At 38.7% G+C, this 72089-nt stretch overlaps 3 protein-coding genes and 3 pseudogenes across 4 annotated transcripts; 4 read left to right on the top strand and 2 right to left on the bottom strand.

Moving 5' to 3' along the window:
- Positions 1-122: 122 nt before the first annotated feature.
- Positions 123-5522, bottom strand: LOC143616866 (pre-mRNA-splicing factor ATP-dependent RNA helicase DEAH1-like). The gene is made up of 22 exons (XM_077089593.1): positions 5343-5522; positions 5200-5271; positions 4982-5068; positions 4828-4861; positions 4683-4737; positions 4406-4465; positions 4238-4309; positions 4038-4101; positions 3872-3951; positions 3685-3752; positions 3555-3609; positions 3390-3447; positions 3237-3305; positions 3051-3119; positions 2865-2954; positions 2604-2690; positions 2332-2447; positions 2047-2113; positions 894-1940; positions 620-806; positions 431-531; positions 123-323 (listed from the first exon to the last, which is right to left on the bottom strand). The coding sequence occupies exons 1-22, from the start codon at positions 5496-5498 to the stop codon at positions 252-254; spliced, it is 2766 nt and encodes a 921-aa protein (XP_076945708.1). The 5' UTR covers positions 5499-5522; the 3' UTR covers positions 123-251.
- A 5065-nt stretch (positions 5523-10587) lies between these two features.
- Positions 10588-36426, top strand: LOC143600094 (cytochrome P450 736A117-like; annotated as a pseudogene). The gene is made up of 5 exons (XR_013147417.1): positions 10588-10630; positions 33651-34141; positions 34309-34586; positions 34663-34768; positions 35794-36426. The product of XR_013147417.1 is annotated as a cytochrome P450 736A117-like (transcript).
- Positions 36427-42519: 6093 nt separating this feature from the next.
- On the top strand, positions 42520-46644 carry LOC143616766 (cytochrome P450 736A117-like). Its single transcript, XM_077089527.1, has 3 exons — positions 42520-43014; positions 43404-43796; positions 46026-46644. The coding sequence occupies exons 1-3, from the start codon at positions 42520-42522 to the stop codon at positions 46638-46640; spliced, it is 1503 nt and encodes a 500-aa protein (XP_076945642.1). The 3' UTR covers positions 46641-46644.
- A 10467-nt stretch (positions 46645-57111) lies between these two features.
- LOC143599997 (cytochrome P450 71A8 pseudogene) lies at positions 57112-57895 on the top strand (annotated as a pseudogene).
- Positions 57896-61004: 3109 nt separating this feature from the next.
- LOC143607498 (protein-L-isoaspartate O-methyltransferase 1-like) lies at positions 61005-63434 on the bottom strand. The gene is made up of 4 exons (XM_077082947.1): positions 63236-63434; positions 61623-61893; positions 61383-61547; positions 61005-61294 (listed from the first exon to the last, which is right to left on the bottom strand). Exons 1-4 carry the CDS (start codon positions 63419-63421, stop codon positions 61044-61046), a joined length of 873 nt encoding a protein of 290 aa, XP_076939062.1. The 5' UTR covers positions 63422-63434; the 3' UTR covers positions 61005-61043.
- A 6088-nt stretch (positions 63435-69522) lies between these two features.
- Positions 69523-71420, top strand: LOC143607403 (leucine-rich repeat receptor-like serine/threonine/tyrosine-protein kinase SOBIR1 pseudogene; annotated as a pseudogene).
- The last annotated feature ends 669 nt before the right edge of the window (positions 71421-72089 follow it).

Raw genomic sequence — 72089 nt, 5'->3', positions numbered from 1 at the left:
AGTTGGTTTAACAACAATCACGTCTAACAATAGGATTAGCGGTAGCATTAGTACCTAAAACTCCTCATCAACTGTCTTGCACAAGATATACAAAATTTGTATTTACAAAATCTCAATCCTTAGAATAAATACCATACTCAATCCCTGACTGCACGACCTTGTCCACGTGGCATTTTCTTTGACGCCAAATCTTCAACATCCTTGAGCTGATAATAATGAGGCGCTATTTCCACAAGCCACTCGGGTTTCAACTAGCTCACTTGTCGCATATACTCCTTGGTTGTCAGCACTAGCTCGTGGTATACCACCCACCTTGGAAGTACCTTAACAAGCATAACCAAAACAATAACAAGATTAATAACTAAACTAGCACACACATCTTACAAATCAAATCATTTAAACAAACTTTATAATATAAACAGAAACTAACCTGAGCTAAACCAGAGCTGGGGTGAATATAAACCGTCTGAGGATGTTTAACGGTTCTGTAAGCACCATTCTTTTGCATCTTTGCTGAGTGAGGGAAGTAACCTAGAAAACATAAAGAACGGGTTTAGTAAACAATAACGGTTTTATTTTAACTTATAAGTAATCTGAAGTCATTCAGTTTTTGAACAACCTGAGGTTATGGCCTTCTTAATCGCTTCCAAATCTCCCGGGTTCGATGTTAACTCGATTTCAACTCTTTCTAGAAGCCCCTCCAACTGATCTCTTATGTCTCGGGCCCGCTTCATACTCCTGACCTGGATGTAATTCTCATAGCACCACTGTGTAGAAAAGTTTGTTTCTCTCCACGAACTGTAAACCTATAATGGTTACATTTTATAAGAAAGATGAACGCTTTATAAATTATAATACGAGCGTATGTATGTATTTAGTATTTACCAACATACCTTAAGCAGTGCGATATGATCTCCAACATTACCCATATGAAAATTCAAACGCGCATTATCCGCATGAACTTGTTTATCTTTCGGACGATAAAATATAGAACTTCCGATCGACAGCATGGCAGCAATTGAAATAATCTCATCCGAGCACTGATATTTCTCAGATGCAACAATCATCTTAGACAACATAGGATCAAGCGGGAATTCAGCCATCTTTCGACCCACTTTTGTCAACTCACCGTGTTTATTAAGTGCACTTAACGCAAAAAGCAGCTCCAAAGCTTTAAGTAACGCCTCAGCTGGCGGTGGGTCCATAAAGTCAAAGTTCAGCAAATCATGGATCCCGAGACTCTTCAAACTGAGAACCACGTTGGCAAGGTTGGTCCGTTGGATCTCGGGAACCGTGTTATCATCCAAATCGTTAAAATAGTTGTAAGCAGTGTACAGTCTAAAACACTTCCCGGGTCCCGTTCGTCCGGATCGACCCGCTCGTTGATTTGCAGATGCTTTTGAAATGGGAGTGACGAGTAATGATTCCATTCCCGTACGCGGGTTGTAAGATTTCATCTTAACGAAACCCGGGTCGATCACATATTTAATGCCGTCAATTGTCAATGATGTTTCTGCAATGTTCGTAGCAAGGACCACCTTGCGGGCCCCTTCGGGAGTCGGTTCAAATATCTTTGCTTGAAGTTCAGTTGGGAGGTTTGCATAAATGGGGCATATTATGAGTTCCGCTATTTTACTACCTAATCCTCGTGTCCGGTGTTTAAGGATCTCTTCAGCTGTTTCGATTTCTTCCTGACCGGTGAGAAAGACTAGTATGTCACCATCGCCAGGTGGCTGAGTGACATGAATCTGAAGAGCTGTGACAATTGCAGCATCCAAGTAATCAGCTTCGGGTGCTTTGGTGTAATTTATTTCAACAGGAAATCGCCTTCCGGGAATTTTGAAAATTGGGGCAGAATCAAAGTAGTCGCTGAATTTCTCGGCGTCGAGAGTGGCACTTGAGATGAGCAACTTGAGGTCGGGACGAAACCGAGCTATATCCTAACAAAATAAAAACGGATATGCGGGTCAAATTATGTATATAGGAAACTTTCTATAAACTCAAAAAATGATTGAAAATATGTTAGCGTGCGAGATTTAGATATACCTTAACTAAACCAAATAAGATATCAGTCGACAATGTCCTCTCATGAGCCTCATCCACCATCACAACACTGTTTTCAATTTAATTAACAGTGGTTAGCCAGTATGTATAACTTAAAACAGTAAATACCAGTTAGTGGGGTGTGTTGGTTAATGTGTAAAACTGAGTTTGGGTTAAAGTAAAGCCCGCTTCTTTTTTACTATGATTTTAAGTTTATCAATGTTACCCGTTGAATATAGAACAAAAGGTTGAAATTATCACATTCAATAGGTGATGAAGAAAAGATACCTGTAACTTGCAAGATCAGGTTCACCAAGAAACTCTCGTAGTAACATGCCATCAGTCATATATTTGAGCACTGTCTTGTCAGAAGTGCAGTCTTCAAAACGAATTGAATAGCCAACCTGAAACCATATCACATATACTTTTCAAAATTACCATATTACAAGGCGAAAACAAAATTCAAATTAATCCAGACAATTTTAAGACTCAAACAAACAACTTTCATTTACAAAGAGAATAGATACTTTAAAACACTAAAGTTCAAACATAATGCATACCTCATGCCCAAGTTTGACTCCCATTTCTTGAGAAACTCGAGCAGCAACACTCATAGCAGCAACTCGTCTAGGCTGTGTACACCCGATCTGCATGAAATAAAAAGGATATGTAAAAAAAGAATCATAGCTTTCATTATAATGCCAAATTCACCCATTATCATATCCCAGTGAAGCATCTCAAAATCATGTTTTTAAAAGAAACATGCTGTTGCAGAAAAAATAAGAAATGAAAATAAATAAGCTTGGTATTTGCAAACATACCATTCCACGTTTCGTGTATCCAGCTTCATGGAGATATTGCGGTATCTGAGTGGTCTTCCCAGAACCAGTCTCACCAACAATGACAAGAACCTAATAAAACATTAATCAGATACAAACCCAAAATCATAAGCAAACAATTTGGTAACTGAAAACAACCAACATGTAATGCAAAGAGTTCAAGTAGACCTGATGATCTTCAACAGCTTGGAGCAGTGACTCCCGATAAGGATATACAGGTAAAGTTTTTCTGTCAGCCTGAAGACCAAACATAAAATCACATGTTAAAACAAAATAATTCATCTAAGAAAAGAATAAAAGGTAAATTGATAAACCAATATACAAGTCAATGTTTCAGAAATGGAGGGAATGTACCAGAAGCTTCTCATGCGCTGATTTTGCCATTGATTTTTCCTGTTCTTCTTGATATGCTTCATCATCAACCTGTAAATTAGAGAAACTCGATAGATTAACAAATAGGTGAAAACCAATAAAGAAATATCACACCATGATAAGTAGAGATCTTACATTTTCACCGCCCATGACTTGACCCTGTATGAACTCGATCTGGTCCTCAAACACAAAACTGTAGGAAAAAAATAAACAAACGAGATTAATCATATCCATCGGTTGCCATATTTAAAATAATTCCACAAAGAAAAATCTCAAAAGGTGAAACTAGAAAATGCATACTCGTAATTTTCGGACTGCGTTTTGTTCTTTGACCCATATTTTAGTGTTGCTTTACCTGCAAACTCATGACTCGTTAGCTAACAAGTTAGCGATTACAAATTAAATATTAACCTGGGTAACTAGAGCGTACCAATCTGATGATCCTCCCATGCTTCTTGTTCAGCAAATGGATTCATCTTATCTCCATCTTTTGAGTCTCTGCAATATTGATATATTAGTAAACAAAATGATTTAAACTCAAGTGATAGCATAAAGGAATAAGAAAACAGAGTAGCGTGTTTGCATGTAGGCACATGCCGTAACATGGACTGATGAACCTGTAGCGTTCCATAGCTACAGCAAATCTTTTCTCTTGATTTACACCACCTTCTTCATCATAAGCATCAGGCATCCGATACTGCATTGTGAAATGAAGTAAAGAATTAGTAGAAAAATAAGCCTGTAACATAACTAGCAGCTAGTGTCCGTTTACAATAAACTTACCTCGTTAATGTTATCATCCTCTTGAGACCGCTTCTTCACCAGGTCATATATTTGCTTTTTATATCTGTAGAAATTGAAGACTGGTATCAGAAAGTGAAAAAACATAGAATAAATATTTAGTACATAAAAACCACCATGCACACAAAAACATGCATTCCAGCTAGTACAGATTTCACCTAATAAAATTTGAGAAGAATTACCTATTCTCACGCTGTTCAACTTCTGTTAATTTGGCATCCCCAAATAGATACTGTTCGTCTTCAATATCATCTCTGAAATTTAAAGAAAAAAATAGGTGAACAAAAAGAGAACAAAATAACAGGTTCATAAGTTAGAAAATTGAATATGAAACGATCTTTTAAAAATACCTGATTTCCTCCATTTTTTTCTGCTCTCTTTTCTTGAGATATTCCTGCCTTGAAACTTTCCTGAAAAGGAATAGAAAAAAGTTTTCAAGTTAAAATCCTCCAAGTGAATAACATTTTTTTAGAAAATCTTGTATTTTTTAAAACATGAGATCTTTAACTGCTACACTTCTTAGTTACTACGATAATTCAAATCATTTAATTGTTTCAACCAAATCATGTACTAAAAATCTAATATAACAATATTCAAAGGGTTTTCTAGCAAAAGCTCAGTTCAGACCTTAAAGCTCCAATGTCATCTTCTTCCAAAGCATCGGCTCTCCTAATTGCCTCTTCTTTTGTCCACATAAGCAAAAATAAAAATAATAAGTATAGCATTTTCATAGATTTCTGTGATAGAAAAATAGTAACATTTTCATAATTACCTTCTTCCCTCTTGGATAACTTCTGCTCCGTCAGCTGTTAAATAAAATAAAAGAAGTTAGGAACATTAGCACATAGCTTATCTCCCCATCCATCAGTAAACAATGTATAAATGCTTGAAAATCCACAAATTAATTCATATTGATTTAAACAAACCTTTGTGGTCCTTGCAGCATCTTTTTCCCTTAGATGACGCTCCAACTCCTCTCGTTCTTGTTGGTCACGCAGTCTTTCTTCTTCAGACTGTAAGACCAACACAAGTTTGGAATTAATATTTGACCAACGAATTAGCACTAAATATCTGAAACTTAACAATATCAGGCAATTAACTAAATTGTGTTTTGATGCCAAAAAACTAATCATATGTCAGATACCTCAGAATCATCCGACTCATCACGTGAAACTTTTTGTTTAACTCGTCTTGCTTTTTTCAAATTCACAGCTCCCTGCAGCACCACATACAATCATAATCAGTATCAACTATTACACAAGACACCAGTAAACCAGCTTACAATACCTCGTCATCTTCATCGTCTTGGGCTTCACTCTTCTTTCTGAAACGTTTCTCTTTTCTGTCGGTCTTTTTAGGCTTCACAGAGCTGCCAGGGTCACCATTGTCATCGTCATCATCAGCCTCCAGTAGCTTGTAAGTCCTCTGCTTTCTGACTAGCATTGCTGCAGCCTCTTCTTGTTGTCTATAAAGCTATTAAAAATTATGATAATAACAATTAGGTACCATGGTAACTAACAGACCATTTGAATAATACAAAAAGAAAAACAAGGGAAACTCACATTTGATCCAGAACTCTTATGATCAACCTTCCAAAAGAGTTCTTCGGCAAATGTCCGTGTGTCGTTTAAATTAGACACCCCCATGTCTTTCAGATTATTAAACACGTCAGAAGGCGATGAGGCTTTCTTAGCTGAAATAGATTAAAGAAAAAGGCAGCAAATATCTATCAAAGCCTGAAAAACAATATGGCATAACAACTTAACAGCAATATATGTAAACAATTAGGTTCAAAGACACTTTACCTAAACTAATCATGTATTGGATCACAGTTGGTTGTGAGTATCCCAAGAGAGAGATTAGCTTATCTGACACCCAAGTCTTCAGGTCACCCCCCATATCTAACTGCATTCAAAAGACACCAAAACACGATTATACAACTAATAATAGCCATATATCAAGACAGACACAAAAAAGTAATAACAATAATGCAATCATCAAAAGCAACAAAAAAGTAACGCCAAAAAAAAAAGCCATAACATCAGTAAATAATGTAAGCAAAACCTGGTCTGGAGACGTTTAATTTTACTATTTAGAGCATTCACATTGGAGCCTTCATCTCCACTCGATAACTTAACTAAAAACACATTTTTTAAAAGAAGTTTGTTTACATTTCAAAAACCTCCCACAACTAACTCTCCATCTCTCTCTCTCTCTATCTTACTCACAAACACTTATTTTAAAAGTTTCCTCATATATACACTCACAACAAAATTTAGAGGGTTGAATATGAGCCTCTAAATATAGAGATGTACTTTAGTTTTCTATAATTTTTTTCTCTATTGTAGACAATCCGATGTGGTTTTTAGTTGTTTGCTCTATGTTTTCCTCTACCTTACATAGAAAGTATGGACAGAGAGAGACTCCAATGTGCATATGCTCTAAGAAGGTCAAATTTGGTTTCTCAAGAAAACTCAAATCCATTTATTTAATTCTTTCTTTCATTAATTTTCACTGCTCCTCTCATCAATATAATACTTGTTAGGCGTGTTTCTCTCAGAAAACAAGTTAAAACAATTAACATACTTCCATGAAATTTCAGCTACAAATAAGACTGTATACGAACCGAACGTTCAGCGAACTGCTCTTGAACCATTCAGCAGGAAGTTCGTTTATGTTCGTTCGTTAATAAAGGTTGTGTTCGTGAACTTTCGGTAATGTGTTCATTTATGTTTGTTTACGTCCCTTTGTTTATGTTCGTTAGTTAAAGGTTTGTTTCATATATTTTCTTAATTTTTATCTGTAATAACAAACCTAACATTTAAATTCCATAATTTTATTTTATTGTTTATGTTCAGCTCGTTTCGTTAAAGGTTTGTTTGTTTCAACTAACAACAAACCTAACTTGTGCTTCGTTGACATTATCAGAATAAAACCGCTAATTAAGGCGATTATGTCTAATGTTTATGATTATCATCTCAAGTGTTTTAACTTTATATTTAATTAAGGTGATTATGTCTAATGTTTTGGTACATGAACAAGTTTAATGCTAAACAAACGAACATGAACAAGACTTCGTTCGGTTCGGTTCATTTGCAGCCCTAGTTTACAGGATAGGGAGCTAATTATCCTAATAATGTGAAATATGGAAATTAATCAAGGAATTAGATTCAGAGTCACAAAAGTGGATATAATAATAATAATAATAATAATCTGAAAAGGAAGATGAGTTGATTTCTAACCTGTAATGTAATTAGGATTTGGACGAACAAAAACCCTAATTCCTAATTCAAGCGATGAGTTGGTTTGTGCAGAAGCAGGATCTGGAATGACTGAATTTGTTGTTATTATGGGGTTTAAGGGGTAATGTTAATAATTAGGATGTAAATCGGATCCATGAACCGACCCGAAACCTAATAATTTCGAGCAGGATGGTTGCTCTTATTATGGGCCTATTTTCTCTGGACCCACGTAAGTAATGGGCCTATAGCGGATAGCCCTATATGTATATGTATAAACATATTCCAAATCTCCATAGTTCCAGTAATTAACAATCACCTTATCGAGAATGGAGAGAGGACCGCCGTGGAGGAATGGAGGGAGTCGAATGCCGGTGGTTCTGTGAAGGAGACAGTGGAGGCTGGATGGAAGATTTGGGTCTGCAAGAGGAGTGTTTTGAAAGTAGATCCTTTTTTTTTAGGCTTCAGATGAACCAGCCATACTATATTGTGCACACGTTGCCTTCATAATTTGGGTTGGGCGTTCCTCCGGAAAACCATATCGCCAACTGCACTTGACAATCGTTGTGGCATAACACACAGTGGGACGAAAACTTGAGTGGGCATAGGATTCAAGCTGACAACCTTTGCACAAGGCCTAGCTCAAATACTTCGTTGCCAAAATTCCAATATTCACCCAAATATGACATAAGTGAGATTCGAACTTGAGTCTCCACCAGAGAACCAAGAGACAGGAATCAAAGATCAGGTGAAAATTGATGGAGAATGAAGAAAAGTTCGTGGAAAGGTGGGGCCGTGGGGGTAATCAGAAGCACCGCCCAAATCAAACAATCAGAAGCTGCCAACATGAATGCTTTAAGGAGTTGTACCACACGCTTGAAAACTTGTCACACTAGTACAGTAACAATCTGTGGCACAAGTCCTCCTACCACTGCCTCAAATGAGGGATTTTTTACACTAGATATAGGGTTTCTTGATTATATTTGCTATATAAAATTAAATTAAAAAAAATATTAAAATTAATATATCGGATAGTCTATCCGAACTATCCGAAAAATCTCAAAACTGATATCCGAATCCAAATTTTCGGATACTTCGGATACGGATAGTCGGATAATTCGGATACGGATTCATATTCTTTTGAACACCTCTTGTGCCCCGACCCCTCTAACAAAAAAGTCTCAAATCCATTTTCTAATCAAATATATTTGACGCTTTAGTTTTTTATAAATAAAAAAGTTATGCTATTTTCGTTTGCTATCAATATAAAAGAAAAGAAAATTATGTATGTTTAGTATACAGTAAAACCATTATAAATTGATAATGTTGAAACTGAGATATTTTATTAATGTAACAAGATATTATTATATCAATAAATTAATAATTTATTATAATTTAAAGTGGTTTTATGTATGACTGAAAATTTCAAGGAAGCATAGTGTACATTCAGAAATTAATTGAATTTGAAATTCAATGTTTTTTTAATAAATAAAAGTTAATTAATTGTATCAAAAAATAAATTACAAAACAAGTTTCAAGGTAACAACGTTTTGTTGTAATACAAGAAAGCAATACCCCAACTCTTAAGACTATGCATTATGGGCGTGGAAGGGAGGGGGAGAGGGGTGCGGTGGGCTCCAAACACCGCCGAGGGGCGCTGATGGATGGGGCGCGGAGGATGGAACGGTGGAGGGGAAGATGGGCACGGAAGGGAGAAGGGTGGGCCCTCTCTTTCTTCATCTCTCACATACACACATACATATATATGCATATATATATTGGGGGCGCCCAGGGGGCATTAACCATAGCGGGGCGGGCTTTGATGCCCCTTTCTACGAGACGATGACATGGCGTTGACGTGACACGGTAGAGGGGCTTCGATGCCCCCCACCATAGCACACAACCTAAGTGTAATGAGAATGTTTGTTTAAAGATAAACTCAATATATATTTGAAATTCAACAAAAAAACAATTTTTTTCTAGAGAATCTTAGAATTTTAATTCTTTTACTAATTATTAATTTATAGTTTCGTTGGAAAAAAAATATACGCACTAGGATTTCAAAAAAGTTATTACCTTATTGTTTTGTCAATTGGGGTTCAATTTGCACCGATCTAGGGTTGTTCACGAGCCGAGCCGAACCGAGCGAAGGCTTGCTTGTTGTTTGGCTCGTTTACAACCGAACCGAACCGAACGGCTGAAATTCGAACCGAGCGAAAAACGAAACGAGCCAAAATCGAACCGACCATTTTTCGATCGAACATCGAGCGATTTCGAGCATTTTTTATTTCTTTTTCACTTTAAAATTTTCAATAAGAAACAAGTTTGAAGTCTGTAAATAATATATTTGGTAAACAAATTTATTAGTCTTTACACAAACGTATAACAAGTTATAAAATTTTAAGAGAAAAAAGTTTGAAGTGGGATATAATGAACATGTAAACAAACTTTTAGTATTCTGAAAACTTGAATCGAACTAATAAAACTACAAAATTGACGAAATAGGAAAATTTTAAAAGGGTTTAAAAAATTGTATACTTAAATTTTATGTGCTTTGCCTATATATTTATATATTTGTTCATATATAATTATATATAAAATAAATTAAAAATATTCGAGCCAAACCGAACCGAGAAGACCTTTTCTCGTTGCTTGGCTCGTTTACAAACCGAACCGAGCAGAGCGGCTCGTTTACAATCGAGCGAAAAAACGAGCGAGCATTTTCCGATCAAATTATGAGCGAGCAACGAGCAAGTTCGAGCGTCGAGTGATTTGGACAGCCCTACACCGATCCAAGTTAAGACTGGACAAATTATTAATTTTATCAAGTTTATTAATTTATCGACCTAGAGGTTTTACCGTGATGATGAATATATGGTTTTGTGTAGCAGCAAGTTTTGCATATAGTTTACGTGTTTATTATATCTATTTTAAAGAAACATGTAATGATTTTGATTATTAATGTTGAACTTTTAATGAAGATAACTAAATTTATATATATACATTTACGGGAGGATTTCTGCAATTGCTGTTGTACCCTGTGCTTGCATGGTTTGTACCTTGCTGTCCTCCTTTTTGTTTGCCAAGTGTACTTGGTTTGCTACGTGTGTGTGCTTATCTACCTATGCCTTTTTTGCTGCCAATACACATGTCTCTTTCATCAAAGCAAAACACTGTAACAGAGCTCCACAAAGAGTTGAAATCGGAAAGTGTTATTCAATCGCAAAGAAAGAGCTAGATCCAAACATGGGTCTGGATGCTTTGTCTCTTCATATATGCTTTCATCGGAATCTATGGAGGTGACTCCGGTGATCGAGTGCCTTTCCTCCGTCGAAGGTCTCAACACTGTGTAATCCAAACCTACAATCAGGTTAGCAACATTTTTTTTGTTGATTTACTGGCCCGTAAACGCAAAATTAAGGTGAAGAGGACATTTTGCCTATGAAAATGATGAGGATCTGGAGGAGGGGCTGTTAAGGGTAGATCAGTCAATGCCCAGCTTCAAGAGATTTCTTTAACCTACTTCAAATCATGTAGTTTACCTAACCAACCTTTTTAATTTCATGAATTGTTGGGTAATTGTTGATTTAAGTTTTTGGATTTTTGTTTGTGTTCACTTTTTCAGTGTCTTCTATAACATTCGTTAAACTATCAAGAATGTGCAAGATATGCCCCTTATGTTAACTTAACCCATGCTACAAGTGTCTTCTATAACATTCGTTAAATTTCGGATCCTAAAACCCGACCCATTTAAAATTTATTTGTTCAATCATTTATTTTATTTTATTTTATTTTATTTTATTTTATTTTAACTATCAAGAATGTGCAAGATATGCCCCTTATGTTAACTTAACCCACCTTGACACCTTAATCAAAATATAGGGACCAGAATGCAAAATTTTTCAAGATTTTCTTTCCTCTTTCCCTCTCACCCCGTCATCGCCGTATCCCCCCCCCCCCACACCTTGCTTGTTCCTCAACTTTCGGCTTCAATAATTAAAATTGATCTTGCCAAATCGTTCACTAACCAAAGTCGCACCCCACCGACGTTTTAATTGTAGAAATTATAATCAATGGACAACTAATTAACCAAATTCGATCCGCGACTGCACTAACCTTAAAACACTATATAAAGGCGTCTAAAATTCAATTAAATCTGCAAACACCTTCACCTCAACCTCACGACACAAAGCCCTAATTCAATTTCTTTATACGAAGTCATCAAGAGCCCGTTTTGATCTCGTGTTTGAGCCGTGAACCTAAGCCGTCGTTTCCCCTCGATTAGTCATCAATAAAGGTAATTTTTTGGTGCTTATAGTTCGCCCTTAACCCAATCACGTAAACCCTAAATCAATTTTATCAAGCATTGATCGAATAACCGATTTGGAAAATCTAGGGTTTATGGGTTTGGAGTTGAGCAACGCCTGCACTTATATTCATAAGGTTTCGTGTTTTGAACGAATTACACACCTGCCCTGATGGCAGGTGCGTAGCTGGTTAAACTAGGAACCGGCCTGAGCGTAGGTTCGAACCTCCCCAGGCCCGGTTTGTTTACTTCTTTTTATTTATTTTAGTTTTAGCCATTATAATTGCAATATAATATTAAAGGAACATTAGTTTAGTGAAACAAACCCTAAACCCACGTTTTTCCTTGCCGTGAAACCCTCTTTTCTTGAAATCTATAATTTATACATACATATGTGTGTGTATATATATGTTTACATAAAAATTCATTATATGTCATTAATAATAATAAATATGGTATTTATTTTCACACCTTCTAAACCGAACTAATTTGGAGGATCAAATAATATTTTCCGTTAATATATATACAATTATACTTTTCATTAAACTTGTGTATAGATATTATATATAATTAAATAATACGTATTTATTTTCACATCTTCTAAACCGATCTAATTTAGAGGATCAAATAATCTTTTCCGTTATATATACAATTATGCTTTTCATTAAACTTGTGTATAGATATTATATATAATCAATTAATAACGATTTCTGTCATTCTTTTTCAATATATATATATATATATATAATATTTGGGGATTATCAAAATAAGAATAATAATAGTAATAATAGCATTAAATGATAAATAACGATATATTAATGATTTCAAACCCTAAATGGACTACAAATCATTCAAACCGATTAGCATGAGAGTAAAAAAGCTTCTTTTTTTGTGATTAGATATATAAATACAAAATAATAATATAAATTTTTAACAATAAAAGTAATAATAATAATGATAAAAAGACTAATATTAAATATAAGTCATAAATAATCAATAAGATATTATAATCTTTAGATTTATTGTTAAACTAATAGTTCCCATTCTCAAATCACCATCAAATCGCAAATCCGTTAGAAGACTCATTATCTTCTTTCGTTTATTACCTAATATATTGTTAACAATCAGGCAATTTTTGTTGGCGTACCTCGAGGAGCGCAAACGTTATCATCTTAATTTTATCACCATATCAACATTTATTCCACCTATAAGGTAAGTAACTCACATCCCCTTTTTTTACTGTTTTATATTTTAAGGGCGTTATGCGTTAATCAATTTTTCACTACAATTCCACTATTTGCGTTATATGATATTGTTCAATTAGTTATACGTGCAAATGTGATTATGTGTTTAATTTATTTTTTGGTGGTGGTATCTCATCCTCATCCTCATTAGTAAGATCATACGCCGTCAGAGTAGCTCGCTATCCATGGGATTCGAGTGAAAAGACAACTTTTATATTATTGTTATATTGTTGTTATGCTAGTTGTAGAATTTCATATTATCGCAAGGAATTGTCATTTTTATATTATATGTATTCAAAAATCGTGATTACTTGCTCAACTTTATGTTGACAAACTATGTATTTTCCCGCATGACGCAGGTAGCTATATTAGATGAAGAATCAAGGGATTAAAGAGTAGTTGGACCTTAGGATGCATGAATTAAGGACTTATTTATTTCTTTTTATTTTATTGTAATGTTTACTTCCATGAGACAATGTTTGTGCTTTTGCGTACTTGAATAATATGAATTTAATAATTTAGATATTGACACATGGATTTACTTTAGTGTTTTTTGAGCTATAATACAATTATAAAGCGCCCCGGCATATTCCGTCGTAGGTTGGGGTGTGACATGTTCTATGGTTTGTTTGGGAGTTAGGCTGCTTTTCTCATAAGTTTTTTGTATGTTGAGTATAGAACCAACAAAGAAAAAGAGAATATAGTTATATACTTATATTAGAAACTGATGGTTTTGTTTGCTCCCATAGAAAGCGATGGAGTTGAATTTTACTGGTTGGATGATGCTATTAAATGTCAAATATATTAGTTCAGGTTGATGCTGATGAACCAGGTTAGGAGGATCATAATGAAAGCAGTAGCAAGACAAAGAAGGAAATAGATGAGTGGTATGCAAAGGGCTTCTTTGCATTCAATAAGTTGCATCAATTAAGTTGTATCAATTGGAATTGCATGTGATGATTTTATTAGTTTTATTTATGGTTGAACCAAAACATGAACACCTTTGTAATTTGAATCAGGTATTAATTACCTAAGTGCAAACAACGTATTAACGCGTCGCAACGCGCGCGGGTTTAGAAACTAGTGTTTATATAAGTAGAGGTGCATAAATTCAGTTTTGGGTTCAAACTCGGTTTAGATACCGGTATATAACAGAAAAAGAACTGGATAAGTTTGAAACTAGTTTAAAAACCGAATTCATTCATCTTAGCCGGTTTCAACAAAAGAGTTATCATATTGATTGCAAACAGTTGGTCTGGTTTGGTTCGGTTTGGCTTTAAACCAGTCTCTGGATCGCATTGGTTTCTTTTTAAAAAACCTTTTTCGAATAGCATTTCTAGTTGGCTAGTTGCCATACTGTAGTTTTAGTGGATACATGTTAGGGTATGTGTAGTGGCTGACAATTCCCTCACTTTTGGGGCGATTTTTGTTTGTAACACCCCCCCCCACCCCGGTGATAAGAGAGGCGACAGGGGGGATGTGTTTTTATCGCCTGGTTTATTGTTTCAATTATTATTATTTTAATCTTTTATGTGTAACATATATATACATATATATATATACCACTACACCCCTAAAACAAAAATTTTCTCTTTGCTGACTGGGCGCCACATGGCAAAATCGCCCACAATATGTAGCCCCCCACTACACAATTCAGTGGCGAATCTAGCGTAACTTTTTTTTAACCGTACATTAAGAAAAAAATTGTTTACCGGTTTCACGTTTAAGGGACCTGCCGCACATAGCGGAGCCCGGTAATGCGTTGTGCTCGTGCAGGTGTCTGCCCGGGCTCGGCTTCGTGTTACAAGCGTACCAGCGCCCGGTTAACCTATTTGCACTGACAGATCAAAACAAATTGGTTTATAATGGGTCGCATCAAAATAACCTAAACTTGTTTGCTTAATGATAATGTAAAATTATTCAAACTTATTAACTTACTAATACAATGATTTTATTGATATCTTTCGATCAAATCAAACACATATTGGTAATGAGTAGTTTTAAAATTTACTCAACAAAAATATTGATAAACATAATATATAATTAAATAAGAAAATAAAAGAGTCGTACATGTTTGAACTTGAAACTGGAATATTTAAACTTGGTGATGAATTGATGTCATCGTTTTCTTTCCTTTGACGTATAAAAAGGTTGTTAATAAGAGGTTGTTTACTCATCTTCAAAGTTCCCTAAACAAAATTTGAACCAAAAACCTAATATCAGTTTCAATTTACACATAAAACTAAAAGCTAAATCCTTAATTAATTCAAATTTAAACATAACCCAAAATACCTAATCAATTATAATTTAAACATAAACCCTAAATCCCAAATTAATTCCAATTTAAACATATCCTTAAATACCTAAATACAATAAATCTTACCGGAAATATGGAGAGACCGGAGATGGAGTGGCTGGTGGCGGAATGGCGGTAGGTGGCGGACTGGAGGTGGAGGTGTCGTGGTGGCGGTAGGTTACAGTGTCGTGAGGCTGAGCAGAGTACCAAATCTGAGGTCTGCTTCTTTTTTTTATTTTATTATTTGGGTTATTGAGTTTTTTGGTTTGGGCTTGGGCTTTTGTTGGGTTTAAGTATTAAATTGGTTGGCCTTAAAATACACAGGGGTAACGTTATTTTTTGTTCAGAGGTAACGAAACACAAAAACCAGCAAAAAAAATTACACTACCGGTAAAACGTTGAGGGGTAGCGGAGGCTACCCCTCCTCATAAGCGATATCCGCCACTGCTACACATAGCCTTATATATATATGGGAGATTTCAAATGAGAACCACTTTGAGTTTTAAGAACTCGAAAGAACTTAACGTAACAATTTTTTTTAATTTTTTTACGCATACGTAATATAAATATATGTAGGTTACATATACGTAAAAAAAATTACATAATTTTTTACGCACCGAGTCGACTGATTACATATGTGTAACGGACGTTTAATTGTGTAATCACTGTACATCTTTATTCTCTCTCGTACTTTAATTTTTTAATCATATTTAATCTCAATCACATAATCTAATCTATTCAATTAAATGTGTGGTCATGAATAGAGTTTTTAAGTTTTTAAAACTCAACAAGGTTCTCAAAATATCTCTCCCATATATATATATATATTGAAAAGAAATGCATTTTTTAGAATCTTTACCTTTTAGATAGGGACAGGATATAGAAATCCACCCAACCACTTGCAGTTACCCTTATTCCATGCATTTATAGTAAACTAGGTTAGTTACACGTGTAACACACGGATTGAAATAAATAAAATTATTTAAATAATAACACAATGTCAAATGCAACAAATTATGTTCAACAGACATAAAGATATATTATATGGTAAAAAAAATTACACATTACATAATATGAAAATAAAAAAATCGCTAGAAAATTCATAAATCCCTAAATATTTCCTTGTACGCAATATTTGTAACTTTACTTTCTATGTCAAAACTTAATAGTTTCATATTGTTTGTGCTTTTAACTCTAGATAATGTAACGCATAACTGACCACGAGTTAAAATAAATTGTCCCAAAACAAAGCAGCCATCTATAAAGACTGACTTCTTTTATTAATCTTCATTGCAAAACAAAAACAAAGTGAAAATTTCATTCTTTGACATTAATCATTTTATCCAAAGGCATAGATTTTTTCTTTTAAAGAATAACAGTGTGAGTTCTAGTATTACTTTCGGATATGATTTCTGCTTCTATAACATGGTTATCATATTGCATTTTCACATGCACTTTAGTTTCAGCATAGACCATTTAAGCAATATCACTTCAACATCATCTTTCAGGACTAACCTATGACTTGAGAACCTTAGATTTTGAGGTGATTTATGTTGGAAATAGTGGATCGGTTCGGTTAATTTAACGCAACCGACCGAGTTATGACCCGTGAGAGTTACACCTTGGACAACGAACTAAAATCCGTTTAAATTGTTTATCCGGTAAATGGCGAATCTAATTACGCGGAATTATTATTTATAATAGTTATAAATAATACAGTTTTTTACTAATTAAATAAACTGGTTCGGGCTTTAAACAAGAGTTGGAACGAGTTGGACTTCAAGGCCCGTTTATAGTTTTACAAGTATTATATATAATTATGATTTATAATCATAATTAGATAATAATAACCTAATACTTAAAAAGGGTTTGAAGATATATAAGAAAAGAAGGCAGGTCACGAAAATCAATCAATAGTGGCTTTTTCTTATTCTTGTTTCACACGGCAGCAAGCAAAAGAACACTAACGGGTCGCCGTTACTACGAGACGCCGGCCACTACCGTTGCTTGCCGCGCCGATTGTTTCACTGACTAGGTCCGCTCCTACCGCCGCACCTGCTCGCTTCCGCCGCTATTGTTACAGTCCGGTGCTGCCGCAAACCCGCCACCCGCTGTTCAGTTCATCGACTAGCACTCGTTGGTTGAACCTCGGTGTCTCAACCGGTTATTCATTAACCGAGGTATATATTTATCTCATCGGTAGTTATTAATATATTGTATATATTTTACTGTGCTCGTATAGCTTTGTAACCGGATCCTGTTGGGTCAGTTTCGGTGCTGATTATTCGTTTTATTCCGCTACGCATTTATTAATTACTTGTCCATCTGGCCTTGAAGTTACTTTAAATAACTGTTTGTTTGCACTTGGTTTGTCCAGAAACATTATTTCAGTTTCTTTACTATTTGAACAAGTATTTAAGTACGCTTTTAATGGGATTGCTATTTCTGCCTACTTGAATGATATATTTTATTTTGAGGCTAAACCTCGAAATGGTATTTATGATATTAATGTTCAAATAAACAATAATGTATATAATCTTTCTAAACGTATCAGATCTGGCATCAATGATACTTTTCTATGGCATTGCCGACTTGGCCACATAAGCAAGGCACGAGGTAAGAGACTCCAATCCAAAGGGATTCTTGAATCCACAGGACCGGACTCTTTTGATGACGGAGAATCTTGCTTCGCTGGCAAACTCGCCAAAGACTCCTTCACTCATAAGAATGAACGAGCAAAGGATCTGCTAGGAATCATACATACTGATGAATGCTGTCCTTTTAGAACCATGTCTAGAAATCATGAAAGATACTTCGTTTCTTTTATTGACGATTACAGTCGATATGCTTATGTGTATCTTATGAAACACAAGCATGAAACTTTTGAAAAGTTCAAAGAGTTTCAAAATGAAGTGGACAACCAACTCGGGAAAACTATTAAAGTGCTTCGATCAGATCGAGGTGGAGAGTATCTCAGCTCAGAATTCATAAATCATCTAAAAGAGCGTGGAATTGTTTCACAGCCCACTCCACCTGGCACAACCCCAACACAATGGCGTGAGCGAGAGGAGAAAATGAACCTTGCAAAACATGGTCCGATCAATGATGTGTAGAACTAACTTGCCTCACTCCTTTAGGAGCTTTGCCCTTATGACCGCCGCCCGCATTGTCAATCTGGCTCCAACTAAAAGGTAAGCAAAACCCCATATGAGATTTGGCATGGGCGTAAACCCAATTTGTCTTTCCTTAGAGTATGGGGATGTGATGCATATGTCACCAGCGATTCTAATGACAAGCTCGATCCTCGCGGCGTAAAAGTTTTTTTCGTCGGATACTCTAACCAAAGAGAATATTATTTCTTCCATCCTGATATAATTTGATTTCTATCAAAAGGAAGGGCCACTTTCTCAATAAGGAAATTCTCGATCGAGGAACTGGAAATAATATTGTCGATCTTGAAGAAATTCAAGAACCATAAACAACCGCTGAGGAAGTTGGAACGTCTGATCAACAAGTTGTTGCTGATACATCAGACATAAACACAAGCGTTCGTAGAAGTAATAGTACTCGCGTACCAAATTCTAAATACCTATGGCATCTAGATGGTCCCAAAGTCCTCTTAGTAGCTTAGTCAAGCGACGAACCTACTAATTACAAATTTGCTATCTTAGATCCGGAATCTGAGAAATGGCAAGATGCCATGAACGCCGAGATGCAATCTATGCGTGACAATCAAGTCTGCAACTTGGTTGAGCTACCCCCCGAATGTCGGGCAGTAGGGAGCAAGTGGATTTTCAAAACGAAAGCCAACATGCATGGAAATGTATACACCTGTAAAGCACTGTTAGTAGCGAAAAGCTTTACTCAAACTCAAAGTGTTGACTTTGGTGAAACCTTCTCGTCCATTGCGATGATCAAATTGATCAAGGTGTGCAAACTGAATAAGTCCATTTATGGACTCAAACAAGCATCTCGTAAATGGAATCTTTATTTTGATTAGAAAATCAAAGAGTTTGGTTTTGTCAGAATGAAGACGAGTCTTGTGTTTACAGAAAGGCTAGTGGGAGCACTATATCATTTCTCATCATGTATGTGGATGATATACTGATCATTTGGAAACAACATTCCTATGCTTAAGGAAGTTAAGCACTGGTTGGGATCTTGTTTCACAATGACAGATCTTGGTGAAGCTGCTTATATTCTTGGAATCAAGATCTATCGAGATAGGTCTAAGCGGCTTCTAGGGCTAGGTCAAAGTACATACATAGACAAGGTAATGACACGCTTCTCAATGGATAACTCCAAGAAAGGAGCCGTCCCCATGGCTAAAGGAACCGTGTTGAACAAATCGCAATCTCCGGTAACGGACATTGAAACTAAGCACATGCAAGCAATTCCATATGCTTCAGCGATTGGTTCTATCATGTATGCAATGTTATGTACTAGACCTGATGTCTCATATGCGATGAGCATGACTAGTCGTTTTCAGCTGAATCCTGGCATTGCCAACTGAACTGCTGTGAAGAACATTATAAGGTACCTGAAAAGGACCAAGGACATGTTCTTAGTGTTTTGAGGAGTGGAAGATGAGCTCACTATAAGGTGTTACACTGATGCTAGCTTCCAGACTGACCGAGATGATTCTCGCTCACAATCTGCTTGGATGAAGAAGTTCATAGCCCACCTCGATCTGGTTCCAAGTTTTCGGAAACCGATCGACGTAATTTGTGATAACACAGGAGCCATTGCTCAAGCTAAAGAGCTCAGATCTCATCACAGGGCCAAGCACATTCTAAGTAAGTTCCACTATATACGGGATATACTGGAACAACGAGACATCATAATAAGCAAAGTAGACACATATCAAAACCTAGCTGACTCGTTCACTAAACCGATGACTCAGGACAAGCATGATCATCACGGAGATGCTATCTGTCTTAGATTAGCTAGTAGTTTGTTTTGATTTAGTATTTGGATGTATGAACATTTTAACAGTTATATTTTTGAGTTCTCTTTTGATTTAATGATTAAATGCAAATGTTGAATAATATAACTGTGTCAGACTCGTGGGATCGACTCTGAATTAAGACTATTCTGACTTTGGACTCAAGGGGTTGACTTCCAAACTCACAGACCTCATTATGAATGACGTTGGATGTAACTCGCATCAAATCATCTTCATGGATCTTATTCATAAGATGTTTTGATACTGGTATACTCATTTAGTATCCTTAAACCTGAGAAATATATTAGAACTTTCATTTACTAAAGGTTACTCTTTGATCAGTGTCAACCGCTGTCGCGTAACTGCCAGCTATAAAGGCATTGGTTGGGAATGATCTGAAGTTCAGTGGGAGTTGTATGTAATCAAGATGGGATTCTGTACTCTTACATGATATGTAACAGTTAGACATCTTGGCGCCCTCGTTGATTCAAACTGGTAAAGTGTGATGTAACATCCCGAAATTTCTAAGTAATATTTAATATATTATTTTGTCGGGTGAAATAAACGAGTTAGTGGAACGATAATAATAATAGCAAAATATGAAGACTTAGTAGGATAATTAGATGGGTTTGGATATGGACCAAAAGGAAATATGGGCCTTCGGTCCATGGGCTTGAGGGAGTATAAATACCCCCTTAAACCCCAATCCTTTCCATTCCATCCATTTATCCATATCTCTACACACACCCAAAACACACACACCACATACACCGCCGGCGGCCGAGGAGAGGAACGAACAAGATCCGAGAGAGGGTGAGCGATTAGTTGTGATTAAACAAGTTAAACGAGATCCAAACAAGCTCAAAAAGGTATGATTCTTGATCTTTGAAGTTTAAAGATCCAAGCTTTATAGTGTATAAACGACCGAAAACGGTTGGGGAACGTAGTGGGTGATGTTGAACCATAACAAGGGTGTTAAAATCGCCAAAATGCTTGATAGAAACCAAACAGCGGCTGGACTGGGCAACTTCGCCGCGAACTGGGCAACTTCGCCGCGAAAGCGGTAACTTCGCCTTCAAAGCGATAACTTCGCCTGAGGCCAAGTTCGCCTAATTGATAACTTCGCTTACGGCCAAGTTCACCTAACTGGTAACTTCGCCTGAGGCCAAGTTCGCCTAACTGATAACTTCGCCTAAAGCTAAGTTCGCCTGATGACAACTTCGCCTAAAGCTAAGTTCGCCTGATGACAACTTCGCCTAAAGCTAAGTTCGCCTGATGACAACTTCGCCTAAAGCCAAGTTCGCCTAAGGTTTAACTTCGCCTAAAGTCAAGTTCGATTAGAAAATAGATTAAAAACGATAAGTAAAAGTAAGCTAATACTAGGCCACCAGATTAAATCAGGCGAGTATTGATACGTGTAACTTATACAGTCAGCCGAGCTCAGTTAAAGAAGGGATTTACAACTATCGGAGGAAGAAGCAGAGTTCAGGTGAGTTTCTAGCCCCATTCCTTGTTATGTTTTCGGGGCTGTGTGCATACTCGATGTGAAGTGTGAATACACTTACCTTAAGTGGTAAGTGTATGCTATAGATGTTATACGAGGTATATGTTTTATAATGCTTGTCGGTACGTGAACGATCTTCTGATATTGCACGTATCGCCAAGGATAGTAAATTCCAAGTGGTTGATAGCGTGTATGAATGTTACGATGTGACTTGTTCATTACGTAAATACTGAACTGATATGATGTGTGATATAGGCAGGTAGAGGTAGAGTGTGTTAGAAGTGGCAAGAGTCTAAGGGTGTTAGTGGCATAACGTGAGCGCGTGATAGGGAAAGCCTGTACGTGCCATCGTTATTACGTGGGTATGAATGCTATGATGTGACTTGCTTATTATGTAAATGATATGAAGCATGTTGTAGACAAGTAGAGGTAGAGCGTGTTAGAAGTGGCAAGAGTGTAGTAAGAGTGTTAGTGGCATGACGATAGTACGTGGTAGGGTAAGCCTATACGTGACTACGTCATTAAAGTGGCAAAGTGGCAAAGTGGCATAGCGTTATACGTTATTAAAGTGGCAAAGTGGCAAAGTGGCATAACGTTATACGTTATTAAAGTGGCAAAGTGGCATAACGTTTTACGTTATTAAAGTGGCAAAGTGGCATAACGTTTTACGTTATTAAAGTGGCAAAGTGGCATAACGTTTTACGTTATTAAAGTGGCAAAGTGGCATAACGTTATACGTTATTAAAGTGGCAAAGTGGCAAGGTGGTAGGTGTAAATAAGAGGCTAAGTGGTAAGGTAAGCAGGTTAGATGTGAAAGTGTGAATACACTTACCTTAAGTGGTAAGTGTATAGATGTTATACAAGTAGCTATTATGTAATGCTTGTCGGTACGTGAACGATCTTCGGATATTGCACGTATCGCCAAGGATAGTGATTGTCAAGTGGTTGTTAGTGTGTATGTATTCTATGATGTGACTTGCTTATTATGTAAATATTGTATTGATATAAAGTGTGCTGTAGACAAGTAGGGGTAGATTGTGATAGAAGTGGCAGAGTCTAGTAAGAGTGTTAGTGGCATGACGATAGTACGTGGTAGGGTAAGCCTATACGTGAATTCGTTATTAAAGTGGCAAAGTGGCATAAGGATATTCGTTATTAAAGTGGCATAAAGTGGCATAAGTGGCTAAGCTGTAGGGGTAATTAAGAGGCTAAGCTATAGGGGTAATTAAGTGGTTAAGCAGTGGCATGTTAGATTGTGGACTATGTGTCTTCGGATACGTATATATTGTATGTAGTGGTTGTATGATAAGTTGCTTGATTAACTAGAACTCACTCAGCGTAGCTGACTTTTAGTATGCACGCAGGTGAGTAGAATGAGACAGCTAGCTTGAGCGGGCACATGGTGGGCGAATAGGAGACTGGCATCTGAAGACTCAAGATGTTTTAATGTAATTGACGTTTATTTTGAAAGACAAGAATGTTTAATTAAGGCAAGTTTTGGATTGCTGTAACGTTTCATGAAAGTTTTTATATTCCGCGAAAGTTTTAATGAACTCTGATTTGTAAGAACTGTGTTTATGAGTAAATCCGACGCTAAAGTAGGGCTAGCGGGTTCGGGGCCTTACAAGTTGGTATCAGAGCATAAGTTCGAGAGATTTAAGCATCCTACGTGCTTAGACTCGAACAGAGAATGGGATTTAAAATGAGAAAGAAAGAAGATGCCAGTTCAAGATAGCCATGTGCCACTCAAGCAAGCTCAGTAAAGGTAAAGTGTATGGTAAATGGTGTATGTTAATGTTGGCTTATTTGCTAAATGAAGAATGAGTGCAGGTTAGGGATAGGATTAATTGATCTTAACGGATTATCTGTTTAAGAGTATAAACAAGCACAAGTGAAATCATGAAGGGAAGTATGTAGAACCTGAGGAGTAACGCAAATAGTTAATTACACTTGATCAACGTCATTAACTACTTACTTTACAAATCATGTGCTAAATAATTCCTAAAGTGATGACGTTTGTGTTTTCCCTTTTAGAATACTAATGGCTGGAGCTGGAGGAATTGTTGGAACTGGGGGTCGCACTGGACGTCGTGACAGGCCTCGTCTTGTCCGGCAACCCTCGGTAGAAGAAGCTTCCAACACTGGAGACGAAGGAGGCGCAGCTGGAGGAAACTCGAGCAACAACGAAGAGGTTCAACTTAGCCCTGCAGTTCAAGCAGCCATTGTTCAAGCTGTAGTTGCTGCTGTGAAGAACCTGAATCCCGAAAGATCTGCTGCAAGCCGCGAACGAACTGCTGAAGGGGCGGGTGGTGATGGTAGGAAGGATGGGGAAGGAGAAAGAGAGGCCTCGAGTGAGGATAAGTCTGTGAAGGTCGATGACAGGAAAAGAGGCCAAGATGGGTGCAACTATAAGTCCTTCAAAGGATGCGACCCGCCAAAGCTGACTGGGCTGGGAGACGCAATCGCTACTCTCCAGTGGATAACCACAATGGACAAGAAAATCCGAATTAGCGAATGCCGTCCCGACCAAGCAGTGGGTTATGCCACTCAGTCATTTGAAGATGAGGCCATGTACTGGTGGGAAACTGTGGAACAAAGGAAGACCCGAGAGGAGATTAAGGCCATGAGGTGGGATGACCTTAAGGAGTTAGTGATGAAAAGGTTCTGTGCTGATGCTGAGGTTGAGAGGGCCGAGATGAAATTTCTGAATCTGAAGGCGGACAAGATGACACATCGTGAGTACACCACTGAATTCAACCGCATGTCTAGGCTGGTTCCTGACATGGTGAACACCGAGGTGAAACGGATCAAGTGCTACGTTAGAGGACTTCCCCAGAAGGTCCGCATGTTAGTCAGGGCCAACAAACCTGTTACCTTTGAGTCTGCAGTCGAGTTGGCGGAGATGGTCTATGTTGATCTGGCGGCGAATAATGTGGAAGTGGAAGATGAGGAAGAAGGGAAAGGAACTAAAAGAGCTAGGGATGTCGTGGAGCGTGCAGGGAGAAAGACACAGAAGATGGCAGGAAAGGAAGCATGTAAGGTGTGCGGGAAGATGCACTTGGGGGAATGCAATGCTGGTCCAAATCAGTGCTACCGATGTGGGAGGAAGGGGCACATCTCCCGTGAATGCACCGAGGACCAGAAGTGTTACAAGTGTGGTAAGTCAGGTCACATAGCTAGGGAGTGTGGAAAAGCCGTGGCAGTGGGGGAAGGAAGAGGAGACGCGTGAAAGGATGGTCTATTAGCTGCTGAGGAGGTTGCAGGAGAATAAGTGGCATGTCACAGTTGTTTTATGTAAATAGTTAAAGAGTGTTTTATGTTATAGTTGAACCCATGTTTGTTTAGCAAGCTTGAATGATTTCCTTTTATGTTATGAAGTACTTGTGACTTCTTGTGATTTTGTATGAACGACCTATGAATTTATCTTGAATGCGTGTTGGTTATTATCTGATCTGGTTCTTGACTTTTATTAACCATCCTCGGTTTCTACCTGATTCCGATTCCTAAAAATACCGGACTTGAGCACCTGTACAAATGACTAAATTGGAGATCCTGAACCCGTGGTCTCCTTTTAGAACCCTGAGCCAACACCACTTCAACTCATGACCCAACATGTTTTCTTTTAGGTTCAGTCCACTTCATGAACTTAACGTTATAGTTATAGTGTGACAGTCCACATGTCCAATATTATCCAATATCCAAGCCAATCAATTTATTCATGGGTTAATTAAAGGAATTTTTTTTTGTGAATTATAATACCAGGCTGTTCACTCATATCAAGAGAATCTTCCTTCCTTCCATCAAGTAGCTCCCAATCGAACTTATGCAAAACGTCGGCCAACAAATTATCATTTGTCGCTATTCCAACAATTTATCCCAATCATACTCGAGCTACCCATTGCCTGGTACTCGCACCCATCCCCACCTCCCTAACAATTTTGTCATCATCAAATATTACACTCTATCTAATCCACAAGGTATCTTAACTTACATGTTTGGATGTTTGTTTGATCAAGTGGAATGGGGAAATAGATATTTATTCATCATCAGATATAACACTCTTAATTAATATTTTTTGGTTTCAAAACTTACAAGTCATCTATAAATTGATAACATTAAAATACCAAAAGCCATAGAAGATACCTAGAAATTAACGATGGTATCTGAAGAGGTAGGTCCCAGCAGAGCCCAGTTGGACCCGCAAGACTCACCTCAAAGAGGGACGTCTGCGCAGTTGAACCCGCAAGACTCACCTTCAAGAGGGACGTCTGCGCAAAGACTAAACTCGCAACTCACCTTGAAGAGACGTCTGCGCAAAAACCAACTAGATCCGCAGGACCCACCATGCTCAGAGACGTGACGTCCTTACGCGCAGTACGCAAGCTGTTCCCGCAGGAAAAGCCTCCCAATGGTCGACGTACTCCGCCTGTTCCCGCAGCAACGGATACTAGCCATCAGGGAAGGCTACCCGCGCAGCAAGGCTACACGCACAAGGCACTAACTCTTAAATAATTCAGCAATGTCACCTGAAGAAGGAGTGAGCAAGCCGGGAATACTCCCGCCCAAAGCCGGGAAAACTCCCGCCCAAATGAGCCAGTCCGTACGCTACTGGAGGATCTTTTGTACTGTACCTGCCAAGGTATGGACAAAAGATCTGACCAAAACTGCGACAGCTCACTGACAACAGTACGACGAGCAGCACGCTCTACTACTTAATGTCACTATCAGCCGCTGCCTACTCACCAACCTGTCGTAGCACGTGCATAGCCTGCAGTTGGTGGAAAAGGAATAGTACACAGCCGGCCTGGTCACTATCAGCCGCTGCCTACCCACCAACCACCAGCATGGCACGTGCGTAGCCCACAGTTGGTAGAACAGGAATACTATTCAGCCGGCTGTACCTGCTTGGAAACCTACCTTCGGCTATAAATACTCCAACACCTTGGAACCGTATCATATCTTATGATCTTATATCTTCATATATTATCTGATATCTGCTCTAGTCATTTCTCTTAATATACACTTATATTCAAGAGCAATCTAGTCTGATTCTCACGCCGGAGGGTGGTCACAAGGAGGTACCCCCCCTTCTCAGTGACAAGCTCACGGTGTCTGTTTTGCAGGTCATCAGAAGAATAACCATCTTGCCGGACCTAACCCTCGTGGGAAACATCTATTTAACCCCCAGATTATCCGTAATCTGCCCGGGGTCGATTAGTGTTTCTTCATTGGCGCCATCCGTGCATAAAAGCTAGAACTTATTCTTTTTCAGTTTTTTCAAACTTCTGGAAAGATGGTTAAGGTTACTCCGTTGCCAAGGCCAACGAGTGACCAAGAAACCCCGGTAACCACATCCCCAGCTACTGGGGGGAACACCGGCGAGTACACAATATTTACGAACACTACCCCGGTTACCCAAGCCGGGGCAAGTGCAGTAAATTTTACGAACACTAACTCGGTTACCCGAGCCGGGGCAAGTGCAGTAAACAATCCTTCACTGGGATTCACCAATGCCCAGTTGGAGAGAACAGACGAGGCTCCCCCGCCAAACACTCGATCAAGTTAAAGCGTGGGCCGAAGCACGTCAGAAGGAATTCCAAGCTGAGTTGGATGAACGCTTGCGTTCACTCCAACAGGCTGACGAATTCGGAAGCACTCAACAGCTCAACATGAGCAGTGAGTGCGAGTACTCGGACGATGATCGAGAGGAATCCGACACCGACGCAAACCCTCGCCATAGGGCAAAAGGGAAGCGTAAGGAAACGGACTTCCAACCGAGAAGGAATTTCGGAGACACCTTCAAACCAAGGAACGCGGGGGGAAACCCACGCGACTTCTCCAAAACCTTTAGACCAACTGCTGCAAATGCGGGAACATCCAAGTTTGCAAGGGAAATTGCGGAAGCAATCGCCTCGAGAAGTGCCAAACAGATGTCCAACATCGGCACTTATGATGGTATATCTGACCCAGACGATCATTTGAACAGATTCATAGCGGGGGCAACCGTCAGCAACTGGACGGAACCCACGTGGTGTTATATGTTCCAGATGACGCTGGTTGGAGCGGCTAGAGCGTGGTTTGACCGTCTACCGGTCCACCACATCTACGATTGGGCAGACTTCCAACAGAAGTTCAGCCAACACTTCAGTCAACAAAGAAAGTACACTGAAGAACAATGGACGATCCTCAACTGCATCCCAGAGGAAGATGAATCTTTGCTAGACTTCATCACTCGCTTCAACTCAAAGAAGCTGAGTCTGGGCGCTATTAGCGAAGATCTTGTTCGCGCTGTTTTCATCCAGGGCGCGAAAGATCCAGAGCTCATCCGCACCTTAAAAGGTAAAGACGGCATGCCATCCACATGGGATGCCATCATGACAGCAGCTAAACGCTTCGCGGAAACGGAAAAGCAACTGGGTAGAGATCTTCCCCAAAGCACAAACCTCTACACCCAGAAAACAAGAGAAAACAACGTCCTTACCGCCCGACTAAACAAAAAGAGGAAGCTAGGTATTTGGCAGTCAAGGGTAAACTTTGACACCTCATCCGGCTCGCACCCTCGGTTAGGCGGAAAGGACAACATGCAGTCGTCGAACCGGAACTCCAGATGGACGCCACTCACCAAAAGCGTCACCGACATATTCGCCACTGAGAGGCTCCCATGGCCAGAGGCTCCAATTATCCGACAGCGTCCAAACGCTGATCAAAGCAAATTCTGTGACTTCCACAGGACAAGAGGCCACACCACCAAGGAATGCTTAGACTTGAAGGACATCGTCGAAGCATTTGTCAGAGATGGGACGCTCACGCACCTCGTGGCGTAATGAACGCTGAGCAGGCTAATGCGTGTTGAACCCCAGTTGGGAAAAACACGAATGAAACTGCAGCTTCAATGTTGGAGACTACATACTGCGTAAACAACGAGATTCCGAACCAAGTGCATATCGGCTCGAAAGGCTCGATGACACTCCCATCCCAAGAACATGGAAGGGAGCTCAATTACACAGGCTGCATGTAGATCAATTCCAAACTTGTAAAGAAAAGGCCCAGAGCCACTTCTAATGGAAATGATTCTCCTTATCACATTGACGCTGATGATCTTACATTTATACTTATAAACTTTCCACACTGATATGCCGGTATTCACCGCATAAATAAGTGGAGACGTCGTTGCGTGTGGACGGCGGCAAAACCCGCATAAACACAAAAAACGGCAAACCTTCACGCAGGTCAGTTATAGGTGAAGTTTGGTCATCCCACTAAATGAAAGTGACGGTCCTACCCGCACAATCATGATAGAGGAAACTGAACACTAACCTATTGACAACCGCGCGTCGAACGGTTAACTTATTCAAAACACTGATATGCCGGTATTCACCGCAAAAATAAGTGGAGACGTCGTTGCGTGTGGACGGCGGCAAAACCCGCATAAACACAAAAAACGGCAAACCTTCACGCAGGTCAGTTATAGGTAAAGTTTGGTCATCCCACTAAATGAAAGTGACGGTCCTACCCGCACAATCATGATAGAGGAAACTGAACACTAACCTATTGACAACCGCGCGTTGAACGGTTAACTTATTCAAAACACTGTTATGTTGGTATTCACCGCATAAATAAGTGGAGACGTCGTTGCGTGTGGACGGCGGCAAAACCCGCATAAACACAAAAACGGCAAAAATTTCTAAGGAAAGGATGAGAAACACCTTCACGCAGGTCAGTTATGGGTAAAGTTTGGTCATCCCACTAAATGAAAGTGACGGTCCTACCCGCACAATCATGATAGAGGAAACTGAACGTTAACCTATTGACAACCGCGCGTCGAACGGTTAACTTATTCAAAACACTGATATGCCGGTTTTCACCGCATAAATAAGTGGGGAAGTAAGTCGTTGCGTGTGGACGGCGGCAAATCCCGCATAAACACAAAACGGCAAACCTTCACGCAGGTCAGTTATAGGTGAAGATTGGTCATCCCACTAAATGAAAGTGCCGGTCCTACCCGCACAATCATGATAGAGGAAACTGAACATTAACCTATTGACAACCGCGCGTCGAAAGGTTTAACTTATTCAAAACACTGATGCCGGTTTTCACCGCATAAATGTGAAAAGAAGTCGTTGCGTGTGGACGGCGGCAAAACCCGCATAAACACAAAACGGTAAACCTTCACGCAGGTCAGTTGTAGGTGAAGATTGGTCATCCCACTAAATGAAAGTGACGGTCCTACCCGCACAATCATGATAAGAGGAAACTGAACACTAACCTATTGACTACCGCGCGACGAACGGTTAACTTATTCAAAACACTTGGAAAATTGCTAAGTTAAACTAAAATATGCATGAGCAAGTCATATAACGTTTATAAAGCAAGTCATCCAGTGAAAGTGGCAGTCCTACCCGCACAAACATTTATATTTCATAAAAAATTAAAACATTACAAGAATGGCCGGGTATCTACCCGCCTACAGAAATATAAATCTATCCTAACGGTGGGAAGGGATCTCAAGGTTCAAACTTCAGGACCACTCCCTCCAAACCCACTTGTACCCGCACCATCAGTTGGCTGTGGCGGTTCAAGGAAAGTCTTGAGAATGGTTAGCCCATCATCAGCAGCAGCAATCTCGTTCACCTTCTCCACCACCGGATGCGGGAAGGCAGCATACTGGTTCACTGCTTGGTCATAAGCAGCTTCAGTATCCACATCATATAGAGGGAAGTTGGAAGGCGGGATGCCCTTCTCAACAAACCCTAGAACAAGCAGGAAGCCAGCCTTTTCCCCATCCTCATGAGAAGCGTTGAGGGCTTCGCTCATGGCATCGTTATAAGATGTATTCGTGAAGACTCGATGCACAACCTACAAGAAAAAATACAAGTATCAAAACCTTTTCTAAGCACAAAGAAAAGCGTAAAGATATTATGAAGCTACGCATACCTGCGACAACGCTTCTCGTAGAAGCCATTCCTTGGTAATCAGAGCTTCTTGGAGGGCAGCCTGAGCTAGGTCACGGGCGCATTCGGCTTCATTCTTGTTAAGGTTGGTAAGCAACACTTCCTTAGCAGCAGCCTCTTCAACGCCCTTCAGCTTACGCTCAGTATGGTCAAGCATACCCCTCTGATCCAAGATCTCTTGAAGCTTCTTGGCGTCTTCCATAGCCAAAGCATCATGAGCCTGCTGAAGCCTCTCTAGTTTGGCTTTAAGCTCCTCATTTTCGGCGCGCAGAGGTTCAGCAACGGCTTCAGCCTTGGTGGCCCTCTCGGTCGCGTTCCGCGCAGTTTCCTTAACCAACCGAAGCTGTTCGTTAACAGCATGGGTAGCCTTGGAACGGGCCTCGAGCCGGGCCTGCACTTCAACCTCGAGGGCCTTGAAGGCCTTTTCCTTCTCCGCAGCAATTGCGGAAAGTCTCCTGTTCTCCTCCCGGATAGCCCGCGCCTGAGCCACTTCTTGGATACGCGCAGCCTTTAACTTTTCGTTTTCACGACAAAGCAACTCGACGCGCGGCTGCATCCGGGCAAGGAGAATCCGAAGCTCATTTGTCAGCCTACCCTCCTGGTAGCTAGACATGTCTTCCCCCAACGCGCCACTTGGGGCCGCGTGACGCGCCCACTCGACGCAGTCCACAGCCGTCCGAAGGGTTGTTCCCCGGCGGATGTTCCACCGTGGAACATACACCTCATTCGAATCCGACACTGCAAAAACATAAAGCAGTTAGGAAAAGATGATAAAAATATAAAAAGGCCAAAATAACCCTACGCACCTGTAGGGTCGACAACAGGCCGGTAGCCGCCAAACCCATCACCCGAACCTAACGGATAACCATCCAAGAGGTCAGGCAGATGGGAAGGAGGTAGAGATTGGCTAGAAGCCCCGAACATACCCGCTAAACCGGCCGGGGACGAGGTAGTCGCCGGTGCCGGAGGCACGGTTGAAGCCGCCGCGGTAGAGACCATCGGAGGTGAACTCACTGGAGGTGAACTCACAACCGTGGCCGCCGCTGCGGAGGAGCCCGCGGAAACAATCACCGCCGGCTCAGTGAAGGATTCCGTGAAGATCGCACTGACGGCCGGCGGGGATGATGTTACAGTTGGAACAGTTGCCTCAACAGGATGAGCAACCGAACCAATACTGCAAACAGGCGTAGCCGCCTGGGTCATCGACTCGGGTAGGTTGACCAAACCTACCGTCATGGGTCCAGAACTGCTCCTCCCCGCATCACTTTGGAATGCAGTAGCATCCACGCCTGCATGAAGACAAGATATTAAAAACAATGGCGGAAAGAATTGCGGGTAAGATTAATTTACACTTACGAGTTTTCTTGAGCTTGAAGGTTCTGATAGGCGGGGACGAACCCGAGGGAGCCGGCCTCTTCACGCCGGTCACCGTCGTCGTACTGGGCGGATCGGAGGTGACATCTGTCTCAACCTCCGAGACAGTTGTCTCACCACCACCAGGGTTCCCCGCCGCCTCCTCACTTTCGGTCTCCGACTCAGACCGGTTCCCCTGATCGGCAGTGGAGGCAACCTCCGCCTTGCCCTTCACGCCGTCAGCTTTCTTCTTCCTCACGAAGAAAGGACCATCTGTGGATTCCTCATCAGATGACAAAATTAGAGGAATTCCAGCAGAGGTTTGAGCATGGAGAGGACGGGGGTTAAAGAAACCCTTACCTGGCCGCGTGGCGCTCAAAATCTCGTGGCCCGGCGGGTAGACCTCCACGAACCTATCCGCCGTTTGCTCCAAGATGGGCAACTCGTTCTCGTCGAGAGCACGAGTACCCAGCCGAGCGGGACCACCGCTCTCACGCGATTGCAGAAGCGACTGCAAATTGTTCCCCTCTGAAAATAAACAGAAAAGCAGTTAGAAGAAAAACCCTAAATCAGCAAAAAGATATGAAGCATACCGTAAGGGATAGAGTTCAAACCGTATTCGAGGACGATGGGAATCTGTGGCGCCTCTGCCCCAGCATCCTTCCATACCCGGCTCATCCCAAGCATCACCATCCCAGACTCCGCAAAGCGGTAAACTGGAGTCTGGATCTGGGAGATCTTGGCGAACCATTCCGCCTCTTGGTAATTGGAGGCGTGAAGGCTAGGGAGCGCCCTCCCGTTCTTAAACGTCATCGCAATGGGGACGACGCGAGCGGAGACATAGAAAAACCAACTGGATCTGCAGGACCCACCATGCTCAGAGACGTGACGTCCTTACGCGCAGTACGCAAGCTGTTCCCGCAGGAAAAGCCTCCCAATGGTCGACGTACTCCGCCTGTTCCCGCAGCAACGGATACTAGCCATCAGGGAAGGCTACCCGCGCAGCAAGGCTACACGCACAAGGCACTAACTCTTAAATAATTCAGCAATGTCACCTGAAGAAGGAGTGAGCAAGCCGGGAATACTCCCGCCCAAAGCCGAGAAAACTCCCGCCCAAATGAGCCAGTCCGTACGCTACTGGAGGATCTTTTGTACTGTACCTGCCAAGGTATGGATAAAAGATCTGACCAAAGCTGCGACAGCTCACTGACAACAGTACGACGAGCAGCACGCTCTACTACTTAATGTCACTATCAGCCGCTGCCTACTCACCAACCTGTCGTAGCACGTGCATAGCCTTCAGTTGGTGGAAAAGGAATAGTACACAGCCGGCCTGGTCACTATCAGCCGCTGCCTACCCACCAACCACCAGCATGGCACGTGCGTAGCCCACAGTTGGTAGAACAGGAATACTATTCAGCCGGCTGTACCTGCTTGGAAACCTACATTCGGCTATAAATACTCCAACACCTTGGAACGGTATCATATCTTATGATCTTATATCTTCATATATTATCTGATATCTGCTCTAGTCATTTCTCTTAATATACACTTATATTCAAGAGCAATCTAGTCTGATTCTCACGCCGGAGGGTGGTCACAAGGAGGTACCCCCCTTCTCATTGACGAGCTCACGGTGTCTGTTTTGCAGGTCATCAGAAGAATAACCATCTTGCCGGACCTAACCCTCGTGGGAAACATCTATTTAACCCCCAGATTATCCGTAATCTGCCCGGGGTCGATTAGTGTTTCTTCAGTATCATTGGTCTACATTCTAGCCTTGTTAGTCCTATTATTTTTTCTCTTCAAATTACTCTACTTCACTAAACCATCTTCCACCAACAAAAACCTACCACCTTCACCACCCAAACTGCCAGTGATCGGCAATCTCCACCAGATTGGCCCACTCATCCACCGATCCCTCCATTCATTGTCCCAAACCCTAGGCAGTCCACTTATGCTCATCCACCTCGGCGCCGTCCCAACACTAGTCGTCTCATCAGCCAATGCAGCCCGTGAAATAATGAAAACCAATGATCTCATATTTGCCACTAGACCCGACTCAAAATTGTCTCGAAGACTCCTTTACGACTTAAAATAAGTCTCGATGGCACCTTATGGTGAATTCTGGCGGCAAGCTAAGAGCATTATGGTTCTCCATTTACTAAGCAACAAAAAGATCGAAGGTCATTGCAAGATTAGAGAAGAAGAGATCGCCATTGTTGTTGACAGAATAAAAAAATCACAGGTAAAAGTGGGATATTTCTTTATTATTAATCAACTGTATATAAGGATACAATGAAAAGATAATTAATGAGAATTAATATTATCGAGGAAGCCTACTAAATCATGCATTTTAATTGTAATAGATATAATTACAATAAGCGGTAAATAATATATTGTATGTGATTATAGGTGGTAGATTTGAGTGATTTGTTCGTGAGGTTTGCCAATGATGTGGTGTGTAGGATGACGTTTGGGAAGAAGTATAGCGACGGGGAAAGTGGGAGGAAGTTTAGGAAGATGTTGGACGAGTTTTTTGAGGTACTAGGTGGTTTTAATTTCGAGGATCTTGTTCCTTGGCTTGCATGGATGGATCGGTTAAGAGGGTTTAGTGGTAAAGTCGAGAGGGTTGCAAGAGAGATGGACGAGTTCTTGGATGGTGTGGTGGAGGAGCGGCTGAGGGATCATTCTATTCAACGATGAATGGCGACAATGGTAGAGAAGAGTTCATTGATATGTTGATAAAGATCCAAAAAGAAGATAAGATAGGGGTGGTTGTAGAGAAGAGTTCATTGATATGTTGATAAAGATCCAAAAAGAAGATAAGATAGGGGTGGTTGTTGACACACTTGCCATTAAAGGACTCCTCTTGGTAACTGATTTTCCATTTAAAGTTATATATGCATTGATAGAGCACAAAGTCAGAGTGAATTATTAAAACAAAGTTTGATCCTGGTTATCTATATTTCTAAATAATAACATAGGGGTTCTTAAATGATAAAAACTCTCCATAGGCTTTTCAAACCAACCTTAGATTCTTATGCGTCTTTGTCAGCCATTAGAGCCTGATTGAATTAGGGTGGTACCACATTAGATGAGGTGGTGTTGCCATGCAGTACGAGGTGACACATCGTTCTCCATATTTTCACTACCTGCACATCAGCTTTCTCGATTTCTTTTTATTTCATTTCTAAACAATCTTTTAACCATGGAAGACTTCTTTTTTTTTTTCATCCCATCCGTTAACCATTTATTAATAATACATATAATATAAATGAAAGTGATAAAAAAAATATATGAATGATAAGAACAAATAAGATAGCCTACATATTTTTGAAGATTAATAAATCAAATGTTTTAGTCATTTTTTACAAGAATAGCAATAACCGAACCTCTGTATTTTAAGTTTATAATACTATATTGTGGTTTTAAAAATTGTACAATCATATTATTTATATTATATATTTTTTAATAAAAAGTACATTTAACAAACAGATAAAAAAATAGTTCTCGTATATAATCAACCCCACCGTTCAAACTTCAAATTAAACATGACAAAAGGTCATCGCACAACTTTCTCATTCTGTTCGGCATAACGGCATCGTGGACGAGACACACACCTGATTCAGGATCTTTTCCAACGTTCTCGCAGGGTTGGGATGTTACCACGCCAGTATTGTGATGCCATCTCAACTCCTCACCCATTTAAAAAATATAAATTAATGTTTATATTTTTGCCTTATGATTTTATTTGTGCTAAAATAGCTTTAACACCATCAATAAGACAAATTAAGTCAAATACTTGTTATTGTAGGTAGGGGTAAATTAAGTCAAATGCGAGGTTCTAAAATATATTTAGCTGTTAGCACCACCAATAATTAATACTTGTTATTGTAGGATGCTTATATCGCAGGAACAGATACAACTGCGATAGTATCAGAGTGGGCATTTACTGAACTTCTAAAACATCCTAGGGCTTTAAAGAAAGCACAAGATGAAGTAAGGATGGTTCTTAAGAATAAGCAACAAATAAACCAAAAAGACATAGATAACATGGCGTACTTGAAAGCTGTCTTCAAAGAAACTCTTCGTCTTCATCCACCCGTCCCAACTCTACTTCCTCGAGTAGCGAGGCAAGATGTCAAAGTCATGGGATTTGATGTTAGCAAAGGAACTAGGGTTTTTATTAATGCATGGGCCATTTCAAGAGACCCAAAAATGTGGGATGACTCAAATAAATTTTGGCCTGAGAGGTTTTTAGATTGCAATATTGACTTTAAAGGGCATGATTTTGATCTGATTCCATTTGGTGCCGGAAGGAGAGGATGTCCGGGGATGGCTTTTGGAATGGCGACAAATGAGAATTTGTTGGCTAACCTTTTGCACAAATTTGATTGGGAGCTACCTGATGGAGGAAATGGAGAATCTCTTGATATGAGTGAACAACCTGGCATTACAATTCGCAAAAAGATTCCTCTTTTGGCGGTTGCGACACCAGTTTCTTTTTAACTCTTATATGCGCCTAATTAATCGGTGTTTAAAGTGGATTTTGAAAGACATCTAATTGTGTAAAAGGGATTTTCAGTGCAAATTTATCACTCTTGATGCTTGCAACAAAATTTTTTATTAATATTTATCCTTATATGTTGATGGCCTAATGTTTTTGTAATACTATTTTGGGGATGAAGAATGGTCATAGTCTCATAGACAAATGTTACCTTAAAAATAATGTTACAAATATCACGTTTGAATTCTAAATTTGTTCTCGTGATGTATCCAAATTGTGTGGTCAAAGTTAAAAAGTGCAGGGATGTCTGTGTATTATTAGTAATAATAAATATTTGGATTTTGATCAATTACACATGCAAAATTATTCAATTATTCAAGAGAACAATGAAGGTGTAACACCTCAAAAGGTTCCGGATCAACATAAGGACCTGGACCAACATCACAAATCGGATAGCCATAATGCCATGACTCTCCTAACCATACCACATAATGATCGGCAAAATTCTCCAACTAGAATTATGTTTCAAGTCCCTTTCGAGACATGGTGTAACAAACCCAACATAATGCGGTGACATGAAATGGTCCGGGTGGGGTACCAATACGGCTGATGTCATAGGATGACGTGTTGTAATTTTAGTATAAATGTATGTATGTATGTACATCCTTTCAAACCGTGATATTACTCAGTGGAGTAGTTGTCATTGGGTTACTCGATGCTTGATAGATGCTTACTTTAACATTATAAGCATTCTAACAATCAAGATTGATATTGTTATCATTCCAGATCATTTTGGTTGAAGAAGCTAATAAAAAAAACAAACACATTAATATCAGGCGATAAGTATCTATAATTTGCAATAATGGTACCTCCACCCCTGCCCCAGACCAGTTTATGTCACTATCATTCTATCATGGTTTGGTACAGATGGTTTGTTGGTGGTTGGGATGAGGTACCTAAACATTTCATTAAAACAGAGAGGTATTTGATTTAAGTCTCATATGTGACAAATTATAAGTTTCAGGTTGGGCCTAAGGGTTTCTCACAGTGGATTTTCTCTCAAGGGTGGTCTTTGGGTCGGGACTGATGGGGACGAACTGATGTCCAAGCTTTCCTTCGATGACGTGCCAGCCTAGAGCCTCAAAGTTCTATACTCAAAGAATAAAGGTGATCAAATGAGTCACTGGCTGGTCAATGACCCAAATCCTAATTAAGAAAAATATTTATAAGTTGCAAAAGGGGCAAATTAATATGGAGTTGATTTTTTCAATCCAAATGCTATAGTTGTTTGTTTCTCTTATTCACACGCTATCAGCCCCCGATTAATAACTTAACTTAACTAAAATCACAATTATTATTTAATCATATATATATATATGTATATATATATATATATAAACTAGAGTGAGTAAATATGTTTGGTTGAATTAAAATTATGGCCCCACCTCTTGAGCCCCCTTGCCCGTTATCACGGTGTGGCTTCCAAAGGGGCTTCATGCCCTTGACGTAATAGTTGAGGTACGTAGAGCAAAGGATTGCGGAGGTTTCAAATATTTTTCACCAAAATTGGTTATTCGAACTAATCTGTCCTCAAACCGGTTTTGGCCAAACCGAATTGTATTACAACCCGAACTAGTTTTTGAAAGAAAAAAAAATGACACTTTGTACACCTTTATGAATCCTATACAAATTCACCTAAGTATATAAACGAGCAGTCAATCACACGCATTTGATCAAACATACTCTTTTGTATAATCCGTGTGTAAAGCCCAAGACCCAACATGTGTGTGACATCCCTCGATTTCGGGTCAAATAGTATTTATTTTGTATTTGTTTTTATGTTGTAAACCGACCCGATTTATATCCCAAACATTTCAAATATATAAAATATTGGATTTTATGTTACTAAAACATTCCCGCTTGTCTAATTTGAAAAACCCCTTTTACGGATTCGAAAACGGACTTAAAACGCTCAAGATACATCAAAAACGAACTTTCGGACGCGAACCGACGTGCTGACCAGCAGCAGCCCCATTTTTGTTTTTTTTTTGTTGTTTTGTGACTTGTCTTGACCCCTCTTGCATGCAAACCTTGATATCACACCCCATACTTGACCCTTTCAACCCACCCTATATATACACCTCTATCCCCTTTATTAATCCTTGCTCATTCATCTCTTTCTCTTTCAATTCTCAAGCATTCAAAGGTGTTCTTCATATTTTTTTGGTAGTTTGACTTTCCAAAGTCAAACTGACCATAGTCTTACATTATAATCAACTTGTTAACACTTGTTTATATTTGAAGATTGTTATACAACATATATATAATAGCACCCTTTGTACCTTCGGTGGGCATTTCTCCGGTCTCGGTCGGTTAAGTGTCCGGCTCATAAGACAAAGCTACATGGAGGACTCGTAGTAGTCCTTGATTATATATATTTTCCGCATCTAACTATCAAACTTGTTATACTTGTTTAACTTCTGCTCATCTTAGTTCTATTTTACATTTTGAGTTCCATGGTTATGGGTTTGTAGAGACTAGCCTCGGTTATTCCGTAAATAGCTCCAAACCGGAAGCCGAACTCTTGTTTACTAGTTTGTTTAAATAGTTGTATAAACATGTTTTATGTAAGATTTGAGTTTCTAAAATCATTTTAATTAGTTCCATGGTTATGGGTTTGTAGAATCTAACCTCGGTCTTATCCCGAAACAAGATCCGAACTGGAAACCGAACTTTCGTTTAAAGACTTTGTTGTTGACTTTTTGTATGTAAAACTTTGGTATTATTATTTACAAATTATTTTTCAAGTTCTATGATGTTTGGACATGTGGTAACCATTCTTGGCCTTATTCCAAGATAAAAACCGAACCAAACCGAACTAAACCAAGTTTACTCGCTTAAGACACACAAGTGTGTTTTTAACCATTAAAGCTTATATATTTCTTTAAAAATACTTTATAAACTAATTTTAATTATTTTCACAAAGTACTCGGAATGTTGAATCCAACTTGATTTTATAACAAAGTTTGGACCGATTAAACCGAACACTCGCTTAACGGACGTTGTTAGTTCTAAAACAATAGAACTACATACTTGGTTAAGTCTCTTTAAGATTTATTGAGTTATCTCGTACATTTATTATTTTGGGAAAGTTGACTTTGGGTTTGGTCAAGTCACCAAGACCCGAACCGACCACCCGAACACTCGTTAAAACTCGTTTTAGTATCTATATTATAAAGGGACTTGCTTTCTTGCATTTTTACCCACCTTATTACTTAACATAGGTTGAGTAAAATTAAGGGCTAGATACTTTAACCCGGTTTCGAGCAAACTTACATTTTTAAAGGACTATTATTATAATTTCTTAAATATTTACATTTCAAACCTTAAACTTTAAATTGTTTACATTTCTTATAATTTATTTTCGTTTAAAGACTTCAAGACAACTTTTCTAATACAAGACTTCTTCTCCTTTAGGCTTCGTTCGTTAAACTCATCGTTCCGGTTAATCTCCAAATCATCAAATCTTTCAAGTTTATTACTTGAATGTGAGTACTTTCATCCCCCGTTTTCACTCTTTTATATTTTGGGGGTGACATTGCAAACTTATTCAAATCCAAATGATTTATACTTGATTCTTAAACCACAAAATTTATTGTATACTTTACTTAAATAAATGCTCGATTTGGTGATTATATGCTTATATGCTTGAGTGCTAATGTGTTTACCGCTTTTGGATGGTTGATTCATAAATCCGAGTATATCTGGCATCCCCTTATAGAAAGGTGTCGTTAATGTATTCTTATTAACGATTTCTTACAAAATCCGAGTATATTTGGCATCCCCTTATAGAAAGGTGTTGTTAATGTATTCTTATTAACGATTTCATTTATCTAAATTGTTGCTATTATTTATTGTTTTGTATACAAGTTGTGGAATTTCATATTATATATCTATTGTTCAAAAACTATGAAATGACTCACCAACCTTTGTGTTGACAAAATCTATTTATGCAATGTTACAGGTTTGACTTTAGGTTGACTCGAGGACTTGAAGAAAAAACGTTATCGAGGCTATTAAGATATTAGCAAAACGAACATTATATTATTACTATGATTTGAATTCGGTTATTGTATGAACAAGTTATTTGACTCTTTGTGATTTTATGAATTTAAATGAGTTAATTAAATATTGTCACTTAATAGTGTCGTGTGTGATGAACAATCAGTTGCGTCCCGACGTTTCCGTCATGGTTAGGGTGTGACAATGTGGGCCCCACTAAGAGTTTGATACGATGGTGTTTTATCTTATGCCTTTGTTGAAAATCAACGTGGGCCTATAACTTGGTGGTTGGTTTGTCCTTAAAAAAAAGGTGGTAGATTCACCACAGATGCAATACTATGAGGATTTTATGTAGAAAAAATTGTTTTAAAAAAAAGAAAGATTGACGTGACTTTGCTCGTTTACAAAACGAGTTGAGTTTGCAAACCGAGCCGACTTAGCTCGGCCCATTTATTTTAATGAGCTGAAAAATTGAGTTCGAGCTCGGCTCATAAAAAGCTCGAGTTGGCTCGTTTGTAGAATTAAATATTTCTCTCCATTAAAATCTAGTACTAACATTATTTGTAGAATTAAATCAAACTTTGCACTTGACTTCTTCAATTTTTTTTTTATTTGTTTCAAGATTAATTTTCAACAAATTACTAAGTTGATTGGATATGACAGAGTTGTGTATGTACACGCTTCAAAGCATTTGTCTTATCAATCCAAAGCAAATAATAAACATTCATATTTTCTTATGATTGCATGGGCGACACATTATCTTCTTTTTTTTTTGAACGGTCAACTTTATTTGAAGCAAAACTATAATGGGTTAGATTCAAATAAGAAGTTTGATTTTTCTAATAAGGCTAGGAATGAGGGTATTTTAGTTTAACACTTTAATATCAAAACCCACTTACTTTAATCCCAAAACCTACTTACATTAATTTCAAAAATCTACTTACATAAAACCCAATTACATCTTCACTTATCTCCTACAACCACCACCACTCCACCGCCCACAGCCACCACAACCGTCACCCACCGCCACCACCTCTCCGGAAAAGTTCGAAAAAACACAATGGAAAACACAATGAAAAACACAATGAAAAAAAATACTATTAAAAAACACAATGATAAAAACACAATTGTATGACACAATGGAAAAAATACAATGAAAAATACTATTGTATAACACAATTTTGGTAAAACACAATTTGTAAAAACCCACTTATTTTTTTTTAATTTTTATATAATAATGTGGTACTCATATAAAAGATAAAAAGACACTCGTTATTATGGTAAATTTGTTTTTCAATAAAAACATTGTAAAAAAAAGTTATGGACGTTTAAAAATAATGGGGGAATTTGGCATATGTCTCACATGTGGAGAGAGAAAGTCAACAAATGTGTTATTCCTTTTATACCATTTCCCTTATTTTTCACACATGATTTCCACTTAAACCAATCTCAACCCTTCATGTTCAAAATCAATTGACAAGATTACTTCCTATCCTTTCTACAAAAATTATACTTTCTATTATAACCTAACCCAAACTATAATAGTAAAAAGCTAGACCATATAGAACGATTACACTCAAATTACATACGCCACCTATCACACAATCATTAACAAAGCAAAAAGAACAACTATTCCAATCCAGCTCCATTAATTTTCTTCTATTTTTTACCCAAAAACTACTAAACCTCTTTATGTCTTCCTTGATGCTATTTAATACTCGTTTGTTGTCAAATAAAACTTTGTTTCTTGTCTTCCAACGTCGTTATCTTTTTAACGAACATAAATAAGCCACCATGTCTACTCCAATAAATATCATAATAATCTAAACTAAAATATATATAATATGAACTTTCTTCTAGCTAATTTTCCACAAGGTATCTTATCTTATATGTTGAATTTTTGTTTGATCTAGAAGAATAGGAAAAAGATATTTTTTTTATCATCAAATATCACACCTTTACTATTTTTTTTTTTTGGTTTAAACATCTTCTATTCATCTATAAATAGTTAACATTTAAACACCAAAAGCGTAGATTATACCTAGAAACTAACTATGGTTCCATTGGTGTACATTCTAGCTTTGTTACCCATATTATTATTTCTTCACAAATTACTCAACTTTATTAATCCATTTTCCACCAACAAAAACCTACCACCTTCACCACCAAAACTACCGGTGATCGGCAACCTGCACCAGATTGGTCCACTCATCCACCACTCCCTTCATACTTTGTCCCAAAAACTAGGCAGTCCACTTATGCTCATCCACTTGGGCTCGGTCCCAACCATTGTCATCTCATCAGCCGATGCAGCTCGTGAAATAATGAAAACCAATGATCTCATATTTGCTAGCAGACCTGACGTGAAAATGTTTCGTCGGCTCCTGTTCGACTTAAAAGAAGTCTCGGTGGCACCTTATGGTGACTACTGGCGGCAAGTCAAGAGTATTATGGTTCTCCATTTGTTAAGCAACAAAAAGATTGAAGCTCATCGTGAGATTAGGGAAGAAGAGATCGCCGTTGTTGTTGACAAAATCAAGAAATCAAAGGTATAGAAAAATGAAAAAGGCGTAAGATGTTACTTATTATTAATCAACTATATATTAACAATACAATTAAAAATGAAAAATAATTACAAAACACCTCTAACTAAAATATAGAGAAAATAACTATCAAGGAACCCTAGCTAAATCATATTTTGTAGTTATAATACAATCAAGATATCAAAGGCATAGAAAAATGAAAAAGTCTAAGATGTTACTTACTATTAATCAACTATATGTTAACGATACAATTATAAATTAAAAATACTTACAAAGCAACTCTAACTAGAATATAAAGAGAATAACTATCAAGAAAGCCTAACTAAAACACGTTTTGTAGTTATGATAAACATAATTGTAATAAACACTAACTAATATATTGTGTCTGATTACAGGTAATAGATTTGAGTGATTTATTTGTGAGGTTTACCAATGATGTGGTGTGTAGAGTGACGTTCGGGAAAAAGTATAACGACGAGGAGAGTGGGAGGAAGTTTAGGAAGATGTTGAACGAGTTTTTTGACGTGCTCGGTGGTCTTAACTTTGAGGATCTTGTTCCTTGGCTTTCATGGTTGGATCGGTTAAGAGGATTTAGTGGTAAAGTCGAGAGGGTTGCTAGACAGATGGACGAGTTCTTGGATGGTGTTGTGGAGGAGCGGCTTAGGGATCAATCGAGGACGAACGGCGACGAAGGTAGAGAAGCGTTCATTGATATATTGTTAAAGATCCAAAAGGAAGATAAGATAGGGGTGGTTCTCGACAGGCATGCCATTAAAGCACTCCTCTTGGTAACGAATTTTACATTTAAAGTGATTTCAGATTTGCATTAGTTAATTATTTATTATTTTAACAACCTACGGATAAAACCCGGCTATCTGGGGCAACCTCATGCGCCCATGATCTCAGATAACTTTGGGTAGCTAGCCCAAGCCCACCTGTCACGCTTTGGGGAAAACCCGTCGTCCGAAGGTTCACTTTGGTAAAACCCGGTTGAGGTCAAGTTCAAACTTAAGACCGCGATGTTTAGCGCAGATATTCACTTTCTTTCGATGCCAGTTGAGCTGAGCTGAGCTGAGCTCGTTAATTGACAAAGTGATGCATTAATAGATAGGATAGAAAGTCGTTTTGAGTGAATTATAAAAACAAAGTTAGATTTTGGTCTTCTATATTTCTTAATGATAAGATAAGGGTGGTTCTCCATTGGCTTTCCAAACCAACCTTAGATTCTTAATATTCTCTCTTTTCACATCAAAATTTCAATTATATACTTGATTATTCTTCAACTATATAAATCTAAAATTTTATCATTTCTCTCATCCGTTAACATTTTTGGGTTGCATAAGCTTGGTTAGTACATCACCCGTGGATTCACGCGTCATCATTTTTTCCGTAACAAATCTTCTCACTTACAATCAACATCCTGTGGATCTCCTATTGAATGAATATATTTAATTTCTATTTAAAAATAAAGCATATTGCAGAAGTCTTTGCAAGGCTATTTTTATAGACACATTGGGTGAGACAGTGTTCCCATATGGTAGGAGGTGGCACATGATCGACATCTCGATCCCTCCTTGTTGCCAACCCCATCACCCTTACGGTGGAGGAGTCGTCTTTCAACTCCTTGTTTTTCACCGCTGGCATGCATCAGCTTTCTCAATCTATTTTTTATTCCATCTCCAAAGCATCGTATGGAAATAGTCATTTTAATAAGTTAATAGCAATGAAATACATACAAGTGATACATATGTTTTAGAAAAAATGAATATGCAATTGGTTTTTGGACTTTAGAAACTATGTAATTAAAGATATTAAGAATAACAAGTACGTAATTAATTTTTTAACTTCGGTAAATTGTAATTAATGATATTACAAAGAGAAATATGTAAATGCCCTAACTATAAGAATAGCAGCCATAATTTAGTACCATTCAACGATCCCGAAGGCACTCCCCACCCTTCTAGAAAAGTTAAATTAAAGTCTTGGTTTATGCTAAAGTATTATGTTTGTTTTTTTTTTGCATTTTGAACTTTCTAAAACGTCATATAAAAACACTTAAAATATATATACTAAGAATAAGAGTTTCTTTGGTATATGGTAATAAAATAGACGAAGAAATGAATTGAGCGTGATAATAAAATGGACAAATGAATAGAATGAGTTAATGTCATTCCAATGAGATATTTGGTAAATACATGAGAATTGAATGAATTTCATTAGTTGGCATTGTTTAGTAAGCAGGAAAAGACAAAAAAACAAAATTAAGATGGTAATGAGTGGCGATGGTGGTGGTGGTAGGAGGTAGGGGGCGATTGTGGTGTCGGCGGTGGTGGGGGTTGATGGTGGTTGGCGATGGCGAGTGGGGGTGGGTGGCAGGAGATAATGGTGGTTGGAGGCGAGTGGTGGAGGGTGACAGTAACGATAGAGGGCGGTGTTGGTGGGTGGTAGCGACAGTGATGCTACTATTGTGGTGGCCATGGCAAGAGCTATGGTTGATGGAGGTGGCGGGCGGGAGGTGGCGACAACGGTGATTGTGGTGGTGAGGGGCAGAGGCGATAGTTGATGCCGGTGGCGAGCACCTAGCGATGGTGGACGGCTGGCGGTGATGGCGCTGGTTGGTGGCAATAACGACGATAGTGACTGGCAATGGTGGTGGTGGGTGGTGGCGACGGTGATGGTTGTGGTTGTGGTTGGTGGTGGATGATGGTGGTGGAGGTGATGTAGCGTGAAAAAGGGAATGAATTGAAAAAAAAAAGCACGAGGGATGGATGGAATGAAATTGTGGTGTTTCGGGGGAAATGGATTGAACTAAGTAATAGGTCATTCCATTTCATTAATCAAACCAAACACACTTTTTTTCATTAATTATCTCACAATGGGTCATTCCATTCCACCATTTATTCATGTATATCAAACACTACCTAAGGGTGTTGATTTGATAGTAGGGGTACATTAAGTAAATTGTGAGTTTATGAAATAACTTAGCACACTATATAACAAAATACTTGTGATTATAGGATGCTTATACCGCGGGAACAGATACAACAGCGATAGTATTAGAGTGGGCATTTACTGAACTTCTAAAAAATCCTAGGGTTTTAAAGAAAACACAAGATGAAGTGAGGATGGTACTTAAGGATAAGCAACAAATAGAACAAAAAGACATAGATAACATGACGTACTTGAAAGCCGTATTTAAAGAAACTCTTCGTCTTCATCCGCCCATCCCAACTATACTTCCCCGAGTAGCGAGCCAAGATGCGAAAGTCATGGGATTTGACGTTAGAAAAGGAACAAGAGTCATCGTTAATGCATGGAGCATTGCAAGAGACCCTAAAACATGGGATGAATCGAATGAATTTCGACCTGAAAGGTTTCTAGATTGCACTATCGACTTCAAAGGGCATGATTTTGATTTGATTCCATTTGGTGCCGGAAGGAGGGGATGCCCGGGGATTGCTTTTGCAATGACGACAAATGAGAATTTACTGGCTAACCTTTTGCACAAATTCGATTGGAAATTACCTAACGGAGTGAAGAACGAGTATCTTGATATGAGTGAAAGACCAGTTGGTGCTATAATTCGCAAAAAGATTCCACTTTTGGCTGTTGCGACACCATGTTTTTCTTAACTCTTACATAGACCTGTAAACGAACCAAACGTTCGGTGAATAGTTCGTGAACCGTTCGGGGGGGGGGGGGAGTTCGTTTAAGTTCGTTTATTTAATAAATGAACGAATATAAACACATGCTCCGTTTGTTCATTTATGTTCATGAACGTTCATTTATTTATGTTCTTTTATGTCTGTTTATTTATGTTCATTTATGTATTAATAGAAAATAAGTAATATTTGTAACACCCCGACCGATGGCGGATTATACATCGGGGCGCTACGAATTGTTTCATTACTCGTGACACTATTTGGGTGTCAATATTTAATAAATACATTTCATTGCGCATGCGCATAACACACCATAAAGTAACATAAATCACATATCATAACTCATAATACATAAATTTGTCTTGTTATATTTTAAACTAGGTCCAAAGTAAAAGAAAACATCCTACGTGTCCTCGAGTTTCCAAAAGCAGCTACAGCAAACCTGAACATGTGTTAAAATAAAACGTCAACACTTGCGTGTCGGTGAGAAATCAAGTTTAATAGATATAAATAGATAATAACAAGCACTGCGCGCAACATGTGTATAACTGATGTTCAACATAGTGTGTAAACAGATTGTGATCAAGCCTAAATAGATCATAGCTCATAGTTCATAGCGTGCTCCAAATCGAGCAAAAACAAATAATCATTCGTGTATGTGCAAACAAACCAAGAAAATCGTAACAATAGGTCTCCCGTGTTCATCTAATGGATCCATGAAAACTTCGGAATAGGCCGATCAAAGCGGTTAATGATCAACACATACAAATATACAACACTAGTAAACGTCCATAACACATGGGTTTTGCGCACATAATTTCATAAACAAGTTTAAGACTCAAGTTGTACGAACACATGAACATCCCAAAACGTTAAAAAATAAAAGGGGATTAGATACGAGATTACTCACTTGTAAAAGGTGCGTTGAAAGATAATGCAAGAACCAACTTTTAAACAAGCGAAAGTTAACCTATAAATAAGAGGTTATTGGTTTAACGATTGGTTTTTATGTCTTGAATATAAGTAAGTCACTTAAACAAATTATTAAAAAAAAAATTATATATTATTTATTTACCGAGATTTCCGGGCAGAAAAGAAGAGAAGACGGATTGCAAAGAGGGGAGTTGGAGGCGTCGCTGAGGATCTTCGGTAGAGAGTAAGGGAGAAAGATTTTGGGGAGTGATTAAGTGTTTGAGTGTAGTGTTTAATTATCCAAGAAATTAGTTTTATTTATAGGAAAACCCTAGGGAACACATCCCTTGAATTGGGGAAAAAGATCTTATCAAATCAAAGCAAAAGATATCAAAAGCAAAAGATATGGTGGCAGCTGCAGGGGATGGGGAAGGCTGACAGGTTACTGTTCAAGACATGGAAAAGAAGATTTTAAAAGATTATGCCAGTTACTTTTTCTAACAACCAAGAGGGTTGGTAAGCAAGCTGCGCCGAAAGTGACCTTTCGGACAGATGTCAGATCTGGCCTACTGTGCCCATACCTTGGCAGGTATAGCACAGAAGATAAGATATTTCAAAAGCATACAGGCTGGCATAAACTGGAGAAAAGACTTAAGTGTCTAGCGCGAGAAGGCTTGAGTGCGCGAGGGCGAAGGCAGACAGAACAATTCCTCAGCGCGCCGCGGGAAGAACTACAATCCTTAGCGCGCCGCGGGAAGAACTACAATCCTTTGCGCGCCGCGGGAAGAACTACAATCCTTTGCGCGCCGCGGGAACAGTTCTACAATCCTTTGCGCGCCGCGGGAACAGTTCGCCTCGCGTATCGCAGGAACAGCTGGTCTTCACGCAGGCTTCCTTGTAAGGAGTCTGGCGCGTGGAGCTGCGCAGACATCCTTAGGCGGGAAGAACCAAAGTACAAGCAAAGAGTTAAGAGAAAAAGGGGGGTTCAAGGCTTAAGGGTTAAGCAGAGGGGCGGGACGGCGACAAGAGAGAAAAAGGGGCGGGACGGCGGAAAGGAATTATTATTATTATCATTATTATTATTAGTAATATATATATATATATTATAAATTTATAAAGATTATAATCAAATTTTAGATCTTAAAATCGGATCCGAAAACGGGTACCTGGGTCGGGTCGGATTTGGGCAGTTGTCACAGTCTCCCCTACTTTAAGAAATTTCGTCCCGAAATTTATCTCGAAGTAGGATGCGCAGAGAAAAGGTGCGGGTATTTGATCTTCATTTGATCTTCCCTTTCCCAAGTGAACTCGGCTCCGCGCTTGGACTCCCAGCGAACTTTGACAATAGGGATGCGACTGCGCTTGGTTTGCTTCACCTCGCGATCCATAATCTCAACAGGCTTCTCAACGAAATGCATAGACTCATCAACTTGAACTTCATCAAGTGGTATGTGGAGGTTCTCGTCAGCTAAACATTTCTTGAGATTGGATACATGGAACGTTGGATGCACATTGCTGAGCGCGGGCGGCAGGTCCAGTTTGTAGGCAACCTTTCCCACTCTCGCAAGAATCTTGAACGGACCAACATAACGAGGTGCAAGCTTACCTTTCTTCCCAAAGCGGACAACACCCTTCCAGGGCGACACTTTGAGGAAAACAAGATCACCAACTAGAAATTCGAGAGGCTTCCGCCTGCGATCTGCGTAACTCTTCTGTCGGCTTCCGGCAGTCAGCAGATGATCACGGATCTTGGCGATTTTATCGGTTGTCTCTTGAACTAGTTCGGGTCCTGTGATTTGAACTTCACCCACTTCGTTCCAACAAATCGGTGAGCGGCACTTTCGACCGTAAAGTGCTTCAAATGGGGTCATACCGATGCTGGAATGATAGCTGTTATTATAAGAGAACTCGATCAGGGGTAGGTGTGAATCCCAATTACCTCCAAAATCAAGAACACAAGATCGAAGCATATCCTCAAGGGTTTGGATGGTTCGCTCAGACTGTCCGTCAGTCTGAGGATGATATGCAGTACTCATGTCCAAACGAGTTCCTAACGCAGATTGGAGAGATTTCCAAAAGCGAGATATAAAACGGCCATCGCGGTCGGATATGATGCTCAAGGGAGTACCATGACGGCAGACAATTTCCTTGACATAAAGATGCGCAAGTTGTTCAACACGGTAGGTTTCACGAATGGGCAGAAAGTGGGCAGACTTGGTCAATCGATCCACTATTACCCAAATGCTATCATGTTTGCTTGCGGTCGAGGGTAACTTGGTGATAAAGTCCATTGCTATACTTTCCCATTTCCACGTAGGAATTTCTGGTTGTTCGAGCAAACCAGATGGGCGTTGATGTTCAGCTTTTACCTTAGAACAAGTTAGGCATTTAGCTATGAACACAGCAATATCCTTTTTCATACCGGGCCACCAATAAGTAAGGCGCAAATCTTTGTACATTTTGTCAGCGCCAGGATGAATGGAATATCGAGTTTTGTGCGCTTCACTCAGTATGTCAGTGCGAAGAATCTCATCATTGGGAATCCAGATGCGATTGAGATAACAGAGAGTTCCAATCAGGTTAGGGACTAGATGCGCTTCCGCACCACACGCTAACTCGGCGCGTAGGTTGCCTTTGCAGATCGATGCGCGCTGCGCGTCGCGAATGCGCGATTCAAGATTGCTTTGGATCGGCGCGAAGCGAAGCTGCGTGCGCGGCAAAATACAGTTGAGTTGACTGGGTTTGCGGCTGAGCGCATCGGCTACCACATTAGCCTTTCCAGGGTGATATCGGATCTCACAATCGTAATCGCTGATGAGTTCGTTCCATCGGCGTTGTCTCATGTTAAGTTCCTTTTGATCAAAAATGTGCTGAAGGCTTTTATGGTCGGTGTAAATGATGCACTTAGTACCATAGAGGTAGTGTCTCCAGATTTTTAAGGCAAATACAACTACGCCAAGTTCGAGGTCGTGAGTCGTATAATTCTTTTCATGAATTTTGAGTTGCCTTGACGCGTAAGCGATAACCTTGCCTCGTTGCATAAGTACACAACCGAGACCTTGGTTGGAGGCATCACAATAAACGACAAGGTCGTCAGTACCCTCTGGTAACGTTAGAACAGGAGCTTCGCACAACATTCGCTTGAGCGTTTGAAAGGCTTCTTCTTGCTTCGAGCCCCAAATATACGGTTTGCCTTTGTGCGTTAATGCTGTTAAGGCAAGGCGATTTTTGAGAAGTTCGAAATGAATCGCCGGTAGTAACCAGCTAAGTCCAAAAAGGAACGGATTTCGGTAGGAGTGGTCGGTGTAATCCAGTTCTTGATTGCTTCAATTTTGGATGGGTCGACATGAATACACATCTTGTTTACAACATGACCAAGAAACTGTACCTCGTCAGACCAAAACTCACACTTGGAGAGTTTGGCATAGAGTTGTTCGGTTCGAAGCTTTTGCAACAACAACAGAAGATGTTGTTCATGCTCGGCCTTGGTTTTGGAATATACCAGAATGTCATCGATAAACACGATCACGAATTGGTCCAAGAAAGGCCTACACACCTGGTTCATTAGATCCATGAAGACAGCGGGTGCGTTGGTTAAACCGAAGGGCATGACCAAGAATTCAAAATGACCGTAGCGGGTTCGAAAGGCAGTTTTGGGAATATCTTCTTCGCGGATACGCAACTGGTGATAGCCAGAACGGAGATCGATTTTGGAGAAACAAGAGGCACCTTGGAGTTGGTCAAAGAGGTCGTCAATACGCGGTAAGGGGTACCGGTTCTTAATGGTGAGCTTGTTCAGCTCGCGGTAATCGATACACATGCGAAACGAACCGTCTTTCTTTTTAACGAACAAAACCGGAGCACCCCACGGCGAAGAGCTAGGGCGAATGAATCCTTTATCGGTCAACTCTTGAAGTTGACTTGCTAATTCTTGCATTTCAGCGGGTGCAAGTCGATAAGGAGATTTGGCTACGGGGGATGCACCAGGAACAAGATCAACACGAAACTCGACTTCCCGAGCGGGAGGTAAACCAGAAAGATCTTCGGGAAAGACTTCAGGAAAGTCACGCACGATGGGGATTTCATGAAGTTTCTTCTTTCCTTCATCGGGTTTGACCACATGAGCTAAGAACGCGACACATTTCTTTCGTAAAAGTCTTCGGGCTTCAGTGCATAACATAAGTTTAAGACCGTTAGATGGTTTCTCGCCGTAGATATGAAGATCTTGACCATTTTCCCGAGGAATGCGAATCAATTTCTTGGCGAAGATTACTTCGGCGCGATTTTGCGAGAGCCAGTCCATACCAATAATAACATCAAAACTTCCAAGAGGCATGGGAATGAGGTCGATTAGAAAATCGTGTTCATTAAGGTTAAGCGTGCAATCTTTGATCACGGAGTTTATTATAATTGTTTCACCGTTAGCCATTTCAACTGTAAAGTTTCCGTTTAAGTTTATTCGCGGTCGCGCAAGTTTTTGTTCAAATGTGCGAGAAATAAAACTCATATCGGCGCCAGTATCAAAAAGTATAGATGCATATTGTCCGTTAAGTAAAAATGTACCATTAACCACGTCATTATTCGCTTGCGCTTGGTGCGCGGTTATATTAAAAGCTCGTCCGCGCGCCACTTGGTTTGAAATTTGGTTAACCAGATTAGCTTGCGTAATTTGTACTTGCAGTCTCGGGCACGCGTTCCGGAAATGACTGGGGTCACCGCAGTTATAGCACGACCTGGGTCGTGGATTATGGTATGTTGATTGTAGGTTTTGCGGGTAGGTTGGGGGTGTTTGCGCGATTGGGTTGGCGGGAAGGACTCTACAGTACTCAGCAGTGTGACCAATACGGCCACATCGGTTGCATTGTCGACACGGGGCTTTAGTTGGGTGATGAAGTTTACAGGTTGGGCAAAAGGGTTGGTTTCCTGTGTAAGGTTTCTTAGTTGACGGGGCAGGGAGCGCGGAATTGGTTAAGGCATAGTTATGGACTACAGGGGGTGTTGGGTAGGTTGACAGTGGGTTAGGAGCGTGTACTGGAGGTTGGTAGGCGGGTTGCCGGACAATGAGCGGGTTGGTAAGCGCGTAGGCTTGATGATTGGGTTTGTGCCTGCGTTTGAGGTTGTTACGGTTTGAGGGTTCTGGCTTGGTTTCTGTTGGTTCTGGGACAGTCTTGGTGAGTTTGGTCTTCTCGGCTCCCCGCAGGAACAGGGTTCCTGCCCTGACATGGTTGTCGCTGAGCACAGCGGCCAACTCGATGGCGTCAGAGAGGGTTACTGGGTTCCTGGCCCATACAGAATCTTGAATTTCCATGGGGAGACCCCCAAGAAACTTTTCGATGGCGCGGCGGGAAGGGGTAACTAGGTGCGGGACAAGCAAACTTAGTTCGTGAAAGCGCGTAGCGTACTCGCGCGCTTCGCCACTGTACTGTTTCAAGTTCCAAAATTCCTCCTCAAGGCGCTTTACTTCGTTGGGAGGGCAGAATTCTCGAGTCAAAAGATCCTTGAATTCCTCCCAGAGCATGCTAGAAGCAGCCTCTGCGCCACGCGCGTGAGCTACTCCGTTCCACCATGTAAGCGCCCTTGATTCCAGGACACTTGAGGCGTATAAGGTTCGTCGGTCTAGAGGGCAATGGGTATGGAGGAAGGTGTTCTCGATTTTCTCGAGCCATTGGAGCATTACGGTGGCTCCTTCGAGCCCTGTGAATTTCGGAGGGTTACCCGCATTAAAGGACTTAATATTGTATCCGGAGGGGTTGGTATTATTTTGATTTAAGGCTTGGGCTATTGCGGCAGCCATTTCCTGGGAACGACGCTGCATACGTCTGCGCGAGGCTTCTCTCCTCTGATGACGGCGAGCTGATAGCGGAGGCATTCTATAAAAGTTTTAGTTTTTGTTAATATCTTGGTATGGGAAATCGTTTTAGCGCAAAGTATATCATTGTAAAGCTTGTTTCGCGGAGTTAAATGCTATCAAATTTTGGAGTAAAATATGAATTTAAATGCAAACTTAATACAGGTAATGAATTCGAATTGAAAATCGACAATTCATGCATCACCATGACTTTTCAAATCTTCAATTTAAAATATACGAGTAAATGAGTATTAGAGGTTGACAATTCATGTATCACCATGACTTTTCAAATCTTCAATTTTAGAACATAAAGTTAATGGGGATTGAAAATCAACTATTCATGTATCACCATGACTTTTCGGATTTTCAATGTTAAGTCCCAACAACAAACAAATATGTAAGTAAAGAAACGAATTGAAATTTAACAATAAAAATCGAAAGATCGCGGATAAAACATGAAATCATGTGCTGCGTATGCGCAAGCATATTTTATAAATATCGAGTAATTAACAATTAGCGCGCAATCATGAGATTTTTCTCATGCGCGAGAAGGGACTCTTAGGTATTCTAGGTCGTTACGTCTAACCACCTAATCCTAAAGTCACGGAGCTCTGATACCAATCTGTAACACCCCGACCGATGGCAGATTATACATCGGGGCGCTACGAATTGTTTCATTACTCGTGACACTATTTGGGTGTCAATATTTAATAAATACATTTCATTGCGCATGCGCATAACACACCATAAAGTAACATAAATCACATATCATAACTCATAATACATAAATTTGTCTTGTTATATTTTAAACTAGGTCCAAAGTAAAAGAAAACATCCTACGTGTCCTCGAGTTTCCAAAAGCAGCTACAGCAAACCTGAACATGTGTTAAAATAAAACGTCAACACTTGCGTGTCGGTGAGAAATCAAGTTTAATAGATATAAATAGATAATAACAAGCACTGCGCGCAACATGTGTATAACTGATGTTCAACATAGTGTGTAAACAGATTGTGATCAAGCCTAAATAGATCATAGCTCATAGTTCATAGCATGCTCCAAATCGAGCAAAAACAAATAATCATTCGTGTATGTGCAAACAAACCAAGAAAATCGTAACAATAGGTCTCCCGTGTTCATCTAATGGATCCATGAAAACTTCGGAATAGGCCGATCAAAGCGGTTAATGATCAACACATACAAATATACAACACTAGTAAACGTCCATAACACATGGGTTTTGCGCACATAATTTCATAAACAAGTTTAAGACTCAAGTTGTACGAACACATGAACATCCCAAAACGTTAAAAAATAAAAGGGGATTAGGTACGAGATTACTCACTTGTAAAAGGTGCGTTGAAAGATAATGCAAGAACCAACTTTTAAACAAGCGAAAGTTAACCTATAAATAAGAGGTTATTGGTTTAACGATTGGTTTTTATGTCTTGAATATAAGTAAGTCACTTAAACAAATTATTAAAAAAAAATTATATATTATTTATTTACCGAGATTTCCGGGCAGAAAAGAAGAGAAGACGGATTGCAAAGAGGGGAGTTGGAGGCGTCGCTGAGGATCTTCGGTAGAGAGTAAGGGAGAAAGATTTTGGGGAGTGATTAAGTGTTTGAGTGTAGTGTTTAATTATCCAAGAAATTAGTTTTATTTATAGGAAAACCCTAGGGAACACATCCCTTGAATTGGGGAAAAAGATCTTATCAAATCAAAGCAAAAGATATCAAAAGCAAAAGATATGGTGGCAGCTGCAGGGGATGGGGAAGGCTGACAGGTTACTGTTCAAGACATGGAAAAGAAGATTTTAAAAGATTATGCCAGTTACTTTTTCTAACAACCAAGAGGGTTGGTAAGCAAGCTGCGCCGAAAGTGACCTTTCGGACAGATGTCAGATCTGGCCTACTGTGCCCATACCTTGGCAGGTATAGCACAGAAGATAAGATATTTCAAAAGCATACAGGCTGGCATAAACTGGAGAAAAGACTTAAGTGTCTAGCGCGAGAAGGCTTGAGTGCGCGAGGGCGAAGGCAGACAGAACAATTCCTCAGCGCGCCGCGGGAAGAACTACAATCCTTAGCGCGCCGCGGGAAGAACTACAATCCTTTGCGCGCCGCGGGAAGAACTACAATCCTTTGCGCGCCGCGGGAACAGTTCTACAATCCTTTGCGCGCCGCGGGAACAGTTCGCCTCGCGTATCGCAGGAACAGCTGGTCTTCACGCAGGCTTCCTTGTAAGGAGTCTGGCGCGTGGAGCTGCGCAGACATCCTTAGGCGGGAAGAACCAAAGGACAAGCAAAGAGTTAAGAGAAAAAGGGGGGTTCAAGGCTTAAGGGTTAAGCAGAGGGGCGGGACGGCGACAAGAGAGAAAAAGGGGCGGGACGGCGGAAAGGAATTATTATTATTATCATTATTATTATTAGTAATATATATATATATATATATATTATAAATTTATAAAGATTATAATCAAATTTTAGATCTTAAAATCGGATCCGAAAACGGGTACCTGGGTCGGGTCGGATTTGGGCAGTTGTCACAATATTATCTGGATGAGTCATATACTTAAAGGCTTTATATTTGTTAATTTGTGTTCATTTAAGTGTTTTCATTTATGTTCGTTTATTTTTGTTTGTGTTCATCTACATTTGTTCATATATGTTCATTTATGCTCGTTTATCTTTGTTTAGTTATGTTCGTTTAGATTTTAAACAAACGAACACAAAATCCATTTTTTAAATAAACGAACATGAAAATAAATATATGTTCCATTAAGTGCTCATGTTCTTATAAAGATAGATGAACGAACACGAGCATGCCCTTGTTGTTTTCATTCGATTCATTTACAGACTTTTATTATTCACATTGATGAATATATCGGTCTCAATTTCTAGGCTCTGTCGATTTTATTTATGTTCGTTTATGTTCGTGAACACATTCATTTTCTTAATGAACGAGCACGAACATAAAATCTTGTTTGGTAAGTGTTCATAAACACATTATTTTCTTAATAAACAAACATGAACAATGCCTTGTTCGTGTTTGCTTACAGTCTCTTACATATCCCTAAGTTAATACAGCTAAAATATGTATTAGAATTAAACACTTTAATTTATACTCATTAATTACGTGTCAACATTACTTATCAATTTTAAATAATCATACTAGTTGTTCGAATACTAGTTGTTCTAAGTATGATACTACTTTGAAGTATATATATCTAATTACACCATATCTGAAAGAGAACATTTGAATACGATCGATCAAACACACAAAACATCGTCCATTTGAACCACCTCAGTTTGTAAACGAGCGATGCTCGGCTTAGGGCTCGCTTGTTAACTGCCTTGTCTGCTCACTCATTATTATTTTTTTGGGAACGACCAATTAAGTAACGCCGGGTACTCCATACATGGCCCCCATTGGCTAAAGGTAGCCCGAGCCGGCCACGAGTCCGGACGGACGGAGCCCCTAGCGGTCCACCTATTGAGGGATTCCCCGGATAAAACCCGACCCCTACGCCCGCCAAACGGCACGACAGCGTGGAGCCGGTAAAACCGGGTGAGATCAGGACTCGAACGCTGGCAAGACAGGATCATCCCTCGTATCTCCGAGCAACATCCAATTTATGATCATTTAACTTAAATCCCAAATTTTATTATTAATTATGCAAAATGAGAGTATAAATTCAAATTCAACCAGCAGAAATAGAAAACATGACACTTGCTTCCTAAGTTCAACATTTGAGTTCTTAAGATCTCGTTGATTTGGCACGAGGGGTAAATTAAGCCGAATGTGAGTTTCTAAAATAGCTTTTGGACAATCTATAATAAACACTTGTTATTGTAGGATGCTTATGTCGGAGGAACAGATACAACATCGGCAGTATTGGAGTGGACATTTACTGAACTTTTAAAGCATCCTAGGGTTTTAAAGAAAGCACAAGATGAAGTGAGGATGGTTCTTAAGGATAAACAACAAATAAACAAAAACGACATAGATAACATGGTATACTTGAAAGCTGTGTTCAAAGAAACTCTTCGACTTCATCCACCCGTGCCAACTCTTCCTCGAGTAGCAGGACAAGATGTAAAAGTCAGGGAGTTTGATGTTAAAAAAGGAACTACGGTTGTCATTAATGCATGGACCATTGCAAGAGATCCTAAAGTGTGGGATGACTCCAATGAATTTCGACCTTAGAGGTTTTTACATTGCAATATTGACTTCAAAGGGCATGATTTTGATTTGATTCCATTTGGTGCCGGTAGAAGGGAATTCCCGGGGATTGCGTTTGGAATGACGACAAATGAGAATTTGTTGGCTAACCTTTTGCACAAGTTCGATTGGGAGCTACCTGACGGAGGAAAGGAAGATTATCTGGACACAAGTGAAAAACCTGGTGCTACAATTCGCAAAAGAATTCCACTTTTGGCTGTTGTGACACCATTTTCTTCTTAACTTTTACACGTCCCTAAGTAAATATTGTTAAGAGTTACTGTTTTAGAATTAAGCATTTTTATTTATCATCAATTATGTAAGACAATGGTTTTTGTCTTTAATATATGTTTATAAAGGAAATAATTATGTTAAATATGAACGTGTTTAAGGTGAAAGATATTTTGAAATATTTGATTAAGTAAATGCTTACTCCTTGATGTTTAGGGGCTTCTAGTGCAAATTTACTATTCTTGATGTTTGCAACAAAGGTTTTTATTTATATTTATCCTTATATGTAGGATACAAAGATCATTGATATTTATCCTTATCCTTACAAATTTATTCAAGAGAATCAATAAAGAAACATCATATGAAGGGGTAACACCCCAAAGCGTCCCGGACTAACATAAAGACCGGGACTGATCAATCGGATCGACATGACTCTTCTGACCATTTTATCACATATCGAATATCAATAAAAAGCTTATATTAGAATTAAGTACAAGTCACTATTTGGGTCTACTATATTAAACCATAACAATATGATTGTGACATGAAGTGGTCCCAATGATGTGCTTGTATCTAATTGAAGAAATTAAATAAAATCAAACATGTTAATATCATGCCATAAGTATTATTTATAAGTTCCAAAATTGTCAAATTAAGGCAAAGTTGATATTTATAGTGTAAATGAATATTACCAACCAACAATTAATGAAATAAAGGAACGAACAAATACAATGAATTAAACGGACTCACATGCTTATGGGCTATGGCTATTACTATTTCTCTAATTCACACGCTACCATTCTTTTTATTTATTTATATATTTATTTTTGGTATTATTGTTTTTTAACTATAACTATATTCATCCTAAACTACAATTTTCTTTTAAAACTAACTTCATGCTCAAGAATTAAATACAGGACTTTCCACCAAAAGACATAAACATCTATCACTAGGCCAACAACCCAAGTGGCGGTATATACTACCCGATCAAATGTAGTTAAAAATAACGCCGTTTTTCATCATACATTGAACATTTTTGCATCTATAGAAATAAAAAACATCAGAAGGAAAGAATAACATGATTGAGCCAATATACAAACAAAGCTAAATATAATTAAATAGGAAATGTATATATACAAAGACAATAAATTATAAGTAATAGTATATACTAACTATAACTCATTCTATTCGAAAAGGACCTTAGACGAACCACACTTTCAATCCGGATTTTTCATCTACAATATGCAGAATATATTGACCAATTATACTTGAATATTATATATTATTGATCACAATGTGTTTCGAATCAATGGAGGTTGTTCTAAAATTATAGTTCGTGCCAAAATACATCTTACCCTACATAAGCTCGTCCTAAAACAGTACGCTAGCTTTTGTGATGCCAAACGTGGTAGATGAAAAAAAGGGTAAAAAGTTATGGGAAAATTCCCAAAATGTCCCTTTTTAGAGATAGATTTTAGATGTCCATTCAAAATTTAAATTCTATATTTGTCCTTTTACTAGCATGTCGTTGCCTCTACGTTAGGAGCTCGAAACGACATGTTTCTTAACTCGTCCCCTCCCCGCCATGTTAGCTCATAACTCGTCGTTTCACCGTCATGTTAGCTCAAAATTTGTTGCCTTCCCGCCATGTTAGCTCAAAACTCGTCGCCTCCCCTCCATGCTAGCTTAAAAATTAAATTTAATAAATCTTGTTATTTAAACAACTATATATATCTAAACAAGATACACATAAAATGATTTTGATGGTATGCATGAGTTTTTTTAATCTTTATTATCCAAAATCTAATATACAAGAATTTAAAAACCAATAAAATTAAAAATATTTAAATATTTTTTAAATCGGTTTAGGATCCATATTTGTAGTAAAGATGGTAGAATATTTTTAACTAACATGGTGAGGAGACGACGAGTTTTAAGCTAACATGGCGGGGAGACAACGAGTTTTGAGCTAGGGCTGTTCAAAAAGCTCAAGGCTCGAAGCTCGAGCTTGTGGCTCGCTCGAAAAAAGCTCGAATAAAACTAGCTATAAAAAATTGATTTGCAATATCCTGAGCTGATTTGGATCATTTTTATAACCGAGCCAAAATCAACCCTGGCTCGACTCGAGTCATGGCTCAACTCGTTGGCTCGATCTTAAGTTCGTTTAACTTCAAAATCAACCTTAAGCCTAGCTAAGTTGCCCCGTTTAATTTCGCCCGAGCTCAAAACCACCCTGGCTTGACTCGGGTCGACTCGTGAACAGCCCTATTTTGAGCTAACATAACGATGAGACGACTTCGAGCCCGAGCTCGAAACCACCCTGGCTTGACTCGGGCTCGACTCATGAACAGTCCTATTTTGAGCTAACATAACGATGAGACGACAAGTTTTGAGCTAACATGATAGTGAGGCGACAAGTTAAGAAGCATGCCGTCTCGAACTCCTAATGTAGAGACGACAACATGTTAGTAAAAGGACAAATATGAAATTTAAATCTTTAGGAGACATATTTAAAATCTATACCAAACCCGATAGTGATTCTTTCGATTCGTATTAGAGTGATGGCCCCTGTTTCACTAATAGCTAGGAAGGGAATACGTTCTCCAATCCGCATGTGTTAACCATTTTCTATTCTTTAGATGAAATGTCAAGATTCAAGAGAAGATGGATCGGGTCTTCTATTAAGATGGACCTTGAAGCAATCATTGTCATTGTGGATTTGGGGGTTCTAAACCCAAGGAGAGGCAGAGGCAGCGAAAGAAGAGAAGCTTAGTCTATTCCAGAAGCAGGAATAGCGAGACGGAGACAGCTACTTTGAGAATGAGAAGGGTCTTCCATTAGTAAAGGAAAGCACTTTTCTTAGTTATTAGTAAGGGACATTTTGGAGCATGTATGTGTCAAAAAGTTATGTTTGGAGCATGCATATATCACACCTCTGAAAGGAGCAAGGCCAAGGATGTAGAAGACACCTCTGAACTCCTAAAACAAGGCAATAACTGTCACCATTCTACATGCCTACCATTACACATTTGGTCTTCATCATATATTCTTATTTTGGTCATGTTTTATATGCAACACACTAAACACGGAAAAGCGATTCAGTCACATGTTTACCATATGACAATACAAACACCTTTACAATGTCGGAAACAGCCATCCATCAGTAGCCACGTAACTGTGCTTCCCTACTTGTGAGTGGAACATAGCGTACCGAAGTCTCGGTACGAACAGTCACAGAACCGTCCTCGTTTTTGTCAACAACCTTCAGTTCCTGAAATATGTTGCCAACTGGAATAACCAACCTCCCCCCTGGTTTCAACTGTTCTATAAGCGGCTTTGGAATCTCCGGTGCTGCTGCCCCAACATGAATAGCATCATAAGGGGCAAACTCCGGCCACCCTTCTCTGCCATCTGTCATCATAATAATAACAATAACCCACACCTATAAGTTTCAAATACAAAAGAGATTGAAGTGATGAATAAAAGTGTGATGACTCACCACCAACATTCAAGGCAAGAGATCCATCTTTGAGTAACTGAGCAGCTGTACTTTTTTCAACATTCTTAATAGCCATTGCAACGAGCTCGGGAATATGCTCAACGCCAATTGCACGCCCTTGTGGCCCAACCATAAGTGCAAAACATGCGGTCAAGTATCCCGTTCCTACAAAGGTTTTGATATATGATGTAAATCAAACATATAAATAGCTAGTGATTTGGAAAGAAAAGAGATAAGCACCTGAACCAACATCTAAAGCGTGCATTCCAGGCTGTAAGTTTTTCTCCAACAACTGGAGGCAAGTAGCATGCATATGAGGTGCAGAGATGGTGGCATTGAAACCTATTTGCATGGGACTGTCTTCATAGGCTGGAGATCCATCGGGTACAAAAAGTGCCCTGTCAACAGCCTCCATTACTTCAGCCACTTTCTTGGACTGAATTATTCCATAACGTTGCAAATGCTCCACCATGCCTTTATTCTTATTCACACTGCCTCCTGCCCAGAATCGCTGTATGCAAACATAAAACAATATTGAAGTAAAACTCTAAAAGTAGCATAATTAACACATATATACACGCTCATTATTGAGCAGATATGCTAACAAAACAGATCTTAGTACTAACTCGTCACCTCATATGTTTCAACGCTATTGATCATAGCCTAACATTCAGTGAATGTCACCTTGTATTTTATAAAAAGAAGCTATACATTTGAGTCAGATAAACGCAAACACAATAACAAATAAAGCATTAGTCAATGGTTAAGAACTGTATCCCATAAGTGCTAAGGTGGATCAACAATTTCAATCATCACCTAAAATCATCAAAAACTAATACAGTACAGCGATATAATGTTTAATGATCAGACAAGATACTAAAATATACTCGAACAATGGCATAATATAGGCACTGTTATCGACTATATTAGTTATTAAACTCTAGCAATAGCCCTCTTCAAGTTTCTCAGTTAAGTTTCAGACTTCCTGCCTATAAGTGGCTATAACTAAGGATCAATTATGTGTACAATCAGAAAACTAAAAAAAAAATCTACACTAGACATACAAATCAATGCTTTTAACTCAAATAAATCATGTATGACATCCAAGGTTTCTCAGCATTATGTTCTTCTATGGACACAATGATATAGCCTTTCACATGGTAGAACACATCATTTTGCTATAAAACTCTGATACATCACATGCTACCACACAGATCCACAACACCAATAACATACAATTTCCTATAATTATGCTTAGTAGTATGACATTAGTGGAGTTAATTCTCAATCGTGTCCATATAGTTTCTTTCGGTTGATATCACGGTCGCCTTTAGAATGTGTTTTAAACTTAAATAAATCATATATGACATCCAAAGTTTTTCAGCATTATGTTCTTGTTGATAAGCAGATACAATTTAGTCATGCCATTCATCATATACAATTCGGTTAATCTCAGCGTAAGCCTTTCGAATGGTACTGATTGTGTTATCATAAGGATATGAAATGAATGAATCAAGTAAATGTTATCTCCTATTTCTTCCTATCTCCTTCGATTACCGTTTCCGTACACATCAAACTCTAACCTAATTTTCTCAATAACTCATCCTCCAAATTCAGTTACTCATTTCAACAAACTGCTTGCTCTTACACATATACTAACAGTATACCAAATTACATCCAAAACACAAACAGAATATTCCACTTAAACCACTCCATACACAACCACAAGCTAAATCAAATACGCCGAAATCAAAAGCTAAAGTTACAACGTATAAACGCAATTCGAGTTACGCTACAACAGCGAATATAAAATGAGATACAAAACATCAGGAAACGCTAATGAAAACGATTACCTCCATTCTACGAAACAGTGAATTCCCCGTGAAATAACACGGATTTAATAGACCGCAATATGATGATGAGGAAGAGGATTTGAATAGAACGGTGCACGGCGGATGACGGCAGAATAACGACGGGAGGGAACGGTGGATTAAAGGTGGGATATGGCGGAAGGTGTACGCTACAACTGAACTCGACATTTTTATTTTTATTATTTTTATTTTTTTATTTTCGTTATTCGGTTGAAGGTTCGGGAATACATCCACGCGTTACCGACTTGGTTCTGGTGGGCCTGTTGGACTTATGATAATTGTGGCCCAAATGAAACGCATAAAGTTTGTAAAATTAAATAGGCCCATACAAAACCCAAAAGAAAGTGTATACATACTCACTAGAGAGAGTCTAGAGGTGAAAAAAACAAGTTTCCGGACCTGACCCGGCGGTTCCTATCCTATGCAGTCAATGCGGTAAAAAATCAGTTAACGGTCAAGGGCCACTATTTGAGATATAGATTATCGCAGTAGGATAGCGGTGAGAAAGCGGTAATTTTAATATCATGCATTATATATATATAGTAATATCAAAAGTAAAAAACACAAAAGTATCAATAATTGAAATATGATTCAACCATAAGTAATGAAATCTTCCTTCGAGTTCACATCAACCAAGGAGTTGGCAGACGAAAGAGCGAGAACATGACTTTTCTAGGGTTTGGATAAAAAAACTTGTTATAAACAAATAAAAAATCAAATTTGAAATTTGAGCTATTTTGGCCTTTTCTTAATCTAGCCTAAATATACCAACCTCGAAATCGATGCTATGACCGCTATCTAGGAATAAAAAAATAGTCGAATAGCAGCCAATAGCGCCACTAATAGCGGTTCCGCTATTCTGGATCGCTATTGGCACTGCTATTTTGCAAAGGTCCGCTAACCGCTATCCCACCGCTATTGACTGCATAGTTCCTACCCATAACTGGAACCGACCCTACCCTACAAGCGGATACGGACCGAGCTTTGGGTTTCTCTCCGGAACCGGTTCTGGGCACGGACCTGCTGGAACTAGTTCCACCAATACCTAGTCAAAACCCGACCCCAGCCATACCTGGAACCCGAAAAAAACCCGAAAACCAATCAAATACCCAACTATACCCGTAATCGATTCCTACCCGACCTGGTTTTGACTTTTGTTGACCATACCCGGAATCGGTTCCTATCCGGTCCCGGTTCCTAAAAATACCTGGTTTGTGCACCTCTAATACTCATAGTCACACAATCCACACGTATAGAAAGTAGAATGTTACCTTCATGAGACGCTAATTAAGTTGTGGGGTAGGAATTGCTGATTAGCGATTAATCGAGATTGATAAAGATTAATTGGGTTTAAATTTATATGGCGTAAATTTTCAAATATACATTTATATACCTATATATATATACACACACACACACTAGGCGGGTGCCCGCGCGATGCAGCGAGAAACACATACCTTGGTAATCATGTAACAAGTTTATGGGTGTTCGTTGTTTGATTTAAAACCGTTCAAGCTGGTCAATAGCTTGATTTCACGATTGATTTTTTTCATTAACTTCTGGCCGATCATTTTTGGTTTTCGACGAAAACCCATTACTAACGGTTATGCCCACGATTTAGGTATGGCCTTCATACTTTTTGTGAAGCCGTTACAAATTCGTACAACATTAATTTGAGTTTATGCTTTATACTGAAAATTGGCCATATAAAACCGGGCCGGTCGGTAAACTTATTATTGAACCTCAATGTGTGAAACCAAACCATTAGTAACGATTCAGTTTGAATTTTCAACGATTTAGTTTCACTTTTCAATGAAAAATGTGAAGCGACGGTTTGACTTATTGCTTAACTTAGAAGCTGTTAAAACCGAATTGTGAATACCCATACGTACCATTCTAATTTTAATTGGAATAAACTATAGCAATACCATACCCAAATTAAAGACAATAAAATGCTCATTTTTATGGTGTAATTTTCTTAAAATAATATAAACATATGAAAAAGTTACGGTCGCTGGAAAATCGTTGGTGAGAAGTTGGTTAACAATTAAATTTAAAAGAAATACATTGGTAAAGATGAAGGTCCAAAGTTGTAACTATTTCTTAAATTTACAAAATTTGAGTAAAGTTGAGAGGGTAATGTTGTAACTATTTATAGGCATATTTTTTAATGGACAAATTTGTCCTTATCTTACATGCTATATAATATGTGCATTATGAATTATAACTTGTAAATTACTTAAAAAAGAGGTGTCTTAATTTGTCCATGAGTTATGTATATATATATATATATATATATATATATATATATATATATATATATATATTCAGTTTGATTGATTTTGAACAAAATAGAGATTAACTGACAACTAGTAGATGGGGTACCGACTAGCAATTGATCAATAATAATCGACACTTAGGCGGGATACAATCATGCCTTCACGTCTTCACCTAATGTATATCTTTATCTTGATTTATAATGCACAAATTGTGTAAGCTGAATAAAGCTTATTGTAAGGGGCTGTTTGTTTGTGTCTGAATGGGGCCATTCAGACACTTTTTGCTGAACCGGTCAGCTAAATAGATGTTTGGTTCGAAAAAAAAAGTTGCCGAATGGGACCATTAAGGTCTGAATGGTCCAGCTTTATTTTTTAGCTGAATGAAAAAGATGTTTTGTTTCCCACTTTTACCCCAAATCACGTGAGAAACCAAATCCTCTTCAAACCCTAACCTCTCTTTCCAGCCACCACCACAGTCGATCGGCGCCTCCACCACCGCTTCTCCCAGCCACCACCACCGCTTCTCCCAGCTCCAACCATCGTCGTTCCCAACCTGACCACCGCTGCTCCGTTCTTACGAGGTAAATCGATCTTGTGCTCTTGTATTTGCATCCATGTTTATAAATAACTGAACAATATGTGCTCTTGTATTTGCATCCATGTTTCAATTCAGGAATAGATGTAATAGAAAAAAATAAAAATATGTGGACTACATGGGATTTGAAATGGAATACTTGAATATGAAAATATGTGATTTGAAGTGGAAATTTGGATGATTTGACTATAGAATTCATATGAACATGATTTTGTGGAAACTCATTTGCTTGTATTGTTCAAAAAAATGGTTAGGATTAATTGGAAACAAGAAGGTGTGGAGAAGACTTTTCTTGAAGCATGTATTCACGAGTTAACCGTTAATGGGCGTGAGGGAGGTAACCTTAAAACATTGTCATGGAATAATATTTCGGCAAAATTAAAAATGCAACATAACTTCATAGTGGAACAAAAACAAATGAGGAACCGTTATGACTATCTAAAAGGAAGATTTTCAGCTTGGAGAAAGCTTAAAAACAAAACAGGCAATATTTATAATGCCGTGACAAACATGTTTAATTTGTCGGAAAAAGAGTGACAACTAGAGATGAAGGTATTTTTTAAACAATAATATATTTTCTCTCTGAATAGTAGTTCTTAATATATTTCAATAATCTTATAGAATTTTATAATATTTTTTTTTCCAAACAGCCTAACAAGTATATAGAAGCCTTAAGAACCGTGCCACTTGCTTACCCCGAACTATGTACTCAATTGTTTGAGGGTGTGGTTACTTCTTAATCCACTAGCTTGTGAGCCATGGGTGAAAAATGCAGAAGCGAAATACGGATTATTTTGAATGTTTTTTGTTTAAGGTTATGTTATGAACTTTTTGGATGTTTGTTTGTTGAAGGTTATGTTATGAATTTTTTGGATGTTTGTTTGTTGAAGATTATGTTATGAATTCTCTTTATTTTAATTATCCGTCATTCAATATAGTCATTCAGATTTTTGATCAAACAAATACATTTCATTCAGTACATAATTCTGCAGAGGGGTAAAGTAGTAATTCTGCACAGTCATTCAAATGTCTAACCAAATAGCTCTTATTGGTTCAGATGTCTAACTGGTTCAGATTATCTTACCCATTCAGACAGCTTAATGGTCCAGACTTACTGATTCAGATGTTGCCAAACAACCCCTAAATATGTACTAAAGGCTTATTATAAATATGTACTAAAGATAATACATTGAAAGTTAGAGTAACATCTCATGTTACAAAATTAATCCTTATTGTTCACTTATGAGTAGTAGGTTTTGCCCTTGAAATAGATGTTTGTTTGTGTTCATGAGTAGTAGGTTTTGCCCTTGAAATAGATGTTTGTTTGTGTTCATGTTAGTTTTTCAAAAGACAATTTTATTCTTTTTTTTTAATTCAACAAATATAACACATACGTATTGGTTTCGTTTCACCTGACAGTGGCTTTTCAGGCAATGAGAGAATCAATGACGGAGATGATCAAAGTCTTTGGTGACCATGGTACGGTGACTTTTCATGCAGCGACGCCAATGGAGAAAACCATATCACTTGTGGTTCTAGTGGCCGGTGACGAGCAAAAAAGGGAGAAGAAAGGGTTGGGACAAGGTCGGGATTTGTGCCCGATGACACTTTTGGCTTTTTATAATAAGTTTTTGTATGTTTTTTTTTTTATTTTATAATTATAAGGAAGTATTAATGCTAAAATGACTTTTCATATCAAGTATGTATCAAATACGTATTGATATTGGCTATGTATTTAGGCAATGAAAAAGATATGTTTGATTATGAAATTTTGACTTCTGATTATGCATCTTTGACTTGTTCACTTTATCGTTTTAAATGAATTTTCTCAGTGCACCAAGTTCTCACCTAGTGACTAGTGTGACTTTTAAATTGCAATGAAAATGCATTATGAATTTATGAGGTTTATACTTCAAATAGTTTGATTATTATGACGAGCAGAAACATTTATTTTTCTAAAACAGTTAGAGCATATTTGGGATTGAATTTAAAAAATACTTATTGGTTTATTGGTTTTTTCAAAAAACCATTTTGAAAAGTCAGAATTTGAAGCTTTTAAAAATTGTTTTCTAACCCTTTTAAAAAACAAAAATAAAAAGGATTTTCATAATTGCCAAACACATTAATTTTGACCCAAACTATAATGGTCATAATCCGTTCTAACTCAAACCAGTTAAAGTTTTTGTAAACGGCCCGTCTAATCCAAACTCATACTCGAACATGTTCCGGCTTGTTACCCAATCCAATTCCTCTATTTCAAACGATAATGAAATCGATATTTGTATGGGAAAAACCGGAAAACCATGGATATTGTTTAATTGTAAATTTATGTCTTAGGATTGAAAAGGAGAAGGGTATTTTTGTCATGGACCTAGTCAACGACGACCTTGACTTTTAACAATCTCAATGATTTACAGTTTACACTACATAGTGTTTTGTTATTCAGCACAGATGGGCCATGACATCAGGTCCGCTTGACCCGCTGTTAATCATATTCCGATTATCTGTTTTCTTCAAAAATAATATTCAATTAAATATTTAAATATCCACTTTCACTTAAAAAGGGGGGAAAGTTTACCAAATTGTAATAGATACTTTTCTAAAACATGGAATGTTATAATATAAAAATAAAGTTTTATTTAATTATTTATTTATATAAAAACCACATGACATCCTGACCCTTATTAAAAACTATGTTCGCCCCACATCCTAATCTGGGAAGTAAAATGACCTTATTTTCCACGTAATGAAACGATATTTCATTATAAGATAGTGTTTGCATAAAATTGATAAGTAAATGGGCAAATTTGCGTCACAAGATATTTTTGAATAGCAAAACTAAATCTTTTAAAAATTACTATTCATAACCTGCTGAACACGACTAAGTGGCTCCACAACCTCAGATGCAAGGAAACCAAAAGTATCACACGCAAAAAGTATAACCATGCATTGGTTGTCAAGACACGTTTTCTGTATTTAGTCACATTTCATGAAACAACCTTTAAGTTTTAACGCAACTGGACTCGCCGTGAAAAAACTACTCTCCAAACCTATAAGAGATGAAACCCTGATCGATCTACACACGTGTTTTCCTTCCATCCGTTCAAAGACCAATATGTCATTTAGTCTAACTGTTGACCTTCCTTCCAACAAATCGGTTAAAAAATTCACAAGAGTTTCTTTCTTAACCGAAATCCCGACACGCCTGAATACGCTAAAAAAAAGTACTTATTTTAACAAGGGCAGTACAGGAAATCCACAAGTAGCAGCTTGCTGGAAGCTTACCAAATTAGTCAACAGTCAATACTCAAACATAAAGCCCACACCCCACCTTTCACATATACAAGATGTTTTTTAATCACAATAATAATAATAATATCCCACCATCTCCGGCAATGACCACCGTGTACCACCTCTGCTTCTTCACCTTTACCACTCTCATATTATCAACACAAGCCAACTCAAACCTCTTACCAACCGACCACAAAGCTCTCTTATCAATCCACAACGACCTTGGCATCGGTATCGGTATCACACCCACCTCAATCTGCACCACCGCCGGAATATTCTGCCAACACCGGATCTTCAACACTACAGCCGTACTCCGTGTCACACGTATTACCCTCAACCACCGTAGAATAAAAGGCTCTATATCTCCGGCAATCGGAAAGCTGTCAGAGCTCAAAGAACTCTCGGTACCCAACAACCACCTTGTTAATCAAATCCCAGTTTCAATCTCCGGCTGCCGGAAACTTGAAATTATAAACCTTCAAAACAATAGATTTTTCGGTCAAGTTCCGGTTGAGTTATCTTCACTTGTTCGGCTTCGGATTTTGGATCTTGCCGGAAATAAATTCTCCGGTGATCTTAATTTCTTGAAGTATTTCCCGAACCTTGAAAAACTGTCTTTAGCTGATAATATGTTCACCGGAAAAGTACCCGCTTCGATTCGGTCGTTTCGCAATCTCCGGGTGTTTAATATCTCCGGCAATGGGTTTCTTGAAGGCCCATTGCCTGTATTAAACCAATTGGAGCTTGTTCCCAAACGGTATATTTTCGCCGAATCAAATCAAACTACAAAAGATGATAATAATAATAATAATAATACTGGTAATGGTAATGGGGATAATATTATGGCTCCAGCACCGGCGCCTGCGAATGCGCCGGTTCGGAAACATAAGGATAGGAAGAAGAAAGTGATACGATGGGTGCTCGGGTTTGCGGCTGGGACGGTAGCTGGGATAATATGCGGGGCGATATTTTCGGTTTTGTTTAAGTTGGTTTTGAATATGATTAAAGGGAGAAAGAATGATTCGGGTATGGCAATCTTTAGTCAGCTTATTAAAGCGGAAGAACTCGCGTTCTTGGAGAAGGATGATGGTGTTGAGTCGTTACAAGTGATTGGAAGAGGCGGGTGTGGTGAAGTGTACAAGACTGAATTACCGGAAAGTAAAGTGAAGACGATTGCGATAAAGAAGATAGTGCAGCCTCCCAAGGATGCTGCTGAGCTTACCGAGGAAGATACAAAGCTTTTGAATAAGAAAATGAGACAGATTAAGTCGGAAATTGAAACCGTCGGGCAAATCAGGCATCGGAATTTAGTCCCGTTGCTAGCCCATATTTCGCGGCCAAACTGTCATTACCTTGTTTATGAGTTTATGAAAAATGGTAGTTTGCAGGATATTTTGCAACAAGTTAAAGATGGTAACCGGGAACTGGATTGGTTGGCTAGACATAGGATTGCGTTAGGAGTTGCAGCCGGGCTTGAGTATCTTCACTTGAGTCACAATCCTCGTATTGTTCATAGAGATTTAAAGCCTGCGAATGTTCTTTTGGATGATGATATGGAAGCTCGTATTGCTGATTTTGGGCTTGCCAAGTCGATCCCGGATGCTGACACACATATGACAAGTTCCAATGTTGCTGGGACTTTAGGGTATATTGCACCTGAGTATCATCAAACGTTGAAATTTACTGATAAGTGCGATATGTATAGTTTTGGGGTGTTGTTGGCGGATTTGGTGATGGGGAAGCTTCCGTCAGATGAGTTTTTCCAAAGGACTTCCGAGATGAGTATGGTGAAATGGTTGAGGAATGTGATGACGGGTGAGGATCCAAAACAAGCGATTGATCCGAATTTGTTGGGAAATGGGTACGAGGAGCAAATGCTTCTTGTTCTTAAGATTGCGTGTTTTTGTACGCTCGATAATCCGAAAGAGAGACCCAATAGTAAAGATGCTAGATTGATGTTGGCTCAAATCATTCATTAAAGGTATGCAAAGTGAGAATATAGAATAAGGGAAAGCAGATATTGCTTTCCATATAAGTGTCAGTTATATCATTTTTATTAATTACTTGTGCCTCTTAGATTCAATCCAAATGTTTGTAATTGTATTTATGTTATGGAGCATGTGGCATAATTTATATCAAATTAACTTTTTTCATAGCGAATTCATATATAACCTCTCTTTCGGTGAAAAACGCAGACTTAAGAAGTGTTTGTGATCGCGTGCTAAAACTAGTTATTTGAAGTTTGAACGCTTAGGAGTGTTGAAGAATGCTTAATAAAACGAATGTTTTGAGTACTAGGGTAGATAGCCTAGTGGCAAAGGCAAAACCTAGTAAACACCTTAAAGTTCTGAAAAGTAGAAATTTTTCATTTTTTTTTCAGAAGAGTATGAAATAGCTCAATAAGCACTTATTTTCAATCAAAATAATTAATAATTAAATAACTTTTAAATCAAAATTCAATAACGAACTATTGACTTGGTATATTGAGTAGACTTTGAACACACTCGCCCACCCACTACCTGTCATCTTTTTTTATGTTAAATAATTTAAATCCCATTAAGCTTTCCTCTTTTTCTAGTTTAATTTTTTTATTTTTTATTTTATTTTTTAAATTATTTTTTTCTCTTTTAATTGCATTGGCATCTTGAATTCAATCTTCAACTATTCCACA

The sequence above is a fragment of the Bidens hawaiensis genome, unplaced genomic scaffold, assembly GCF_021521415.1.
Source record: "Bidens hawaiensis isolate Kalapana, Puna unplaced genomic scaffold, B.hawaiensis_p1.1 tig00000237_1, whole genome shotgun sequence".
Lineage (NCBI taxonomy): Eukaryota > Viridiplantae > Streptophyta > Magnoliopsida > Asterales > Asteraceae > Bidens > Bidens hawaiensis.
Note: the sequence above shows the minus strand (reverse complement) of the source record. Positions and strands in the feature narration are given on the sequence as shown.

Bases quoted from the DNA above. Each gene is read 5' to 3' on its own strand.
- LOC143607498 (XM_077082947.1), bottom strand. From the start codon at position 63,421: ATGTCGAGTTCAGTTGTAGCGTACACCTTCCGCCATATCCCACCTTTA. The intron at 61,894-63,235 runs GTAATCGTTTTC...GTTTGCATACAG, and splicing joins CACTGTTTCGTAGAATGGAG to CGATTCTGGGCAGGAGGCAG. The intron at 61,295-61,382 runs GTGAGTCATCAC...TTATGATGACAG, and splicing joins TCTTGCCTTGAATGTTGGTG to ATGGCAGAGAAGGGTGGCCG.
- LOC143616866 (XM_077089593.1), bottom strand. From the start codon at position 5,498: ATGCTAGTCAGAAAGCAGAGGACTTACAAGCTACTGGAGGCTGATGAT. The intron at 3,952-4,037 runs GTAAGTTTATTG...TTCACAATGCAG, and splicing joins AGGATGATAACATTAACGAG to TATCGGATGCCTGATGCTTA. The intron at 324-430 runs GTTAGTTTCTGT...ATGCTTGTTAAG, and splicing joins CCAGCTCTGGTTTAGCTCAG to GTACTTCCAAGGTGGGTGGT.
- LOC143616766 (XM_077089527.1), top strand. From the start codon at position 42,520: ATGGTTCCATTGGTGTACATTCTAGCTTTGTTACCCATATTATTATTT. The intron at 43,015-43,403 runs GTATAGAAAAAT...GTCTGATTACAG, and splicing joins ACAAAATCAAGAAATCAAAG to GTAATAGATTTGAGTGATTT. The intron at 43,797-46,025 runs GTAACGAATTTT...TTGTGATTATAG, and splicing joins CCATTAAAGCACTCCTCTTG to GATGCTTATACCGCGGGAAC.